Here is a 72,089-nt window from a genome sequence, read left to right as displayed (position 1 = left end):
CCAGCTCCTCCACCTCAGCCTTCTTCCCCCCAGTCTGCCCCCTCCCAGCTAAATTTGGCATTTGAACCGGCATACTCTGAGGAACTGTTTTCTGGACCCTTCCCACAGTCACAAACCACTTGTCCGGTTGCTGCTGAGCAATTTTCCGATGCCCAGGTTTTCCACCGGTCGCAGTCTGTGGGTGATGATGACATTATTGACGTAGTGGAAGAAGTGTGTAAAGAGGTGTCGGACGATGAGGAGACACGGTTGTCAGACAGTGGTGAAGTTGTTGTCAGGGCAGGAAGTCCGAGGGGGGAGCAAACTGAGGGATCGGAGGATGATGAGGTGACAGACCCAAGATGGGTTGATAGGCCGGGTGAACACAGTGCTTCTGAGACGGAGGCGAGTCCTATCGCAGAACAGGTTGGAAGAGGCAGTGGTGGGGCCAGACGGAGAGGCAGGGCCAGAGCTGGTGCATCAGCGCCAAATGTTGCCCGTAGTCAAGCTCTCGTGGCGAGGGCTAGATTCTCAGAAGTCTGGAGGTTCTTTAAAGAAACACCGGATGACCGACGGACTGTGGTGTGCAACCTTTGCCAAACCAGAATCAGCAGGGGTTCCACCACTACTAGCTTAACTGCCACCAGTATGCGCAGGCATATGAATGCTAAACACCCCACTCAATGATACCAAGCCCGTTCACCTCCGGCCGGGCACACCACTGCTCCTTCCCCTGTGTCATCTGCTAGTCAGCCCCCTGCCCAGGACCACGGCCCAAACACCTCCCGTGCGAAAACCCCATCTTCGCCTCCACGATCCTCCACAGCATCCACCAGCGTTCAGCTCTCCATACCCCAGATGCTGGAGCGCAAAAGGAAGTATAGCGCAACCCACCCACACGCCCAAGCCCTCAACGTCCACATCTCCAAGTTACTTAGCCTGGAGATGCTGCCCTTTAGGCTGGTAGAGACCGAGGCCTTTCGAAACCTCATGGCGGCGGCCGCCCCTCGGTATTTGGTCCCCAGCCGCCACTACTTTTCCCGATGTGCCGTCCCAGCCCTGCACAAGCACGTGTCAGAGAACATCATCCGTGCCCTGACCAACGCCGTTTCTGACAAGGTCCACCTGACCACGGACACGTGGACGAGTGCTGCCGGGCAGGGCCACTATATATCGCTGACAGCACATTGGGTTAACTTGGTGGAGGCTGGGACCGAGTCTGACCCTGGGGCTGGTCATATACTGCCGACGCCGAGGATTGCGGGGCCTACCTCGGTCCAGGTCTCAAAGGCCTACTATGCCTCCTCCTCCTCCCACCCCTCCTCCACCTCCTCCTCCGAATTACTATCCGTGGGCATGGCGCCATCAGTCGGTAGCTCTAGGCACAGCAGCAGTGCCGTCGCTAAGCGACAACAGGCTGTGCTCAAACTGCTGAGCCTAGGCGATAAAAGGCACAACGCCCAAGAGCTATTACAGGGCATCACAGCGCAGACTGATCTGTGGCTGGCACCGCTGAACCTGAAGCCAGGCATGGTTGTGTGTGACAACGGCCGTAACCTGGTGGCGGCTCTGCAACTCGGCAGACTGACACATGTGCCATGCCTGGCCCATGTGTTAAATCTCATAGTTCAGCGTTTCCTCAAGACATACCCCAATCTGTCTGATTTGCTCACGAAGGTGCGCCGCATATGTGCGCATTTCAGGAAGTCCAGCACAGATGCTGCCACTCTCAGGGCAGCGCAGCGCCGCCTCCAACTTCCTGCTCACCGACTGTTGTGCGACGTGCCCACGAGGTGGAATTCAACATTAACCATGTTATCCAGAGTTTACCAGCAGCGCAGAGCGATTTTAGACTGCCAGATGTCAACTTCCACCAGAACTGGTAGTCAGGTCAGTTAGCTTCCTCAAGTCTACAATGAGGAGTGGACGTGGATGTCTGATATCTGTCAGGTGCTGAGTAACTTTGAGGAGTCAACACAGATGGTCAGTGGCGATGCCGCCATCATCAGTCTCACCATTCCGCTGCTTGGCCTGTTGAGAAACTCTCTGGTCAGCATGAAGTCGGAAGCTTTGCGCTCGTCACAAGAGACGGGGGAAGAAGATTCCCTTGTTGATAGCCAAAGCACCCTTAAGTCTGTTTCTCAGCGCATATCGGAGGAGGTGGAGGAGGATGAGGAGGAAGAGGAGGAGAATGTTGGCGAGACAGAAGAGGGGACCATTGTTCAGTCCTTCACTGTTCTGCATGTAAGGGCAGAAGAAGAGGAGTTGGAGGAGTTGGAGGAGGAGGAAATGGGCAGTCAGGCCAGTGAGGGGAGTGAATTCTTGCGCGTTGGGACTCTGGTGCATATGGCAGATTTCATGCTAGGCTGCCTATCCCGTGACCCTCGCGTTCAAAGAATTTATTCCAGCACCGATTACTGGGTATTCACTCTCCTGGACCCACGGTACAAGCAAAATCTTTCCACTCTCATCCCTGGAGAGGAAAGGAGTGTGAGAATGCATGAATACCAGCAGGCCCTGGTGCACAAGCTGAAACAGTATTTCCCTTCTGACAGCGCTAGCGGCAGAGGGCGTACTTCTGCGGGACAAGTAGCGAGGGAGAGTAGGCGAGCAGGCAGCTTTTCCAGCACTGGCAGGGGTACGCTTTACAAGGCTTTTGCCAGTTTTATGTCACCCCAGCAAGACACTGTCACCTGTCCCCAGTCTCGGCAGAGTAGGGCTGATCTTTACAGAAAGATGGTGAGGGAGTACGTAGCTGACCATACCATCATCCTAAATGATCACACAGCTCCCTACAACTACTGGGTTTCAAAGCTGGACATGTGGCACGAACTGGCGCTGTACGCCTTGGAGGTTCTTGCCTGCCCTGCCGCTAGCGTGTTGTCCGAGCGGGTTTTCAGTGCAGCTGGTGGCATCATCACCGATAAGCGTACACACCTGTCGACTGACAGTGCTGACAGGCTGATGCTTATCAAGATAAATAAAGCCTGGATTTCTCCGGATTTTCATTCTCCACCAGGTGAAAGAAGCTCAACCTGAATATTGTATGCACTCCTCCTCTTTGTCCTCCTTCTCCTCCTATTTGTACACTAAAGCATATGAAACTGGCTATTTTTTGCCAGGGCCAACTGGCTCTAGCTATAGTACTCTATGTATTTAATTTTTCTGGAGGGCCACCTACCCGGTCCTCTGTTTTAAACAATTTTTGGGAGTGCCACATACAGGCACTCAATCTATTTAATTTTTCTGGAGGACCACCTACCTGCTCCTCTGGTTTGAAAACTTTTTTGGACTGCCACATACAGGCACTCAATTTATTTAATTTTTCTGGAGGACCACCTACCTGCTCCTCTGGTTTGAAAACTTTTTTGGACTGCCACATACAGGCACTATTCAAATTAAATTGTTTCCATAGCAGCCTCCACATGTCGTCTTTTTAGATGGCTCCACACGTTGTATCCATTGCTACCTCCACACGTCATCGCCATAGCTGCCTCCAAAAGTCGTCCATATAGCTGCCTCCATACATGGTCCCCTTATCAAACGAGCTGTGTCAGGCAGAATTTTGGGTTGTTTTCATGGCTTCCACATCAAACTTGTTAACTTTGTCGCCACCCTGCTGTGTAATCCACAAAATATACTGGCAAACTTTTATCATTTACCGATATTATTTCAGCGCTTCTTGCACATCTGTTTACATTCCCCTCACCCGCCATATCCTGAACTGATAAGAACGCTACTACACTTGATCTTATACAAAAGGTTCTTAGAAGTTCTGTTTGGGGAGTAGCCTAGAGACAGGGGCTTGGATTGGCGAAAGCTCGCCTGGCAGCGGAGCGTCAGCTCCATCTCAAGATCCAACTAACATAGTTTTAACTGCAGCACCTTTAATCTACTACTAGTTCACTGCCTCCATACATCGTCCTCTTATCAAACGAGCTGTGTCAGGCAGAATTTTCAGGTGTTTCACCAGATACATAGTGGAACTCGGCCCATCTGTCGCCGCCATGCTGGAGACCTGAAGTTGCAATCATAGCAGCGCAATATGGATGCCCCATACTGTCGCTCTTAATCATGGAACCATTTCCGTAAAAACAATTAAAAATAGAACCACTATGCTATTCCATTATTCCTAGGTGAAATATTCAAACGACCCAGCCTGCTTTGAAAATTATAATTTTTTCAAAGTAAACGCTTCCGGCCCCCAGGCCCATTTTGGGTGGGGAGGAGCCGAGAGACAGGGGCTTGGACAGGCGAAATCTCGCCTGGCAGTGGACGGCCAGCTCCATCCCAAGATTAGGCAGCCTCAGAGGCATCCATGCATGCTGCCCCTGCTGTTTCCTGTCCATTTTGCCTCCACGATCCTCCACAGCGTCCACCAATGTCTCATTTCAACTCTCTATACCCCAGACGCTGGAGCACGAGAAGATATGCAGCACATCATCCCCTTATCAAACGAGCTGTGTCAGGCAGAATTTTCAGGTGTTTCACCAGATACATAGTGGAACTCGGCCCATCCGTCGCCGCCATGCTGGAGACCTGAAGTTGCAATCATAGCAGCGCAATATGAATGCCCCATACTGTCGCTCTTAATCATGGAAGTCGTCTCCATGGCTGCCTCCACATGTCGTCCCCTTATCAAAAGAGCTGTGTCAGGCTCATTTTTCGGGTGTTTCACCAGATACGTTATGGAACTTGGTCACTATGTCGCCACCATGCTGTGTTATCGACTAAATATACCGTCAACCTTTTGTTCACATAGGAAATCATTTCACCTCCTTTGGTGAAACCTGAGTCCATTTAGGGTATGTCGCCATGAGACTCTCTAGCCTGCCACTGCTGCCGCTGCCTCTGCATGCTGTCCCCTAAAGTGTCAGGGTCAATTATTGCATGTTTTAGATGCTATCTAGCCTCATTCGGTCACTCTGTCATGGCCATGCTGTTGCCCATAATTTTTGCATAATGGTGCGATTAAGCAGCCTCAGAGGCATCCATGCATGCTGCCCCTGATGTTTCCTGTCCATTTCCGTGGTGTTTCCATCCTTTTCTGAGGTTCCCAGGTGTTTGGCCAAGCTTCCCTGTGCAGAGCCTTGGTCCCCTTGAAAATGCTCGAGTCTCCCATTGACTTCAATGGGGCTCGTTATTCGAGACGAGCACTCGAGCATCGGGAAAAGTTTGTCTCGAATAACGAGTACCTGAGCATTTTAGTGCTCACTCATCTCTAGTAACAACCATTATTGGTACCGATGGGAGTGACCGCTGAGTACCAAACCCCACCTCAAACAGAACTTCCCAAAACTTGACGGGTACACTTATCAAGCAAACCTTTTTGAGCATCTGCTGTGACCACTGCAATGTTTTCAGAGATAGCTTAGATGTTCTGAAATGAGCAACCTATGTTATCAGCTGCCAGTCTCCCTGGCCTAAATCCTATCTGATATAGGAGTACAATAAGTGAAAAATTACTAAGCTACAGTATGTTTTTGTGTGACTACACTAATTCTTAACTTTATTTTTAAAATTTTATTAAAGAATAGCATCACAACATAAAATACACCCTAGCACAATATAATGCACAGTGATCATAGTCTTTGATGAAAAATTTTCATCAAATTTAAACAACATTGCACAAAATACAGTCAGTATCAGTCAGTATGAATGTATGATAACTAGCTTTCATATTCATTTCTAAAGATGAGCGAGCACTAAAATGCTCGGGTGCTCGTTATTCGATACAAGCTTTTCCCGATGCTCGGGTGCTCGTATCGAATAACGAACCCCATTAAAGTCAATGGGAGACCCGAGCATTTTTTTAGTAAAAGAGAACATTAAAACAACAGTGCATAATAAAATATCCCAGATGTTTACTGATGTTTTGCTTGTAAGAACACATTGAAGTAACACTATTCTTCACTTTCCAGGTGTTCGCGCGTGTCTCCCGCTAAGTTAGGAGATGTTCAGAACATCTGGAATGTGAAGAATAGTGTTCTTTCAATGTGTTCTGCACTTAAATGGTCCTGTATTCACAGTTTTTAATGTTTTAATTCTATTCTTCACTTTGCAGATGTTAGCGCGTGTCTTCCAATAATGTCGGAGATGTGCGCGCACATCAGCAATGTGAAGAATAGTGTTATTTAAATGTGTTCTGCACTTAAATGTTCGTGTTTTCACTGTTTTTAATGTTTTAATTCTATTCTTCACATTGCAGGTGTGCGTGCGTGTCTCCCGATAGGTTCGGAGATACGCGCGCACAGCTGCAAAGTGAAGAATAGTGTTATTTAAATGTGTTCTGCCCTTAAATGTTCGTGTTTTCACTGTTTTTAATGTTTTAATTCTATTCTTCACATTGCAGGTGTGCGCGCGTGTCTCCCGATAGGTTCGGAGATACGCGCGCACAGCTGCAAAGTGAAGAATAGTGTTATTTAAATGTGTTCTGCCCTTAAATGTTCGTGTTTTCACTGTTTTTAATGTTTTAATTCTATTCTTCACATTGCAGGTGTGCGCGCGTGTCTCCCGATAGGTTCGGAGATACGCGCGCACAGCTGCAAAGTGAAGAATAGAATTAAAACATTAAAAACAGTGAAAACACGAACATTTAAGGGCAGAACACATTGAAAGAACACTATTCTTCACATTCCAGATGTTCCGAACATCTCCTAACTTAGCGGGAGACACGCGCGAACACCTGGAAAGTGAAGAATAGTGTTATTTCAATGTGTTCTTACAAGCAAAACATCAGTAAACATCTGGGATATTTTATTATGTAATAAAAATACTGTTCTTCACTTAATTTAATGCTCGATCTCGAGCCGGCGAGATACTCGTCCGAGTAACGAGCCGGTCCGAGTATGCTAATACTCGACCGAGCAGTATACTCGGACGAGTATACTCGCTCATCTCTATTCATTTCATATTATAAGACTTCTCTAAAAATCTTCACGTATTATATATATTTATTGCATTGACATAGATTTACCAATTTTTCTAGTGAAGGAAATTCCACTTACTTCGGTTCATATCTTTCCTTCTTCCATTGAATCTCTGCTGAGTTCCATCTTACTAGCAAGATCAACAGAAATTCACAAATTTGTCAACGTAAATAAATATGTGTAGAATGGAAGCCGATGGAAAACATATTTGCATACTTCCCAGAATTCCCTAGTAGAGCATCTATGGCTTTACGTCTCCACATCCCTTAATTGGCAAACTCTTCATAAGGAGAACTCTTACCTTCTGACCCCTGTGTAGAATGGAGGAAGACAATTAAATCACAGCAACAGGTCTTTACACATCACCATAGAGAGGACTACACATAGATTGAAAGAAACTAACAGTTTAACACAAAATGCTGTACATTTACAGCATTCTGACATAAAGTTTGTATGCTTGCACAGTTTGTGTGTGTCCTTTCAAGAGCCATGGCCCTGATTATTGCTTCTGTGAGCTTGAGCGGCACTGAGCTGTCAGTTTCAAACACTCAAATGGGCCTAAATATAGTAAAATAACAGAAACTCAAAACTTGATATGAAAAGAGGAGTCAAGTGGTTAATTCTACTTCCAGTACATTATAGTTAATGGCACAAATATCATGTGAATAGAGAAAATTGCATAGTGCCAGAGCGTGACCTTTAATGGTATGGATAAATCCACCTCAATATGTATTCTTACTTATGTTTTTACTGCTTTATGTAATAGCACTTGATGCACCTGTTAACTTGGTAATATTTTTATAATAGATTTGTAGTAGGTTAGCTTCTGAGGGTATCCGGCATTCAGTACAATACAGCGTGGTTGTAAGTACAAGGTCTTTATAAGTCATACTTTTTGTTTTAAGAAAATGACCCTAAATTGTCACAGGAATTGTAACCTATAATTGATATAATGACAGCAAATTAAATGTGAAATGAAAATCAGGTGTGTTCCTAATATCGTCACTTTCCTTGTGCGTTGCTAATGTGCTGCACACCTACACATCTCTGCTTCAATTTAAATATGACAATTTGCGAGTGTAGGAGGCATCTTTGTGATAACAATTTATGTGCTGAAGAAAAGATTTTATTAACTGACAGCAGGCAATGAATAATGTGCTGCCAAAATGGAATTAACCCCTTGAGAGAGTAAAGTAATATGTCTAAGAGGAGAGTAATTTTCAGGCACTTTTCTGTCACTTTTGTCTCCTTTATCCTCAGAAGATAATAAATGAAGACGTAGAGCCACTTGTAAGATTTGTGCTTTAAAGTCGTTTTCTAGGGTGCAAGCTGCGATAACTGTTGCTCCCTAGTTCAGAATCCCCTGCTGATTCACTTCAGAGAAAAACTGAAAAAGCTGGAAACCACTCACTCAGCTGGAAGGAAAGTGAAAAAAAATCATTATTTCCAACAAGGTGATTGAAATTGACATTTAAATGGATGGCTAAAATTAGTCGCCATTATAGTTAAAAAGATGTAAAAGTTAAAAAAAATATATATATGGTCAGTCTGTGAACTAGCATGAAAGTGATGAGAATGAACTCTTACTGTTTTGAATAGCGCAACATTTACACTTTGTATTGATGTGAATGACCACAAGTAACAGCCTAGAGAGAGGATGTATAAAGGTATAACACATTTTTTCCTCTTTTAACTGTGTTATTGTAATTTCTGTTAATTTTTAGCTCTGGTGAGTGTATTTTCATATATCAATGGGAAATTATTTTTTGCATTGCTTAAGCTTCAGATGCCTGTGTTTTTAAGAACACAAGGCTTTAAGAATCAGCCTAATTTGCATACTTTTAAAAGAATTTTTTTGTAAAGAATAAGAAGCTAAGAGAAGAGCAGATCCTGGCAAAAGGGGCACACCCCAGTATGCAAGTGTACTTATTGTACAATCCTTCATACTGGTGGCAGATGTCTGATAATGAAGTGCTAGAAAACCACTGATTATGTGGCCCGTGGCCTTTGGACTTGTGACCATTCACCAGGGATTGTGGATGGTGTGTTTAGAGCCAACTCTCTTCATTACAAGCTGCAATTGAAAAGGTCTCTTTGGCTTGTGCTCCATACTACTACATATATGTAAGTGCCTTTGCATAAACATTATTCATACACAATAACTGTTTTTGTAATCATGGTGTCTGGATATAAATTGTGCTGCTGACAATGGATATGAGTTCAATACATAGAGATAAAGCGACAACAATCTTTAATATTAGAGACTGCCTCTAACCTCTGTACACAGGACACTGCTTTGCAATACACTGCATTGGGGAAACTAAGAATAAGGAAGCTTCACACAACTGTTTTCTCCAATAAGTTTTTAAAGGAAACCTACCATTTAGAATGGTAGGGGTAAGCTGTAAGTACCGAGCACCAGCTCAGGGTGAGCTGGTGCCGGTACTTACTTTCGTTAGTGTTATAAATCGTGGTATCACGGTTTTAACACTTTTTAAACTTTAGAGCAGAAGGGGCTTCTGCGCTGCGTGCGACCGTGCGCGCGCAACATCTCCGCTATTTCCTATGGAGGCGCGCGCACGATCGTGCGCACGCAGCACCGAAGCGTCTTCTGCTCTAAAGTTTAAAAAGTGTTAAAACCGCGATACCGCGGTTTATAACACTAACGAAAGTAAGTACCGGCACCAGCTCACCCTGAGCTGGTGCTCGGTACTTACAGCTTACCCCTACCATTCTAAATGGTAGGTTTCCTTTAAAGCAACAACATTCTAAGTAATTGTTCTTTTAAGCTCATGGAAAAACCAGTCTTGACCCAAGTAAAAGATAACATTGTAAATACGCCAAAACAGCTCACCAATACTAATAATAATAATTCAATAATTCTTTATTTATATAGCGCACACAGATTACACAGCACTGCACAAAGCACCACCAAGTATAACTCTCAACAAGAAAACAATTTAAAACTGAAGGAAATTAATAGAAGACTCTCTATATTTAAGATGGTATCACAGATAATATTCAAAGGAAATTCCAATCAGATGTCATAATGTATAAGAATGACTAGGTTTTTAACTGGAAAAACTACAATTGTACACCAAGACCCATTTTGAGGGAGCATGGCCATAAGCGCCGATAAGTAGAGCACAGAAAACAGTCAGTTTTATGTAGACAGTATCAGTTTTCACTATATGTCTAACATTCATTTAAAAAAATCAGGTAACACTTCTAAGTATGTTAACACAAAGACAACATAGAAGGCATGCAGGACTAAAGCATTACAGGAAGACAGATGAGCACCCAGAAAATGGACAAATGGCAAGTAGTCATGTCAGTGATAAATCTAAAGCCAGAAATCCGAGTGAGAAGCTCTATAACTATTTGTTATCTGAATTTTAATGATAAGCCCTTGATGTTTTTACACTTTGTGAGAATAATAAACTTCTTTTATTGGGTTCAGCACTTCTTTAGAGTTTTGCATAAAGAACAACTGTAAAGTATAAAAACTCTGCAACAAGCAAAAATAAGCAACTCTCTAATTTATTCTATCTGCAGTTGCCGCTGCTAGCAGAGGCTTTACCTTCCACCTCCCTCCCATGGCTGCTTTTCATTTGCCATGCTGTCTAGTAACCATGGCAAATATAGGACAAGAGGAGGCTTGTTAGGAGGAGCAGTAGTAGAGTAGTGCTAGAAAAGAGGACTGTGAGTGATTTAACAAGCATGTGACTCATCACGTGCTTTAGATCGGCCAATTACAAACATGCTGTCAATATATATATGAATGACCCACTTCAGGAATTGCTAAATATAATTTATAAAAAGGAGTGATAGATATACCAGGCTACATATCAGGCTAGAAATAAGCCAGCAGCATGATACAGGTATCGTTGGAATTGTTGACAAAGTCTCTCTCCGGCTGTATTAAAAGTATTTTTAACTTTACAGTTACGCTTTAACTCATCAGGTCAGTTCAGGTCAGCTACTCAGGTTTCAGAACTTTAAGTCAGGCATACATGCGGAAGGAGTTTAGCAGAATAAACTCCCTCTTGCAAAATTGGCTTTACAGTACATTTTTGTAAGAATTGAGTTTTTGCCTAGAATTAGAGGCTTATGTCACATCTTGCACATTCCCTCATATGGACTGCAACAGACCAGAAACCACACCTCCGGGACTGTGCCCTGTGTCTAAGTTATTCTCTAAATTGTAAGTAGCAAGTTCAAGTAGTAAGTTCAAGCTGGCATCTTACAGCATTCAATAACCCCACCGCTATCCTCCCTCACCTTGCAATGCCAACTTCCCTGTCATACATATTGTGATCCTTTACAGGCAGGGTCCTCCTTATATTTGTTCTTGTCTTAATGTTATGTAGGTGAACTCTTTAATGAAAGAACTGCACCATGGAATTAATGCAGCTCTATAAATAAACAAATTATAATAATAATTAATTCTTTCCAATTTTCCCATGTGTGTTTCAGCTCTATCTATAGAACGTTCCTCAAGCAAATGACAATGTATCATAGCAAACTATAAATCTATATGGAAAGCTTAAAGGACATCTACCATTGCCATATGGTTGTGGATTACGACTCACCTTCCTGTCCCATCTTCCTTGCCATAATCTTCTTTCATTATAGATTGAAACGGCCAATGTAATTTATTGACTCCCCTGTCCCAGCACCACCTACAGAGGATTCAGAGAGCTTCTGCAAATCTTGTGCATCCCCAGCTGATAGAGCAGGGAATGTTATGATCATGCATGCACAAGATTTACAGAGAGAGCCGGTGATGCCGTTGTCCTTTAACCCCTCAAGGACGCAGTTTTTTTTCCCCCGCATTTCCTGTCCTCCACCTTCCTGTCCTCCACCTTCGAAAATAACTTTTTCATTTTTCCGCGTACAGAGCTGTGTGAGAGCTTATTTTGTGCGTAACTAATTTTACTTCTCTGTCACATCATTTATTATTCCATGCCATGTGCTGGAAAAAAAATACAAATGTGGAAAAATTTGAAAAAAAAAATCAGATTTGCGTCACGTTTTTGTGGGCTCAGTTTTTACGACTTTCACTGTGCGCTCCAAATAACACCTCTACTTTATTATTTTGTTCGGTACAATCATGGTGATCAAGGGGTTAACAATACAAATCCATTTTTTTACAGCCCTGCTGCCTCTAACTAAGACCACAAAGATATGGTTACACAGATTTCCACGGCTGCCACCGTATACAGTCTGCAGCTATGAATGGTCAATTTGAGAAATATCTTTGTGTAAAGAGTGTAAAGTTAATTGTGCTATAAAATAAATAACACAAAGTCAGATACTAAATAGATAGAAAAATATATATAAAAAGTCTTTGTGTGAAACTGCAACAATACAAAAAATACACAACAGCTAAAATATTTAACAAATTTTATGTAGCCATAGCCATTTCAAATAAACATCTATTTGCTATAATGAAAGAAATTTTCAGAGAATCACATCTGACAAACCAGGAAATATGTTATTCCTAATGAACTAAAGACTCTGCGGGACATTAAACCTCACTTGGGAAAAAGAAATTGTGCAAAGGAACTAAAGAGATTATTTAAAGTGTGCTGCTTTAAAAAGCTCTTTGTAGCAAATTGGTGAGTGAAAATATAAGTAGGCGGTGATCACTTTCTGTTCTGCTTGCTTGGTAATATCACATATTTATTTTCCTGTATTTGCTTGCTGCTGTAAGTACATCTACTTTTCTTGACTGTCACTTACTTTAAAGGCACAGCTATGATAAGATATTGCATTGTCTCTCTACATCTACTCACCAGCATGATTTATATTACATAAATGACAGGATAAGGTTGTATGTGACACCCTCATATCTCTTGTGTAAGTCCAATAACCAAAGATTCTTTCAGTTTTGCCACACTTAATCAGTTCTTGTTAGTCATCTTTTTGGCTGTTTTGATAATTTCTGTATAAAAGGAAATTAATTTGTCAATAAGAACACTTTTTTGTTTATCCTTCAAATTACTAAAACTATGTTAACTGAAAAATACCAACAGCACAAAAGTAAGAAGAACCAGATACATCTGAAGTGCACATCCATAGAAAAAGGTAAATAGCACACTATATGGTATAAGAAAAGTTATTTAAAATTATAAGAAAAGTTTAATTAAAATTATTAATTACAAAATATCAACAGAATAGCACTTAAATACACTACCATGGTAAAAAAAATATTTTTTATGTGGTCAGATATATGCATGGGATATTATTTGCTAATGTTTAAAGGCTAAAGGACCTGTGATGATATCACCCTGGTTACATGACATTAGGCTACACTCCCAACTTGCTCTATAGATCCCTAGATCCCGAGCATGTCTATAACTTTGATTTTATGAGGATGTGAGGAAAACACACAGAAAACACAGAAAACACAGAAAACACAGAAAACACAAAGAATCATTTAGTATTGGTAAAACATAATAATACTAGAGATGAGCGAGCACTAAAATGCTCGGGTACTCGTTATTCAAGACGAACTTTTCCCAATGCTCGAGTGCTCGTCTCGAATAACGAGCCCCATTGAAGTCAATGGGAGACTCGAGCATTTTTCAAGGGGACCAAGGCTCTGCACAGGGTAGCTTGGCCAAACACCTGGGAACCTCAGAAAAGGATGGAAACACCACGGAAATGGACAGGAAACAGCAGGGGCAGCATGCATGGATGCCTCTGAGGCTGCTTAATCGCACCATTATGCCAAAATTATGAGCAACAGCATGGCCATGACAGAGTGACAGAATGAAGCTAGATAGCATCTAAAACATCCAATAATTGACCCTGACACTATAGGGGACGGCATGCAGAGGCAGCGGCAGCAGGCTAGAGAGTGTCATGGCGACATACCCTAAATGGACTCAGGCTTCAAACCAATGGGTGGCAGAGAGGAACCAAAGGAGGTGAGCAAGAAGCGCTCAAATAATATCGGTACATGATAAAAGTTTGCCAGTATATTTTGTGGATTACACAGCAGGGTGGCGAAAAGTTAACAACTTTGATGTGGAATCCATGAAAACAACCCAAATTTGTGCCTGACACACCTCGTTTGATAAGGGGACGATGTATGGAGGCAGCTATATGGACGACTTTTGGAGGTAGCAATGGAGACAACGTGTGGAGGCTGCTATGGAGACAATTTAATTTGGATGGTGCCTGTATGTGGCAGTCCAAAAAAGTTTTCAAACCAGAGGAGCAGGTAGGTGGCCCTCCAAAAAAATGGAATAGATTGAGTGCCTGTATGTGGCAGTCCAAAAAAGTTTTCAAACCAGAGGAGCAGGTAGGTGGCCCTCCAGAAAAATGAAATAGATTGAGTGCCTGTATGTGGCAGTCCAAAAAAGTTTTCAAACCAGAGGAGCAGGTAGGTGGCCCTCCAGAAAAATGAAATAGATTGAGTGCCTGTATGTGGCAGTCCAAAAAAGTTTTCAAACCAGAGGAGCAGGTAGGTGGCCCTCCAGAAAAATGAAATAGATTGAGTGCCTGTATGTGGCAGTCCAAAAAAGTTTTCAAACCAGAGGAGCAGGTAGGTGGCCCTCCAGAAAAATGAAATAGATTGAGTGCCTGTATGTGGCAGTCCAAAAAAGTTTTCAAACCAGAGGAGCAGGTAGATGGCCCTCCAGAAAAATGAAATAGATTGAGTGCCTGTATGTGGCAGTCCAAAAAAGTTTTCAAACCAGAGGAGCAGGTAGGTGGCCCTCCAGAAAAATTGAATAGATTGAGTGCCTGTATGTGGCACTCCCAAAAATTGTTTAAAACAGAGGACCGGGTAGGTGGTCCTCCAGAAAAATTAAATGCATAAAGTACTATAGCTAGAGCCAGTGGGCCCTGTCAAAAAATAGCCAGTTTCCTCTGCTTTAGTGTACAAAGAGGAGGAGAAGGAGGAAAATGAGGAGGAGGAGGAGTGCATAAATTATTCAGGTTGAGCTTCCTTCACCTGGTGGAGATTGGAAATTATGAGAAATCCAGGCTATATTCATCTTAATAAGCGTCAGCCTGTCAGCGCTGTCAGTCGACAGGCGTGTACGCTTATCGGTGATGATGCCACCAGCTGCACTGAAAACCCGCTCGGACAACACGCTAGCGGCAGGGCAGCCAAGAACCTCCAAGGCGTACAGCGCCAGTTCGTGCCACATGTCCAGCTTTGAAACCCAGTAGTTGTAGGGAGCTGTGTGATCATTTAGGACGATGGTATGGTCAGCTACGTACTCCCTCACCATCTTTCTGTAAAGATCAGCCCTACTCTGCCGAGACTGGGGACAGGTGACAGTGTCTTGCTGGGGTGACATAAAGCTGGCAAAAGCCTTGTAAAGCGTACCCTTGCCAGTGCTGGACAAGCTGCCTGCTCGCCTACTCTCCCTCGCTACTTGTCCCGCAGAACTACGCACTCTGCCGCTAGCGCTGTCAGAAGGGAAATACTGTTTCAGCTTGTGCACCAGGGCCTGCTGGTATTCATGCATTCTCACACTCCTTTCCTCTCCAGGGATGAGAGTGGAAAGATTTTGCTTGTACCGTGGGTCCAGGAAAGTGAATACCCAGTAATCGGTGCTGGAATAAATTCTTTGAACGCGAGGGTCACGGGATAGGCAGCCTAGCATGAAATCTGCCATATGCGCCAGAGTCCCAAAGCGCAAGAATTCACTCCCCTCACTGGCCTGACTGTCCATTTCCTCCTCCTCCAACTCCTCCAACTCCTCTTCTTCTGCCCATACACGCTGAACAGTGAAGGACTGAACAATGGTCCCCTCTTCTGTCTCGCCAACATTCTCCTCCTCTTCCTCCTCATCCTCCTCCACCTCCTCCGATATGTGCTGAGAAACAGACCTAAGGGTGCTTTGGCTATAAACAAGGGAATCTTCTTCCCCCGTCTCTTGTGACGAGCGCAAAGCTTCCGACTTCATGCTGACCAGAGAGTTTTTCAAAAGGCCAAGCAGCGGGATGGTGAGGCTGATGATGGCGGCATCACCACTGACCATCTGTGTTGACTCCTCAAAGTTACTCAGCACCTGACAGATATCAGACATCCACGTCCACTCCTCATTGTAGACTTGAGGAAGCTGACTGACCTGACTACCAGTTCTGGTGGAAGTTGACATCTGGCAGTCTACAATCGCTCTGCGCTGCTGGTAAACTCTGGATAACATGGTTAATGTTGAATTCCACCTCGTGGGCACGTCGCACAACAGTCGGTGAGCGGGCAGTTGGAGGCGGCGCTGCGCTGCCCTGAGAGTGGCAGCATCTGTGCTGGACTTTCTGAAATGCGCACAGATGCGGCGCACCTTCGTGAGCAAATCTGACAGATTGGGGTATGTCTTGAGGAAGCGCTGAACTATCAGATTTAACACATGGGCCAGGCATGGCACATGTGTCAGTCTGCCGAGTTGCAGAGCCGCCACCAGGTTACGGCCGTTGTCACACACAACCATGCCTGGCTTCAGGTTCAGCGGTGCCAGCCACAGATCAGTCTGCGCTGTGATGCCCTGTAATAGTTCTTGGGCGGTGTGCCTTTTATCGCCTAGGCTCAGCAGTTTGAGCACCGCCTGCTGTCGCTTAGCGACGGCACTGCTGCTGTGCCTAGAGCTAGCGACTGATGGCGCCATGCCCACGGATGGTAGTTCGGAGGAGGAGGTGGAGGAGGGGTGGGAGGAGGAGGAGGAGGCATAGTAGGCCTTTGAGACCTGGACCGAGGTAGGCCCCGCAATCCTCGGCGTCGGCAGTATATGACAAGCCCCAGGGTCAGACTCGGTCCCAGCCTCCACCAAGTTAACCCAATGTGCCGTCAGCGACATATAGTGGCCCTGCCCGGCAGCACTCGTCCACGTGTCCGTGGTCAGGTGGACCTTGTCAGAAACGGCGTTGGTCAGGGCACGGATGATGTTGTCTGACACGTGCTGGTGCAGGGCTGGGACGGCACATCGGGAAAAGTAGTGGCGGCTGGGGACCGAATACCGAGGGGCGGCCGCCGCCATGAGGTTGCGAAAGGCCTCGGTCTCTACTAGCCTATAGGGCAGCATCTCCAGGCTAAGCAATCTGGAGATGTTGACATTAAGGGCTTGGGCGTGCGGGTGGGTTGCACTATATTTTCTTTTCCGCTCCAGCGTCTGGGGTATGGAGAGCTGAACGCTGGTGGATGCTGTGGAGGATCGTGGAGGCAACGATGGGGTTTTTGTGCCAGGGTCCTGGGCAGGGGGCTGACTATCAGCTGACACAGGGGAAGGAGCAGTGGTGTGCACGGCCGGAGGTGAACGGGCTTGGTGCCACTGATTCGGGTGTTTAGCATTCATATGCCTGCGCATACTGGTGGTAGTTAAGCTAGTAGTGGTGGAACCCCGGCTGATCCTGGTTTGGCAAAGGTTGCACACCACAGTCCGTCGGTCATCCGGTGTTTCCTTAAAGAACCTCCAGACTTCTGAAAATCTAGCCCTCGCCACGGGAGCTTCACTACGTGACACATTTGGCGCTGATGCACCTGCTCTGGCCCTGCCTCTCCGTCTGGCCCCACCACTGCCTCTTCCAACCTGTTCTGCTATAGGACTCTCCTCCGTCTCAGAAGCACTGTGTTCACCCGGCCTCTCAACCCAGCTTGGGTCTGTCACCTCATCATCCTCCGATCCCTCAGTCTGCTCCCCCCTCGGACTTCCTGCCCTGACAACAACTTCCCCACTGTCTGACAACCGTGTCTCCTCATCGTCGGACACCTCTTTACACACTTCTGCCACTACGTCAAGAAGGTCATCATCACCCACAGACTGCGACTGTCGGAAAACCTGGGCATCGGAAAATTGCTCAGCAGCAACCTGACAAGTGGTTTGTGACTGTGGGAAGGGTCCAGAAAACAGTTCCTCAGAGTATGCCGGTTCAAATGCCAAATTTTCCTGGGAGGGGGCAGACTGGGGGGGAGGAGGCTGAGTTGCAGGAGCTGGAGGAGTGCCGATTTCGGTGACATGGGTGGACTGCGTGGAAGACTGACTGGTGGACAAATTGCTCGAAGCATTGTCGGCAATCCACGACATCACCTGTTCGCACTGTTCTGGCCTCAACAGTGCTTCAGACATGAACCTAGGGAGTGTAGCTCTGCGGCGTTTCCCTGCTCCCTCATCAGCAGGTGGTGTCTCACCCCGCCCAGGACCACGGCCTCTGACCCCTGCAGTAGTTGGACGCCCACGTCCCCGCCCTCGTCCTCTACCCCTAGCCCTCGGGTTAAACATTTTGAAAATGAAAGTTATAACTTTAATTTTTTTTTTACTTTTTTTTTTTTTTTTTTTTTGTGTTTTTTAGTTTTTAAAACCAAACGATGCTATCCTATTGCTATGGCTATTTTCTAGCCAACTATGAAAGCACACTGCTATGCCAGATGAGATGACGCTGAGTTATGAAAAAATAAACGTAAAATAAAAAGGAAATGGCAGACTGTGCCTAATTGAAATCCAACCCCTAATAAATTATCCCACTTCGGTCTTTGCGATGGATATGTGCGTCACTAAGCGCTAAACACAGCGGTCGCAAGTCTCACTCCAAATTCCTCACAATTGGCTAGTATATGCACTGCAGCAAGGACAGCCACCAGCAGATCAACCAGAAATCAAATATATATAACGCTATTGTAGGCGTAAGTAAGCCGTTTGGATTCTCCTTTGGCTATTTTTTAGCCAAGTATGAAAGCACACTGATGAGATGACGCTGAGTTATGAAAAAATAAACGTAAAATAAATAGGAAATGGCAGACTGTGCCTAATTGAAATCCAACCCCTAATAAATTATCCGACTTCGGTCTTTGCGATGGATATGTGCGTCACTAAGCGCTAAACACAGCGGTCGCAAGTCTCACTCCAAATTCCTCACAATTGGCTAGTATATGCACTGCAGCAAGGACAGCCACCAGCAGATCAACCAGAAATAAAATATATATAACGCTATTGTAGGCGTAAGTAAGCCGTTTGGATTCTCCTTTGGCTATTTTCTAGCCAAGTATGAAAGCACACTGATGAGATGACGCTGAGTTATGAAAAAATAAACGTAAAAAAAAAGAAACTGCCAGACTGTGCCTAATTGAAATCAAACCCCTAATAAATTTTCCCACTTTGGTGTTTGAGGTGGATATGTGTGTCACTAAGAGCTAAACACAACGGTAGCAAGTCCCCCTGCAAATTCCTCACAATATGGTACTAGCTGCACTACTAGTGCCAGCAAGCCCAGCCACAAGCAAACAAACAAAAAAAAAAGTATAACGTTATTGTAGCCCTAAGAAGGGCTGTTGGGTTCTTGGAGAATCACTCCTGCCTAACAGTAATCTACCTGCACACTAACGCTAACCCTGACCAGCAGCAGCTCTCTCCCTAGCGGCATCCAGACACAGAATGATCCGAGCAGCGCGGGCAGCGGCTAGTCTATCCCAGGGTCACCTGATCTGGCCAGCCAACCACTGCTATCGACGTGTAAGGGTACCACGTCATGCTGGGTGGAGTGCAGAGTCTCCTGGCTTGTGATTAGCTCTGTTTCTGGCCGCCAAAAAGCAAAACGGCGGGAGCTGCCATTTTCTCGAGCGGGCGAAGTATTCGTCCGAGCAACGAGCAGTTTCGAGTACGCTAATGCTCGAACGAGCGTCAAGCTCGGAAGAATATGTTCGCTCATCTCTAAATAATACCCTAATACAGTACACATTTTGAATATTGAACTATATATTATAGTAACGAACCAACTCTAGAACAGATCACATTGGATTGGTACTGAGTGTTTCCAGGCCACCTTCCGCAGTCCCAGGTAGTGTAAGATGTGCCATGCTCACCGCTGTTTTAAAGTATGCATCCTGGGCTGCCTAAGGAGTCTGTGGTTTTAGGACAAAGGATGTTTATGTATGATATGTTTTTTTTAAGCCTCAGTATTACACTTAAATTGCTGTTACCTTTTTGCAATAAATTTGTGGGTTTTGGTTGATGGTTTGGGCACTCATTCTGTAAAAGGTCTGCCATCACTGCTCTAAGGTAATGGTGTGATGGTGAGGCTTTGGATCACGTTAATTACTTTTTTGACATGGGACAGCATGGATAAAAATTCTAATGCAAGAGAACCTGACTGAACTGCGTCCAGTATTAGTCACATCTAGAGATGAGCGAGCGCTAAAATGCTCGGGTGTTCGTTATTTGAAACAAACTTTTCCCGATGCTCAAGTGCTTGTCTCGAATAACGAGCCCCATTGAAGTCAATGGGAGACTCGAGCATTTTTCAAGGGGACCAAGGCTCGAGCTTGGCCAAACACCTGGGAACCTCAGAAAAGGATGGAAACACCACGGAAATGGACAGGAAACAGCAGGGGCAGCATGCATGGATGCCTCTGAGGCTGCTTAATCGTACCATTATGCCAAAATTATGGGCAACAGCATGGCCATGACAGAGTGACTGAATGAGGCTAGATAGCATCTAAAACATCCAATAATTGACCCTGACACTATAGGGGATGGCATGCAGAGGCAGCATCAGCAGCAGCAGGCTAGAGAGTGTCATGGCGACATACCCTAAATGGACTCAGGCTTCAAACCAATGGGTGGCAGAGAGGAACCAAAGGAGGTGAGCAAGAAGCGCTGAAATGATTTCCTATGTGACCAAGTTCCATAACGTATCTGGTGAAACACCCGAAAAATGAGCCTGACACAGCTCGTTTGATTAGAAGACGACATGTGGAGGCAGCCATGGAGACGACGTCGATGATTAAGAGCAACAGTATGGGGCATCTATATTGCGCTGCTCTGATTGCAACTTCAGGTCTCCAGCATGGCGGCGACAGATGGGCCGAGTTCCACTATGTATCTGGTGAAACACCTGAAAATTCTGCCTGACACAGCTCGTTTGATAAGGGGATGATGTGCTGCATATCCTCTCGTGCTCCAGCGTCTGGGGTATAGAGAGTTGAAAGTTGTGCATGGAGGCATTGGTGGACGCTGTGGAGGATCGTGGAGTCGAAATGGACAGGAAACAGCAGGGGCAGCATGCATGGATGCCTCTGAGGCTGCCTAATCTTGGGATGGAGCTGGCGGTCCGCTGCCAGGCGAGCTTTCGCCTGTCCAAGCCCCTGTCTCTCGGCTCCTCCCCACCCAAAATGGGCCTGGGGGCCAGAAGCGTTTACTTTGAAAAAATTATAATTTTCAAAGCAGGCGGGGTCGTTTGAATATTTCACCTAGGAATAATGGAATAGCATAGTGGTTCTATTTTTAATTGTTTTTTCAGAAATGGTTCCATGATTAAGAGCAACAGTATGAGGCATCCATATTGCGCTGCTATGATTGCAACTTCAGGTCTCCAGCATGGCGGCGACAGATGGGCCGAGTTCCACTATGTATCTGGTGAAACACCTGAAAATTCTGCCTGACACAGCTCGTTTGATAAGGGGACGATGTATGGAGGCAGTGAAGTAGTAGTAGATTAAAGGTGCTGCAGTTAAAACTATGTTAGTTGGATTTTGGGATGGAGCTGGCGCTCCGCTGCCAGGCGAGCTTTCGCCTGTCCAAGCCCCTGTCTCTCGGCTCCTCCCCAAACAGCACTTCTAAGAACCATTTGTATAAGATCAAGTGTAGTAGTGTTCTTATAAGTTTGGGTTATGGCGGGTGAGGGGAATGTAAACAGATGTGCAAGAAGCGCTGAAATAATATTGGTAAATGATAAAAGTTTGCCAGCATATTTTGTGGATAACACAGCAGGGTGGCGACAAAGTTAACAAGTTTGATGTGGAAGCCATGAAAACAACCCAAAATTCTGCCTGACACAGCTCGTTTGATAAGGAGACGATGTATGGAGGCAGTAAGGTAGTAGTAGTAGATTAAAGGTGCTGCAGTTAAAACTATGTTAGTTGGATATTGGGATGGAGCTGGCGCTCCGCTGCCAGGCGAGCTTTCGCCTATCCAAGCCCCTGTCGCCTATCCAAGCCCCTGTCTCTCGGCTACTCCCCAAACAGCACTTCTAAGAACCTTTTGTATACGATCAAGTGTAGTAGTGTTCTTATAAGTTTGGGTTATGGCGGGTGAGGGGAATGTAAACAGATGCGCAAGAAGTGCTGAAATAATATCGGTAAATGATAAAAGTTTGCCAGTATATTTTGTGGATAACACAGCAGGTTGGCGACAAAGTGAACAAGTTTAATATGGAAGCCATGAAAACAACACAAAATTCTGCCTGACACAGCTCGTTTGATAAGGGGACAATGTATGGAGGCAGCTATATGGACAACGTGTGGAGGCAGCTAAAAAGACGACGTGTGGAGGCTGCTATGGAGACAATTTAATTTGGATAGTGCCTGTATGTGGCAGTCCAAAAAAGTTTTCAAAACAGGGGAGCAGGTAGGTGGTCCTCCAGAAAAATTAAATAGATTGAGTGCCTGTATGTGGCAGTCCAAAAAAGTTTTCAAACCAGAGGAGCAGGTAGGTGGTCCTCCAGAAAAATTAAATAGATTGAGTGCCTGTATGTGGCAGTCCAAAAATGTTTTCAAACCAGAGGAGCAGGTAGGTGGTCCTCAAGAAAAATTAAATAGATTGAGTGCCTGTATGTGGCACTCCCAAAAATTGTTTAAAACAGAGGACCGGGTAGGTGGCCGTCCAGAAAAATTAAATACATAGAGTACTATAGCTAGAACCAGTTGGGCCTGGCAAAAAATAGCCAGTTTCCTCTGCTTTAGTGTACAAAGAGGAGGAAAAGGAGGAAAATGAGGAGGAGGAGTGCATAAATTATTCAGGTTGAGCTTCCTTCACCTGGTGGAGAATGGAAATCCTGAGAAATCCAGGCATTATTCATCTTGAAAAGCGTCAGCCTGTCAGCGCTGTCAGTCGACAGGCGTGTACGCTTATCGGTGAAGATGCCACCAGCTGCACTAAAAACGCGCTTGGACAACACGCTAGCGGCAGGGCAGGCAAGAACCTCCGAGGCGTACAGCGCCAGTTCGTGCCACATGTCCAGCTTTGAAACCCAGTAGTTGTAGGGAGCTGTGTGATCATTTAGGACGATGGTATGGTCAGCTACGTACTCCCTCACCATCTTTCTGTAAAGATCAGCCCTACTCTGCCGAGACTGGGGACAGGTGACAGAGTCTTGCTGCGGTGACATAAAACTGGCAAAGTCCTTGTAAAGCGTACCCCTGCCAGTGCTGGACAAGCTGCCTGCTCGCCTATTCTCCCTCGCTACTTGTCCCGCAGAAGTACGCCCTCTGCCGCTAGCGCTGTCAGAAGGGAAATACTGTTTCAGCTGTGCACCAGGGCCTGCTGGTATTCATGCATTCTCACACTCCTTTCCTCTCCAGGGATGAGAGTGGAAAGATTTTGCCTGTACCTTGGGTCCAAGAGAGTGAATACCCAGTAATCGGTGCTGGAATAAATTCTTTGAACGCGAGGGTCACGGGATAGGCAGCCTAGCATGAAATCTGCCATATGCGCCAGAGTACCAACGCGCAAGAATTCACTCCCCTCACTGGCCTGACTCTCCATTTCCTCCTTCTCCAACTCCTCCAACTCCTTTTCTTCTGCCCATAAACACTGAACAGTGAAGGACTGAACAATGGTCCCCTCTTCTGTCTCGCCAACGTTCTCCTCCTCTTCCTCCTCATCCTCCTCCACCTCCTCCGATATGCGCTGAGAAACAGATCTGAGGGTGCTTTGGCTATCAACAAGGGAATCTTCTTCCCCCGTCTCTTGTGACGAGCGCAAAGCTTCCGACTTCATGCTGACCAGAGAGTTTTTCAACAGGCCAAGCAGTGGGATGGTGAGGCTGATGATGGCGGCATCGCCACTGACCATCTCTGTTGACTCCTCAAAGTTACTCAGCACCTGACAGATATCAGACATCCACGTCCACTCCTCATTGTAGACTTGAGGAAGCTGACTGACCTTTCTACCAGTTCTGGTAGAAGTTGACATCTGGCAGTCTATCTGGCTCTGTGCTGCTGGTAAACTCTGGATAACATGGTTAATGTTGAATTCCACCTCGTGGGCACGTCGCACAACAGTCGGTGAGCAGGAAGTTGGAGGCGGCGCTGCGCTGCCCTGAGAGTGGCAGCATCTGTGCTGGACTTCCTGAAATGCGCACAGATGCGGCGCACCTTCATGAGCAAATCAGACAGATTGGGGTATGTCTTGAGGAACCGCTGAACTATGAGATTTAACACATGAGCCAGGCATGGCACATGTGTCAGTCTGCCGAATTGCAGAACTGCCATCAGGTTACAGCCGTTGTCACACACAACCATGCCTGGCTTCAGGTTCAGCGGTGCCAGCCACAGATCAGTCTGCGCCATGATGCCCTGTAATAGTTCTTGGGCGGTGTGCCTTTTATCGCCTAGGCTCAGCAGTTTGAGCACTGCCTGCTGTCGCTTAGCGACGGCACTGCTGCTGTGCCTAGAGCTACCGACTGATGGCGCCATGCCCACGGATGGTAATTCGGAGGAGGAGGTGGAGGAGGGGTGGGAGGAGGAAGAGGCATAGTAGGTCTGAGAGACCTGGACCGAGGTAGGCCCCGCAATCCTCGGCGTCGGCAGTATATGACCAGCCCCAGGGTCAGACTCGGTCCCAGCCTCCACCAAGTTAACCCAATGTGCCGTCAGCGATATATAGTGGCCCTGCCCGGCAGCACTCGTCCACGTGTCCGTGGTCAGGTGGACCTTGTCAGAAACGGCGTTGGTCAGGGCACGGATGATGTTCTCTGACACGCGCTTGTGCAGGGCTGGGACGGCACATCGGGAAAAGTAGTGGCGGCTGGGGACCGAATACCGAGGGGCGGCCGCCGCCATGAGGTTTCGAAAGGCCTCGGTCTCTACCAGCCTATAGGGCAGCATCTCCAGGCTAAGCAACTTGGAGATGTGGACGTTGAGGGCTTGGGCGTGTGGGTGGGTTGCGCTATACTTCCTTTTGCGCTCCAGCGTCTGGGGTATGGAGAGCTGAACGCTGGTGGATGCTGTGGAGGATCGTGGAGGCGAAGATGGGGTTTTCGCACGGGAGGTGTTTGGGCCGGGGTCCTGGGCAGGGGGCTGACTAGCAGATGACACAGGGGAAGGAGCAGTGGTGTGCCCGGCCGGAGGTGAACGGGCTTGGTGCCATTGAGTGGGGTGTTTAGCATTCATATGCCTGCGCATACTGGTGGTAGTTAAGCTGGTAGTGGTGGAACCCCGGCTGATCCTGGTTTGGCACAGGTTGCACACCACAGTCCGTTGGTCATCCGGTGTTTCTTTAAAGAACCTCCAGACTTCTGAAAATCTAGCCCTCACCACGGGAGCTTGACTATGTGAAACATTTGGCGCTGATGCACCAGCTCTGGCCCTGCCTCTCCCCGTCTGGCCTTACCACCGCCTCTTCCAACCTGTTCTGGTATAGGACTCGCCTCCGTCTCAGAAGCACTGTGTTCACCCGGCCTATCAACCCAGCTTGGATCTGTCACTTCATCATCCTCCGATCCCTCAGTCTGCTCCCCCCTCAGACTTCCTGCCCTGACAACTTCACCACTGTCTGACAACCATGTCTCCTCATCGTCCGACACCTCTTTACACACTTCTTCCACTACGTCAATAATGTCATCATCACCCACAGACTGCGACCGGTGGAAAACCTGGGCATAGGAAAATAGCTCAGCAGCAACCGGACAATTGGTTTGTGACTGTGGGAAGGGTCCAGAAAACAGTTCCTCAGAGTATGCCGGTTCAAATGCCAAATTTTGCTGGGAGGGGGCAGACTGGGGTGAAGGAGGCTGAGGTGGAGGAGCTGGAGGAGTGCTGATTTCGGTGACATGGGTGGACTGCGTGGAAGACTGACTGGTGGACAAATGGCTAGAAGCATTGTCCGCAATCCACGACATCACCTGTTCGCACTGTTCTGGCCTCAACAGTGCTCTACCACGAGTCCCAGTAACTTGAGACATGAACCTAGGGAGTGTAGCTCTGCGGCGTTCCCCTGCTCCCTCATCAGCAGGTGGTGTCTCACCCCGCCCAGGACCACAGCCTCTGACCCCTGCAGTAGTTGGACGCCCACGTCCACGCCCTCGTCCTCTACCCCTAGCCCTCGGGTTAAACATTTTCAAAATTAAAGTGTAAACTGTAAAAATTTTTTGTTTTTTGTTTTTTTGGGGTTTTTTGGGGTTTTTTTTAAACAAAACGATGCTATCCTATTGCTATGGCTAGTTTCTAACCTACACTGACAGCACGCAACTGGATTTTGTGTTGTGCCTGATGACTTTGAGTTATAAAAAAAAATAAACGTAAAAAAAGCAGACTGTGCCTAATTCAAATCAAACCCCTAATAAATTGTCCCACTTCGGTGTTTGAGGTGGATATGTGTGTCACTAAGAGCTAAACACAACGGTCGCAAGTCTCCCTGCAAATTCCTCACAATATGGTACTAGCTGCACTACTAGTGCCTGCAAGCCCAGCCACAAGCAAACAAAAAAAAAGTAAAATATAACGCTATTGTAGGCCTAAGTAAGCCATTGGGGTTCTCTTATGGCTATTTTCTAGCCTACACTGAAAGCACACTGCTATGCCAGATGACTTTGAGTTATAAAAAAAAAATAAACAATATGGTTCTAGCTGCACTACTAGTGCCAGCAAGCCCAGCCACAAGCAAATTAAAAAAATATATATAACGTTATTGTAGCCCTAAGAAGGACTGTTGGGTTCTTGTAGAATCACTCCTGCCTAACACTATTCTAATAGAACACCCTAACGCTTTCCCTGACCAGCAGCAGCTCTCTCCCTAACGGCATCCAGACAGAGAATGATCCAAGCAGTGCGGGCAGGGGCTAGTCTATTCCAGGGTCACCTGATCAGGCTAGCCAACCACTGCTATCAACGTGTAAGGGTACCACGTCATGCTGGGTGGAGTGCAGAGTCTCCTGGCTTGTGATTGGCTCTGTTTCTGGCCGCCGAAAATCAAAACGGCGGGAGATGCCACTTCTTCGAGCTGGCGAAATACTCGTCCGAGCAACGAGCAGTTTCGAGTACGCTAATGCGTACGCTAATACGCTAATTTATGCAATTGTATCTGTCAATAAAGTGACTCCTGGACTGTTCTTTTCCATAACTTCTATTAATTTGTAGAAATACTGTAAATCACACACAGCTATTCTGATATTGAGATCCTGAAATTAACAGGACAGTGCACTACACAGGATCACTAGGGATATGATCGGTTCAACCTCTTACTCTGGTTACATAACCACTATAGATCCAGTGTAACATTGTAAATGTTAATATAATTTGCAGGATTAAAAAGGCTACAAGCAAAAGAAAAATTCTCTTATGTTATCTTATACAGTAGATACATTTTAATAAATTGCACATGACTTGGCAACAGTGGCTCGGAACAGTCTGTTTTTAAAAGGGGCAGATTGCAAAAACAGGTTTAAAAATAAATTATACATATGGTAACATATTTTCCTTATAGGTTGGTTAGCAGCAACACACAAGTCCTCCTCCAGAAATTGAACTGTAAGAAATCGTTGTCAATAGTCACACTAATACCTTCTGTTCTTCCAGTTAAAGTAAATAGTCAAAGTGACATAAGAAATCTCTGTAGGAGCGATATGGAGTAGTCATGTGTATCTTAACACAATATGGACATGTTTTATATTTAGGCACACACTGTTGCATATTATATAACAAAACATATACTAGAGAAGAATAATGTATGACGTTTAGAATCACAGAGTTAATTACAATGAAAAGTCTTTGCCTTTGTGCTTCCTTTTTCCTCAATGTGCATTCTCCTGTGCTGTCCTTGGTCCCTTCAGTCTCTTTCGCTAGACTAATTGAGTCCCTATTACACTGCACTGTAGGCTATTATGTTCTTTCTTTATAAATAATTGCTAATAATAGCTAGAGTAGTACTTAATCTTTTTCACATTCCTGGGCTTCCAATAACATGAGGTTTCTCTCACCTAAAACATTTTCCACTGCAAGGTAAATGCCAAATACCTTGGCCCACATTTATCAAAACTGTAGGGCAGAGGACCCAACATTAAGGCGCAGATAGAATTGTGTCGCATATCAGTAATAAATGTGGCGTAAACTCCAACTAAGCACTGACACACCACTTTAGGTGTACATTTTTTCTGTCTTGTTGGATACGGTGCAGCTGGACACAAAACTGGTGCAGGCACTTCTTTTCAGTGCTGAAAACTAGCGCAAGCATGCAATTAAATGTGGGCCCTTTTTTTACTATGCAATTCTTAACACTCAACAAAAGGTTTGGCTGCTTAATTACATGAAATGGGTTTCCTTACTGTAAGTAACAACGGATATGAGACTTTTTTATGTTAAAAAAGGATCATTGTACACTGGTTATAGCTTGCACTTCACTAGCATATCCTATTTTAGATAGGGTGACATGAACATTAGTCTTCAATATTGATTTGTCTAGAATTTACCTTAATTTATTCAGACTGAGGAGAAACAGGTGATGACAACCTATAGGAGCTTTGATAATGCAATGGAAGAGTGTACTAGATTCTTTCTTGTACAACTCCGTAATCTCCAGTAAATTATATTCCAATTAATCTGCATTTTCTAAAGAAAAACTTTATTTGTCCCCGATGTGGACTCTAGGTTACAGCATAGTCAGTAAAGTTCTAGGAGAAAGCTTTCCCTGTGTGACTGGAAAAAAATAAGCTTTTAATTGAATTTAGGTTTTTGATAGAGATGAGCGAACATGCTCGTCCGAGCTTGATGCTCGGTCGAGCATTAGCGTACTCGAAACTGCTCGTTGCTCGGACGAATACTTCGCCCGCTCGAGAAAATGGCAGCTCCCGCCGTTTTGCTTTTTGGCGGCCAGAAACAGAGCCAATCACAAGCCAGGAGACTCTGCACTCCACCCAGCATGACGTGGTACCCTTACACGTCGATAGCAGTGGTTGGCTGGCCAGATCAGGTGACCCTGGGATAGACTAGCCGCTGCCCGCGCTGCTCGGATCATTCTGTGTCTGGATGCCGCTAGGGAGAGAGCTGCTGCTGGTCAGGGAAAGCGTTAGGGTGTTCTATTAGCTTACTGTTAGGCAGGAGTGATTCTCCAAGAACCCAACAGCCCTTCTTAGGGCTACAATAACGTTATACTTTTTTTTTTTTATTTGCAGCTAGTACCATATTGTGAGGAATTTGCAGGGGGACTTGCTACCATTGTGTTTAGCTCTTAGTGACACACATATCCACCTCAAACACCAAAGTGGGAAAATTTATTAGAGGTTTGATTTCAATTAGGCACAGTCTGCCATTTAATTTTTATTTTACGTTTATTTTTTTAATAACTCAGTGTCATCTCATCTTGCATAGTAGTGTGCTTTCATACTTGGCTAGAAAATAGCCATAGGAGAATCCAAACGGCTTACGCCTACAGTAGCGTTATATATATTTGATTTCTGGTTGATCTGCTGGTGGCTGTACTTGCTGCAGTGCATCTACTAGCAAATTGTGAGCAATTTGTAGTGAGACTTGCGACCGCTGTGTTTTGCGCTTAGTGACGCACATATCCATTGCAAAGACCGAAGTGGGAAAATTTATTAGGGGTTGGATTTCAATTAGGCACAGTCTGCCATTTCCTTTTTTATTTTACGTTTATTTTGTTTAATAACTCAGCGTCATCTCATCTGGCATAGTAGTGTGCTTTCATACTTGGCTAGAAAATAGCCATAGGAGAATCCAAACGGCTTACTTACGCCTACAGTAGCGTTATATATATTTGATTTCTGGTTGATCTGCTGGTGGCTGTACTTGCTGCAGTGCATCTACTAGCAAATTGTGAGCAATTCGTAGTGAGACTTGCGACCGCTGTGTTTTGCGCTTAGTGACGCACATATCCATTGCAAAGACCGAAGTGGGAAAATTTATTAGGGGTTGGATTTCAATTAGGCACAGTCTGCCATTTCCTTTTTTATTTTACGTTTATTTTGTTTAATAACTCAGCGTCATCTCATCTGGCATAGTAGTGTGCTTTCATACTTGGCTAGAAAATAGCCATAGGAGAATCCAAACGGCTTACTTACGCCTACAGTAGCGTTATATATATTTGATTTCTGGCTGATCTGCTGGTGGCTGTACTTGCAGCAGTGCATCTACTAGCAAATTGTGAGCAATTTGTAGTGAGACTTGCGACCGCTGTGTTTTGCGCTTAGTGACGCACATATCCATTGCAAGGACCGAAGTGGGAAAATTTATTAGGGGTTGGATTTCAATTAGGCACAGTCTGCCATTTCCTTTTTTATTTTACGTTTATTTTGTTTAATAACTCAGCGTCATCTCATCTTGCATAGTAGTGTGCTTTCATACTTGGCTAGAAAATAGCCATAGCAATAGGATAGCATCGTTTGGTTTTAAAAACTAAAAAACACAAAAAAAAACAAAAAAACACAAAAAAAAGTTAAAAAAAAATTAAAGTTATAACTCTCATTTTAAAAATGTTTAACCCGAGGGCTAGGGGTAGAGGACGAGGGCGGGGACGTGGGCGTCCAACTACTGCAGGGGTCAGAGGCCGTGGTCCTGGCCGGGGTGAGACACCACCTGCTTATGAGGGAGCAGGGGAACGCCGCAGAGCTACACTCCCTAGGTTCATGTCTGATGTTACTGGGACTCGTGGTAGAGCACTGTTGAGGCCAGAACAGTGCGAACAGGTGATGTCGTGGATTGCCGACAATGCTTCGAGCAATTTGTCCACCAGTCAGTCTTCCACGCAGTCCACCCATGTCACCGAAATCGGCACTCCTCCAGCTCTTGCACCTCAGCCTCCTCCCCCCCAGTCTGCCCCCTCCCAGCAAAATTTGCCATTTGAACCGGCATACTCTGAGGAACTGTTTTTTGGACCCTTCCCACCGTCACAAACCACTTGTCCGGTTGCTGCTGAGCAATTTTCCGATGCCCAGGTTTTCCACCAGTTGCAGTCTGTGGGTGATGATGACCTTCTTGACGTAGTGGAAGAAGTGTCTAAAGAGGTGTCCGACGATGAGGAGACACGGTTGTCAGACAGTGGGGAAGTTGTTGTCAGGGCAGGAAGTCCGAGGGGGGAGCAGACTGAGGGATCGGAGGATGATGAGGTGACTGACCCAAGCTGGGTTGATAGGCCGGGTGAACACAGTGCTTCTGAGACAGAGGAGAGTCCTCGACCAGAACAGGTTGGAAGAGGCAGTGGTGGGGCCAGACGGAGAGGCAGGGCCAGAGCTGGTGCATCAGCGCCAAATGTGTCAACTAGTGAAGCTCCCGTGGCGAGGGCTCCTGCGGCGAGGGCTAGATTTTCCGAAGTCTGGAGGTTCTTTAAGGAAACACCGGATGACCGACGGACCAGGATCAGCAGGGGTTCCACCACTACTAGCTTAACTACCACCAGTATGCGCAGGCATATGAATGCTAAACACCCCACTCAGTGGCAACAAGCCCGTTCACCTCCGGCCGTGCACACCACTGCTCCTTCCCCTGTGTCAGCTGATAGTCAGCCCCCTGCCCAGGACCCTGCCACAAAAACCCCATCGTCGCCTCCACGATCCTCCACAGCATCCACCAGCGTTCAGCTCTCCATACCCCAGACGCTGGAGCGGAAACGCAAATATAGTGCAACCCACCCGCACGCCCAAGCCCTTAATGTCCACATCTCCAGATTGCTTAGCCTGGAGATGCTGCCCTATAGGCTAGTAGAGACCGAGGCCTTTCGCAACCTCATGGCGGCGGCCGCCCCTCGGTATTCGGTCCCCAGCCGCCACTACTTTTCCCGATGTGCCGTCCCAGCCCTGCACCAGCACGTGTCAGACAACATCATCCGTGCCCTGACCAACGCCGTTTCTGACAAGGTCCACCTGACCACGGACACGTGGGCGAGTGCTGCCGGGCAGGGCCACTATATATCGCTGACGGCACATTGGGTTAACTTGGTGGAGGCTGGGACCAAGTCTGACCCTGCGGCTGGTCATATACTGCCGACGCCGAGGATTGCGGGGCCTACCTCGGTCCAGGTGTTTCAGGCCTACTATGCCTCCTCCTCCTCCCACCCCTCCTCCACCTCCTCCTCCTCCGAATTACCATCCGTGGGCATGGCGCCATCAGTCGGTAGCTCTAGGCACAGCAGCAGTGCCGTCGCTAAGCGACAGCAGGCGGTGCTCAAACTGCTGAGCCTAGGCGATAAAAGGCACACCGCCCAAGAGCTATTACAGGGCATCACGGCGCAGACTGATCTGTGGCTGGCACCGCTGAACCTGAAGCCAGGCATGGTTGTGTGTGACAACGGCCGTAACCTGGTGGCGGCTCTGCAACTCGGCAGACTGACACATGTGCCATGCCTGGCCCATGTGTTAAATCTGATAGTTCAGCGTTTCCTCAAGACATACCCCAATCTGTCTGATTTGCTCACGAAGGTGCGCCGCATCTGTGCGCATTTCAGGAAGTCCAGCACAGATGCTGCCACTCTCAGGGCAGCGCAGCGCCGCCTCCAACTGCCCGCTCACCGACTGTTGTGCGACGTGCCCACGAGGTGGAATTCAACACTGACCATGTTATCCAGAGTTTACCAGCAGCGCCGAGCGATTGTAGACTGCCAGATGTCAACTTCCACCAGAACTGGTAGTCAGGTCAGTCAGCTTCCTCAAGTCTACAATGAGGAGTGGACGTGGATGTCTGATATCTGTCAGGTGCTGAGTAACTTTGAGGAGTCAACACAGATGGTCAGTGGCGATGCCGCCATCATCAGCCTCACCATCCCGCTGCTTGGCCTGTTGAAAAACTCTCTGATCAGCATGAAGTCGGAAGCTTTGCGCTCGTCACAAGAGACGGGGGAAGAAGATTCCCTTGTTGATAGCCAAAGCACCCTTAGGTCTGTTTCTCAGCGCATATCGGAGGAGGTGGAGGTGGAGGAGGATGAGGAGGAAGAGGAGGAGAATGTTGGCGAGACACAAGAGGGGACCATTGTTGAGTCCTTCACTGTTCAGCGTGTATGGGCAGAAGAAGAGGAGTTGGAGGAGTTGGAGGAGGAGGAAATGGACAGTCAGGCCAGTGAGGGGAGTGAATTCTTACGCGTTGGTACTCTGGCGCATATGGCAGATTTCATGCTAGGCTGCCTATCCCGTGACCCTCGCGTTCAAAGAATTTATTCCAGCACCGATTACTGGGTGTTCACTCTCCTGGACCCACGGTACAAGCAAAATCTTTCCACTCTCATCCCTGGAGAGGAAAGGAGTGTGAGAATGCATGAATACCAGCAGGCCCTGGTTCACAAGCTGAAACAGTATTTCCCTTCTGACAGCGCTAGCGGCAGAGTGCGTAGTTCTGCGGGACAAGTAGCGAGGGAGAGTAGGCGAGCAGGCAGCTTGTCCAGCACTGGCAAGGGTACGCTTTACAAGGCTTTTGCCAGCTTTATGTCACCCCAGCAAGACACTGTCACCTGTCCCCAGTCTCGGCAGAGTAGGGCTGATCTTTACAGAAAGATGGTGAGGGAGTACGTAGCTGACCATACCATCGTCCTAAATGATCACACAGCTCCCTACAACTACTGGGTTTCAAAGCTGGACATGTGGCACGAACTGGCGCTGTACGCCTTGAAGGTTCTTGCCTGCCCTGCCGCTAGCGTCTTGTCCGAGCGGGTTTTCAGTGCAGCTGGTGGCATCATCACCGATAAGCGTACACGCCTGTCGACTGACAGCGCTGACAGGCTGACGCTTATTAAGATGAATAAAGCCTGGATTTCTCATAATTTCCAATCTCCACCAGGTGAAGGAAGCTCAACCTGAATAATTGATCCACTCCTCCTCCTCCTCATTTTCCTCCTTCTCCTCCTCTTTGTACAGTAAAGCAGAGGAAACTGGCTATTTTTTGACAGGGCCCACTGGCTCTAGCTATAGTACTTTATGCATTTAATTTTTCTGGAGGGCCACCTACCCGGTCCTCTGTTTTAAACAATTTTTGGGAGTGCCACATACAGGCACTCAATCTATTCAATTTTTCTGGAGGGCCACCTACCTGCTCCTCTGGTTTGAAAACTTTTTTGGACTGCCACATACAGGCACTCAATCTATTCCATTTTACTGGAGGGCCACCTACCTGCTCCTCTGGTTTGAAAAGTTTTTTGGACTGCCACATACAGGCACTCAATCTATTTCATTTTTCTGGAGGGCCACCTACCCGCTCCTCTGGTTTGAAAACTTTTTTGGACTGCCACATACAGGCACTCAATCTATTCAATTTTACTGGAGGGCCACCTACCTGCTCCTCTGGTTTGAAAACTTTTTTGGACTGCCACATACAGGCACTCAATCTATTTCATTTTTCTGGAGGGCCACCTACCCGCTCCTCTGGTTTGAAAACTTTTTTGGACTGCCACATACAGGCACTCAATCTATTTCATTTTTCTGGAGGGCCACCTACCTGCTCCTCTGGTTTGAAAACTTTTTGGACTGCCACATACAGGCACTCAATCTATTTCATTTTTCTGGAGGGCCACCTACCTGCTCCTCTGGTTTGAAAAGTTTTTTGGACTGCCACATACAGGCACTCAATCTATTTCATTTTTCTGGAGGGCCACCTACCTGCTCCTCTGGTTTGAAAACTTTTTTGGACTGCCACATACAGGCACTCAATCTATTCAATTTTACTGGAGGGCCACCTACCTGCTCCTCTGGTTTGAAAACTTTTTTGGACTGCCACATACAGGCACTCAATCTATTTCATTTTTCTGGAGGGCCACCTACCCGCTCCTCTGGTTTGAAAACTTTTTTGGACTGCCACATACAGGCACTCAATCTATTTCATTTTTCTGGAGGGACACCTACCTGCTCCTCTGGTTTGAAAACTTTTTGGACTGCCACATACAGGCACTATCCAAATTAAATTGTCTCCATAGCAGCCTCCACACGTTGTCTCCATTGCTACCTCCAAACTAGGTGTGTCAGGCAGAAATTTGGGCTGTTTTCATGGATTCCACATCAAAGTTGTTAACTTTGTCGCCACCCTGCTGTGTTATCCACAAAATATACTGGCAAACTTTTATCATTTACCAATATTATTTCAGCGCTTCTTGCGCATCTGTTTACATTCCCCTCACCCGGCATATCCTAAACTTATAAGAACGCTACTACACTTGATCTTATACAAAAGGTTCTTAGAAGTGCTGTTTGGGGAGTAGCCTAGAGACAGGGGCTTGGATTGGCGAAAGCTCACCTGGCAGCGGAGCGCCAGCTCCATGCGCATCATGCGCTTCTTGCGCATCTGTTTACATTCCCCTCACCCGCCATATCCCAAACTTATAAGAACGCTACTACACTTAACTTGGTGCAGGCTGGGACCGAGTCTGACCCTGGGGCTGGTCATATACTGCAGACGCAGAGAATTGCGGGGCCTACCTCGGTCCAGGTCTCAAAGGTCTAGTATACCTCCTCCTCCTCCCACCCCTCCTCCACCTCCTCCTCCTCCGAATTACCATCCGTGGCCATGGCGCCTTCAGTCGGTAGCTCTAGGCACAGCAACAGTGCCGTTGCTAAGCGACAGCAGGCGGTGCTCAAACTGCTGAGCCTAGGCGATAAAAGGCACACCGCCCAAGAGCTATTACAGGGCATTCCACATCAAACTTGTTAACTTTGTCGCCACCCTGCTGTGTAATCCACAAAATATACTTGCAAACTTTTATCATTTACCAATATTATTTCAGCACTTCTTGCGCATCTGTTTACATTCCCCTCACCCGCCATATCCTAAACTTATAAGAACGCTACTACACTTGATCTTATACAAAAGGTTCTTAGAAGTGCTGTTTGGGGAGTAGCCTAGAGACAGGGGCTTGGATTGGCGAAAGCTCACCTGGCAGCGGAGCGCCAGCTCCATGCGCATCATGCGCTTCTTGCGCATCTGTTTACATTCCCCTCACCCGCCATATCCCAAACTTATAAGAACGCTACTACACTTGATCTTATACAAAAGGTTCTTAGAAGTGCTGTTTGGGGAGTAGCCTAGAGACAGGGGCTTGGATTGGCGAAAGCTCGCCTGGCAGCGGAGCGCCAGCTCCATGCCAAGATCCAACTAACATAGTTTTAACTGCAGCACCTTTAATCTACTACTAGTTCACTGCCTCCATACATGGTCCCCTTATCAAACGAGCTGTGTCAGGCAGAATTTTGGGTTGTTTTCATGGCTTCCATGTTAACTTTGTCGCCACCCTGCTGTGTAATCCACAAAATATACTGGCAAACTTTTATCATGTACCGATATTATTTGAGCGCTTCTTGCTCACCTCCTTTGGTTCCTCTCTGCCACCCATTGGTTTGAAGCCTGAGTCCATTTAGGGTATGTCGCCATGACACTCTCTAGCCTGCTGCCGCTGCCTCTGCATGCCGTCCCCTATAGTGTCAGGGTCAATTATTGGATGTTTTAGATGCTATCTAGCTTCATTCTGTCACTCTGTCATGGCCATGCTGTTGCCCATAATTTTGGCATAATGGTGCGATTAAGCAGCCTCAGAGGCATCCATGCATGCTGCCCCTGCTGTTTCCTGTCCATTTCCGTGGTGTTTCCATCCTTTTCTGAGGTTCCCAGGTGTTTGGCCAAGCTTCCCTGTGCAGAGCCTTGGTCCCCTTGAAAAATGCTCGAGTCTCCCATTGACTTCAATGGGGCTCGTTATTCGAGACGAGCACTCGAGCATCGGGAAAAGTTCGTCTCGAATAACGAGTACCCGAGCATTTTAGTGCTCGCTCATCTCTAGTTTTTGATAAAATCCAACCTTTTAAAAATCCAACCTATAATATATAAAAATAACACATTTATAGTACACTATAGGTATTGGAGTCAACTTTGGTAGTGCACAAAAAATGTACAGTAACACTGCTTTACAGTTCTGGACATAGAAGTGCTTGCAGCTACATAAGACTTTAAATTTCAGAAAACATGCAGCTAAGAAAATTAAGTTACAGTACCACATTGTTATGGTGCTGTAAGGTAAAGGCCTGGATGCTCAAAAAAGACAGTCAAGGACAGTGAGTACTAAGACTACAGCTCCTTCCCAGCTGTCCCTGCCTAATTGCCTAGCATACCCTAAGAGCTAGGTGATAACTGGTCAATGTTCCCTTTCTGTTCCAAAGTGAAAACACAGAGACAAATACAGGACAATACAGACAGTAAAGGATAGTCAACAAATATTGGTCAAAACCAAGAAGGCAATACAGCATAAAATCACTAGGCAAACTGATAATTAGGCCAAGGGTCTAATACACATTAGCTAGATAAACAAAACTATAGCAAGTAAAGGTCAATTGTTTACAAAACCTTTTATGAGATACCAAAGCCCTGGTCCACAAGCTGATTAGATAAGTTCTCTGACATCAGAGAGGACAGCAATCAGAATGGGGAGAGAAACTGTCACAGAGTATTAACTGTTTGCTAACAAGAGCAGAATTCACAGGGGAAAAACAAGAGTTGTGCAAATCAATTAAGGACTCTAGGAAAGGAGTAAACCAGTGTTCAGACTGACAATGACAGAATGAAACCAAATAACACTTATCCACTTATACTCAGCTGCACTCCATGGACAGAGAATGCTGCTAACGTCTGAATGGACACAGATGTTACACTAGTTTTCCATTTCTTCCCTAAAATATAGAACATATATGCATAAATGGTTCCATTTTATAGAACTGTAATAATTTAGCAAATGTAGTTGATGGATTTTAAGCTCTACAGTAAATGGTATTGCAATGAATCTGAATATTCAAATCCTATTTTTGCTTAGGCGCATGGTACCGGCATTTGTTCAGTACAAACACAATTGTTCATGTTTTCAAATCAGTTTATATGCCTGTTAAGCCCCATATACAGTTTCACAATTACTATTATCAGTACATCAAAAATATGGTTATGTTAAATAAAGAATGGACTGTGTAATTAAGAGTAGACTTTTTTTATTTAGGCATGGAAACAGTAAGCAGGTGGCCTACATCAATAGGATGCTCATGATCACTCTTTGTGATTATATGAATTTTATTGTCAACCCTGATGCCAAATAACCATTATCTAGAATTCAAAGGAAATCTGTATTCAGCGGAAACTTGAAAGTGCCAGACCTATACAATACTACTCAGTACAAGAAAGAAAAAAATCAATTGGACAAGTTGTCAAGATATAGTATGTTTCACTGGTCTCAAAGTCTTAACCTCTTCCAACAGAAATATTATTTGCAATAGGTGAAAACTGTTATTGAAAATGTATTGTCACAATGTAATGTGGAAGACAGAAAGTACTATAAAGATGTCAGGGAAAGAAGCAGTTGTAGCATTTTCTGTTAAGATTCCAAAAGAAAAGAAATACTCATTTTAAACTTTATTCACTGTTATTTTTGTGATTAGTTTTATTAAAGAATTAAAGAAAAAATTCTTTAATAAACACAAAACATTTAGGGGTAATATAACTGAGGTGATGATTGGCAGAAAAGGCATGGTTGAAGTCCCCCATAGTGTTTTTAAAACAAGTGTCATTAGCCAATGGAATAGTATTCTTCTACTGCAGGATTGTACAATATTGGGGCACATTTACTTACCCGTCCCGTCACGATCCGTGAGTTGAATTGTTCGACAAGGATTCCGATCTGCCGCGTAGCTCGTGTGCCCGGTTTCCTGCATCTGTCACTCCCCCCTGAGGTCCGCTGGAGTTCACTTTCTTCTTCCCGGTGCTTGTAAGTGCGTGTCTTGCGACACAATTTGAATTTTAAATCCTGCACGTAGTCCGAATCTGTCGGGTTGTTTGACGGCCACACCCCCTAACTTGCGTCGCAGGAAAGTCGGCGCGTTTGCGCCAAAATCCGAGTGTGTGCACCAAAAAACCCTGTTGAATGCGGTGCAACACAGAAATTGTCGGGAAACCAGACGAAAATGTGATCCGCAGATCCTTATTTGTGAAGCTATTGCAAAAATTCGGTATGCTTATAGTAACATAAAAAGTTTACATTTATAGTCTCAAATTATATTAATTCCTAGACTGTGACATAAATGTTTATTTTATTTCAAAATGCCCCATGATGTAGACTTTTCCAGAATTTGGTGGTATGCTATGGAATTTTAAGAACGTATCTAGACTGGAGCAGATGAGAAAGTCACCTCAAATTTGGATAAATTTTGTTGGACAATCATATTTATAACTAATCATTTTGTTACATATTACATATATTTGCAGGTCTATAAACTATAAATTGAATGCAAAGATTGCTGTCAGTTAAAAACATAAATTGGGTGCCACCAATTTTGGGAAGCAGTAGAATCTGTAATTCAAAGATTTTCTCAGACCCTTGAATTTGACTCCCTACAAATGATTCTTGTGGCAAAAATTGTAACCCCCCTGCACTGTGATATGCTATAGCTCCTTCCATCACATACTGGGGTTAATAAAACATTAGAGCTTTGTCTTTTAGAAGAGATTGGTGCTTTCAATAACCAGAATAATCCAAAATTTCAGAAAATGTAGTCAACATGGATTGAAACCCTAGGCTCCCCGCTAACTGACCCTACCCTACCCTGTTCAGACTACTTTACCAAACAGTAGTCCACTCTTAGTATCAACAATTCTGACTGGGTTTATGGATGCTTTTAATACTGCTATTATTGTACTTCACAACATAGCTTATTGTTATAAATGGTAATATGTTAAACTCAACTACAATAAGATTGCTTTTTTGGATAAGTTCTTTATATATTTGATAGCTGTTTTTATTATTCTTACTGTAATTTATTCCAAAATGTTTGCACTGTTACATAAATCTCTTCGATTAGACATGTCTCTGCATGTATATTTACCTGTACTCCTGCCTCCTGTGAGAGCTTCAGCCTTTCCCTGTTCTCCACATGCTGCACTCTGCATCTCCACACAACTTCTTGTTTCTTACTCCTTCAGTTCATCCTAATGCCAGCCTCCAGTGTGCTTTTTTCTCTCTGTTTGTCTCACTGATACACACAGGGAGGTGGGAGAGCAAAATGAGTCATCATCTCCTGTTGCAGATCCCTCCTGTTTATCATTGTAGGATCTTTGTTTACATTTCTATGCAGAGTGCACATAGAGTCTGCACACAGCAATAAAAGAAGCATCAGGGATGATGAATCAATTGGTGAACATTCAGGGAATATTATTAAAACAGTAAAGACACAAAGACAATTTATATTAAATAGTGGCCAACCCCTTTAATGGCAGATCATGTGGGTACGTGTTACACATGGATGTTATCTGTAAGAAAAAAGTTAAAAACTAATAAACAGATTTAAAAGGAAAAGAAATTTATATAGAAGAAGATTTGCTGCAAGAATTTACTATAGCTAAAAACCTAGTCAATCCTTGTAAAAAGGGTTATTTCTATAGCATGTGACCATAGAGATAAAACAAGGACCCTATGGTGCTGCTAATTCTGCAGGTAATGGTTCAATTCCAATTTGTACAGACCAAAGCTTTTTTCAATTAGGTCCGCAAATTTAGGATTTGAACAAATACCTGACTTGCAGGATCAGCATAGCCAGAGGGCCCTTGTTTTTTCTCTATTTTAACAGTTGTGTTATATTCCATCAAATTGGTGGCCAATGTGTTCTGAGGTTGCAGTTTTGTAGCAGGTTTCCTGCACATTTGATGTGCATAAAACCATGTGTTTGTCCAGGTGAGCAGTTTTCTGTTCGACGTCAGCAACTTTTCTAGAAGGTATTGCCTGCTACCAGGCTTCTCTCCATTGTGTCTTTTTGTGAATGTCCATAAATGTCTACAAACACATTTTGAAATATATATTACGAATTGTTTGAAATATATCTACCGTATTTAAATTTTTCTTATATGCAAGCATGTTTGACTAAATTTAAAAATAAAAACTCGACTTGTTCCACTACTGGTCATCTGCTTATTGCATGCTGGAGGTCAACAGAAGCACAGTGGAAGCTCCAATTGAGTTGACTGATCTAAATTATTAATCCAGTGGTTTAGCTAATTGAAAAGTTTAGAATAATTTAACAACTGGACACAATTTAATTATCTTTTTCCTTCCTCACAGAAGAATACTGTAGTACTGAGAAGAAAAATTGTTTCAACATATCTGCAATAACACAGTTCAGAACTCGAGACTGTGTACAGTACACTACATATAAACCAATCCTTACTACTGGTCACATTCACCGTATGTGTTTTATAAAGATAATTCAACAATAGTCACTTTAATATTCACACAGTAACAACAGGAATGCATTTTACATCTTTGTAAGCTTCCACACACTTCTGGGGAGGTAATTTAACACCAGCACAAAATTCTCACATCAACTCATAGTTAAATGTCACCATTTACTTAACTAAGACGTTGTCGTCCAACTAAACAAATTAATATTCTTTATCTTGCATGCATCAGTACTAGAGATGAGCGAACATACTCGTCCGAGCTTGATGCTCGTTCGAGCATTAGCGTACTCGAAACTGCTCGTTGCTCGGACGAATACTTCGCCCGCTCGAGAAAATGGCAGCTCCCGCCGTTTTGCTTTTTGGCGGCCAGAAACAGAGCCAATCACAAGCCAGGAGACTCTGCACTCCACCCAGCATGACGTGGTACCCTTACACGTCGATAGCAGTGGTTGGCTGGCCAGATCAGGTGACCCTGGGATAGACTAGCCGCTGCCCGCACTGCTCAGATAATTCTGTGTCTGGATGCCGCTAGGGAGAGAGCTGCTGCTGGTCAGGGAAAGCGTTAGGGTGTTCTATTAGAATAGTGTTAGGCAGGAGTGATTCAACAAGAACCCAACAGCCCTTCTTAGGGCTACAATAACGTTATACTTTTTTTTTTTTTTGTTTGCTTGTGGCTGGGCTTGCTGGCACTAGTAGTGCAGCTAGTACCATATTGTGAGGAATTTGCAGGGGGACTTGCTACCGTTGTGTTTAGCTCTTAGTGACACACATATCCACCTCAAACACCAAAGTGGGAAAATTTATTAGGGGTTTGATTTCAATTAGGCACAGTCTGCCAGTTTCTTTTTATTTTACGTTTATTTTTTCATAACTCAGCGTCATCTCATCAGTGTGCTTTCAAACTTGGCTAGAAAATAGCCAAAGGAGAATCCAAACGGCTTACTTACGCCTACAATAGCGTTATATATATTTTATTTCTGGTTGATCTGCTGGTGGCTGTCCTTGCTGCAGTACATATACTAGCCAATTGTGAGGAATTTGGAGTGAGACTTGCGACCGCTGTGTTTAGCGCTTAGTGACGCACATATCCATCGCAAAGACCGAAGTGGGAAAATTTATTAGGGGTTGGATTTCAATTAGGCACAGTCTGCCATTTCCTTTTTATTTTACGTTTATTTTTTCATAACTCAGCGTCATCTCATCAGTGTGCTTTCATACTTGGCTAGAAAATAGCCAAAGGAGAATCCAAACGGCTTACTTACGCCTACAATAGCGTTATATATATTTTATTTCTGGTTGATCTGCTGGTGGCTGTCCTTGCTGCAGTGCATATACTAGCCAATTGTGAGGAATTTGGAGTGAGACTTGCGACCGCTGTGTTTAGCGCTTAGTGACGCACATATCCATCGCAAAGACCGAAGTGGGATAATTTATTAGGGGTTGGATTTCAATTAGGCACAGTCTGGCAGTTTCTTTTTATTTTACGTTTATTTTTTCATAACTCAGCGTCATCTCATCAGTGTGCTTTCATACTTGGCTAGAAAATAGCCAAAGGAGAATCCAAACGGCTTACTTACGCCTACAATAGCGTTATATATATTTTATTTCTGGTTGATCTGCTGGTGGCTGTCCTTGCTGCAGTGCATATACTAGCCAATTGTGAGGAATTTGGAGTGAGACTTGCGACCGCTGTGTTTAGCGCTTAGTGACGCACATATCCATCGCAAAGACCGAAGTGGGATAATTTATTAGGGGTTGGATTTCAATTAGGCACAGTCTGGCAGTTTCTTTTTATTTTACGTTTATTTTTTCATAACTCAGCGTCATCTCATCAGTGTGCTTTCATACTTGGTTAGAAAATAACCAAAGGAGAATCCAAACGGCTTACTTACGCCTACAATAGCGTTATATATATTTTATTTCTGGTTGATCTGCTGGTGGCTGTCCTTGCTGCAGTGCATATACTAGCCAATTGTGAGGAATTTGGAGTGAGACTTGCGACCGCTGTGTTTAGCGCTTAGTGACGCACATATCCATCGCAAAGACCGAAGTGGGATAATTTATTAGGGGTTGGATTTCAATTAGGCACAGTCTGCCATTTCCTTTTTATTTTACGTTTATTTTTTCATAACTCAGCGTCATCTCATCTGGCATAGCAGTGTGCTTTCATACTTGGCTAGAAAATAGCCATAGCAATAGGATAGCATTGTTTGGTTTTAAAAACTAAAAAACACAAAAAAACACAAAAAAAAGTTAAAAAAAAAATTAAAGTTATATAACTTTCATTTTCAAAATGTTTAATCCGAGGGCTAGGGGTAGAGGACGAGGGCGGGGACGTGGGCGTCCATCTACTGCAGGGGTCAGAGGCCGTGGTCCTGGGTGGGGTGAGACACCACCTGATGATGAGGGAGCAGGGGAACGCCGCAGAGCTACACTCCCTAGGTTCATCATGTCTCAAGTTACTGGGACTCGTGGTAGAGCACTGTTGAGGCCAGAACAGTGCGAACAGGTGATGTCCTGGATTGCCGACAATGCTTCGAGCAATTTGTCCACCAGTCAGTCTTCCACGCAGTCCACCCATGTCACCTAAATCGGCACTCCTCCAGCTCCTGCACCTCAGCCTCCTCCCCCCCAGTCTGCCCCCTCCCAGGAAAATTTGGCATTTGAACCGGCATACTCTGAGGAACTGTTTTCTGGACCCTTCCCACAGTGACAAACCACTTGTCCGGTTGCTGCTGAGCAATTTTCCGATGCCCAGGTTTTCCACCAGTCGCAGTCTGTGGGTGATGATGACCTTCTTGACGTAGTGGAAGAAGTGTGTAAAGAGGTGTCCGACGATGAGGAGACACGGTTGTCAGACAGTGGGGAAGTTGTTGTCAGGGCAGGAAGTCCGAGGGGGGAGCAGACTGAGGGATCGGAGGATGATGAGGTGACAGACCCAAGCTGGGTTGAGAGGCCGGGTGAACACAGTGCTTCTGAGACGGAGGAGAGTCCTATAGCTTAACAGGTTGGAAGAGGCAGTGGTGGGGCCAGACGGAGAGGCAGGGCCAGAGCAGGTGCATCAGCGCCAAATGTGTCACGTAGTGAAGCTCCCGTGGCGAGGGCTCCCGCGGCGAAGGCTAGATTTTCAGAAGTCTGGAGGTTCTTTAAGGAAACACCGGATGACCGACGGACTGTGGTGTGCAACCTTTGCCAAACCAGGATCAGCAGGGGTTCCACCACTACTAGCTTAACTACCACCAGTATGCGCAGGCATATGAATGCTAAACACCCGAATCAGTGGCAACAAGCCCGTTCACCTCCGGCCATGCACACCACTGCTCCTTCCCCTGTGTCAGCTGATAGTCAGCCCCCTGCCCAGGACCCTGGCCCAAAAACCCCATCGTCGCCCCCACGATCCTCCACAGCATCCACCAGCGTTCAGCTCTCCATACCCCAGACGCTGGAGCGGAAAAGAAAATATAGTGCAACCCACCCGCACGCCCAAGCCCTTAATGTCCACATCTCCAGATTGCTTAGCCTGGAGATGCTGCCCTATAGGCTAGTAGAGACCGAGGCCTTTCGCAACCTCATGGCGGCGGCCGCCCCTCGGTATTCGGTCCCCAGCCGCCACTACTTTTCCCGATGTGCCGTCCCAGCCCTGCACCAGCACGTGTCAGACAACATCATCCGTGCCCTGACCAACGCCGTTTCTGACAAGGTCCACCTGACCACGGACACGTGGACGAGTGCTGCCGGGCAGGGCCACTATATATCGCTGACGGCACATTGGGTTAACTTGGTGGAGGCTGGGACCGAGTCTGACCCTGGGGCTGGTCATATACTGCCGACGCCGAGGATTGCGGGGCCTACCTCGGTCCAGGTCTCAAAGGCCTACTATGCCTCCTCCTCCTCCCACCCCTCCTCCGAACTACCATCTGTGGGCATGGCGCCATCAGTCGCTAGCTCTAGGCACAGCAGCAGTGCCGTCGCTAAGCGACAGCAGGCGGTGCTCAAACTGCTGAGCCTAGGCGATAAAAGGCACACCGCCCAAGAACTATTACAGGGCATCACGGCGCAGACTGATCTGTGGCTGGCACCGCTGAACCTGAAGCCAGGCATGGTTGTGTGTGACAACGGCCGTAACCTGGTGGCGGCTCTGCAACTCGGCAGACTGACACATGTGCCATGCCTGGCCCATGTGTTAAATCTGATAGTTCAGCGTTTCCTCAAGACATACCCCAATCTGTCAGATTTGCTCACGAAGGTGCGCTGCATCTGTGCGCATTTCAGGAAGTCCAGCACAGATGCTGCCACTCTCAGGGCAGCGCAGCGCCGCCTCCAACTGCCCGCTCACCGACTGTTGTGCGACGTGCCCACGAAGTGGAATTCAACATTAACCATGTTATCCAGAGTTTACCAGCAGCGCAGAGCGATTGTAGACTGCAAGATGTCCACTTCCACCACAACTGGTAGTCAGGTCAGTCAGCTTCCTCAAGTCTACAATGAGGAGTGGACGTGGATGTCTGATATCTGTCAGGTGCTGAGTAACTTTGAGGAGTCAACACAGATGGTCAGTGGCGATGCCGCCATCATCAGCCTCACCATCCCGCTGCTTGGCCTGTTGAAAAACTCTCTGATCAGCATGAAGTCGGAAGCTTTGCGCTCGTCACAAGAGACGGGGGAAGAAGATTCCCTTGTTGATAGCCAAAGCACCCTCAGGTCTGTTTCTCAGCGCATATCGGAGGAGGTGGAGGAGGATGAGGAGGAAGAGGAGGAGAATGTTGGCGAGACACAAGCGGGGAGCATTGCTCAGACCTTCACTGTTCAGCGTGTATGGGCAAAAGAAGAGGAGTTGGAGGAGGAGGAGATGGACAGTCAGGCCAGTGAGGGGAGTGAATTCTTGAGAGTTGGGACTCTGGCGCATATGGCAGATTTCATGCTAGGCTGCCTATCCCGTGACCCTCGCGTTCAAAGAATTTATTCCAGCACCGATTACTGGGTATTCACTCTCCTGGACCCACGGTACAAGCAAAATCTTTCCACTCTCATCCCTGGAGAGGAAAGGAGTGTGAGAATGCATGAATACCAGCAGGCCCTGGTGCACAAGCTGAAACAGTATTTCCCTTCTGACAGCGCTAGCGGCAGAGTGCGTAGTTCTGCGGGACAAGTAGCGAGGGAGAGTAGGCGAGCAGGCAGCTTGTCCAGCACTGGCAAGGGTACGCTTTAAAAGGCTTTTGCCAGCTTTATGTCACCCCAGCAAGACACTGTCACCTGTCCCCAGTCTCGGCAGAGTGGGGCTGATCTTTACAGAAAGATGGTGAGGGAGTACGTAGCTGACCATACCATCGTCCTAAATGATCACACAGCTCCCTACAACTACTGGGTTTCAAAGCTGGACATGTGGCACGAACTGGCGCTGTACGCCTTGGAGGTTCTTGCCTGCCCTGCCGCTAGCGTCTTGTCCGAGCGGGTTTTCAGTGCAGCTGGTGGCATCATCACCGATAAGCGTACACGCCTGTCGACTGACAGCGCTGACAGGCTGACGCTTATTCAGATGAATAAAGCCTGGATTTCTCATAATTTCCAATCTCCACCAGGTGAAGGAAGCTCAACCTGAATAATTTATGCACTCCTCCTCCTCCTCATTTTCCTCCTTCTCCTCCTCTTTGTACACTAAAGCAGAGGAAACTGGCTATTTTTTGACAGGGCCCACTGGCTCTAGCTATAGTACTTTATGCATTTAATTTTTCTGGAGGGCCACCTACCCGGTCCTCTGTTTTAAACAATTTTTGGGAGTGCCACATACAGGCACTCAATCTATTCAATTTTTCTGGAGGGCCACCTACCTGCTCCTCTGGTTTGAAAACTTTTTTGGACTGCCACATACAGGCACTCAATCTATTCAATTTTTCTGGAGGGCCACCTACCTGCTCCTCTGGTTTGAAAACTTTTTTGGACTGCCACATACAGGCACTCAATCTATTCCATTTTTCTGGAGGGCCACCTACCTGCTCCTCTGGTTTGAAAACTTTTTTAGACTGCCACATACAGGCACTCAATCTATTTCATTTTTCTGGAGGGCCACCTACCTGCTCCTCTGGTTTGAAAACTTTTTTGGACTGCCACATACAGGCACTCAATCTATTTCATTTTTCTGGAGGGCCACCTACCTGCTCCTCTGGTTTGAAAACTTTTTTGGACTGCCACATACAGGCACTCAATCTATTTCATTTTTCTGGAGGGCCACCTACCTGCTCCTCTGGTTTGAAAACTTTTTTGGACTGCCACATACAGGCACTCAATCTATTTCATTTTTCTGGAGGGCCACCTACCTGCTCCTCTGGTTTGAAAACTTTTTTGGACTGCCACATACAGGCACTCAATCTATTCCATTTTTCTGGAGGGCCACCTACCTGCTCCTCTGGTTTGAAAACTTTTTTGGACTGCCACATACAGGCACTATCCAAATTAAATTGTCTCCATAGCAGCCTCCACACGTTGTCTCCATTGCTACCTCCAAAAGTCGTCCATATAGCTGCCTCCATACATCGTCCCCTTATCAAACGAGGTGTCTCAGGCAGAAATTTGGGTTGTTTTCATGAATTCCACATCAAAGTTGTTAACTTTGTCGCCACCCTGCTGTGTTATCCACAAAATATACTGGCAAACTTTTACCATTGAGGGATATTATTTCAGCGCTTCTTGCGCATCTGTTTACATTCCCCTCATCCGCCATATCCCAAACTTATAAGAACGCTACTACACTTTACTTGGTGCAGGCTGGGACCGAGTCTGACCCTGGGGCTGGTCATATACTGCCGACGCCGAGGATTGCGGGGCCTACCTCGGTCCAGGTCTCAAAGGCCTACTATACCTCCTCCTCCTCCCACCCCTCCTCCACCTCCTCCTCCTCAGAATTACCATCCGTGGCCATGGCGCCATCAGTCGGTAGCTCTAGGCACAGCAGCAGTGCCGTCGCTAAGCGACAGCAGGCGTTGCTCAAACTGCTGAGCCTAGGCGATAAAAGGCACACCGCCCAAGAGCTATTACAGGGCATTCCACATCAAACTTGTTAACTTTGTCGCCACCCTGCTGTGTAATCCCCAAAATATACTGGCAAACTTTTATCATTTACCGATATTATTTCAGCGCTTCTTGCGCATCTGTTTACATTCCCCTCACCCGCCATATCCCAAACTTATAAGAACGCTACTACACTTGATCTTATACAAAAGGTTCTTAGAAGTGCTGTTTGGGGAGTAGCCTAGAGACAGGGGCTTGGATTGGCGAAAGCTCGCCTGGCAGCGGAGCGCCAGCTCCATGCCAAGATCCAACTAACATAGTTTTAACTGCAGCACCTTTAATCTACTACTAGTTCACTGCCTCCATATATGGTCCCCTTATCAAACGAGCTGTGTCAGGCAGAATTTTGGGTTGTTTTCATGGCTTCCACATCAAACTTGTTAACTTTGTTGCCACCCTGCTGTGTAATCCCCAAAATATACTGGCAAACTTTTATCATTTACTGATATTATTTCAGCGCTTCTTGCGCATCTGTTTACATTCCCCTCACCCGCCATATCCCAAACTTATAAGAACGCTACTACACTTGATCTTATACAAAAGGTTCTTAGAAGTGCTGTTTGGGGAGTAGCCTAGAGACAGGGGCTTGGATTGGCGAAAGCTCGCCTGGCAGCGGAGCGCCAGCTCCATGCCAAGATCCAACTAACATAGTTTTAACTGCAGCACCTTTAATCTACTACTAGTTCACTGCCTCCATACATGGTCCCCTTATCAAACGAGCTGTGTCAGGCAGAATTTTGGGTTGTTTTCATGGCTTCCATGTTAACTTTGTCGCCACCCTGCTGTGTAATCCACAAAATATACTGGCAAACTTTTATCATGTACCGATATTATTTGAGCGCTTCTTGCTTACCTCCTTTGTTTCCTCTCTGCCACCCATTGGTTTGAAGCCTGAGTCCATTTAGGGTATGTCGCCATGACACTCTCTAGCCTGCTGCCGCTGCCTCTGCATGCCGTCCCCTATAGTGTCAGGGTCAATTATTGAATGTTTTAGATGCTATCTAGCTTCATTCTGTCACTCTGTCATGGCCATGCTGTTGCCCATAATTTTGGCATAATGGTGCGATTAAGCAGCCTCAGAGGCATCCATGCATGCTGCCCCTGCTGTTTCCTGTCCATTTCCGTGGTGTTTCCATCCTTTTCTGAGGTTCCCAGGTGTTTGGCCAAGCTTCCCTGTGCAGATCCTTGGTCCCCTTGAAAAATGCTCGAGTCTCCCATTGACTTCAATGGGGCTCGTTATTCGAGATGAGCACTCGAGCATCGGGAAAAGTTTGTCTCGAATAACGAGTACCCGAGCATTTTAGTGCTCGCTCATCTCTAATCAGTACATTTCTCCCATTCAACAATGACTACTTCAGCAGCAGTGAGTCTAAAATGCAATGTCATGATGTTTAGGAATCGGATATCAGTTTAGATGTTTGGAATCATTGAGAAGATAGACCTCACAACAGTTTTCTAAAATATATATGCACATGCAAAACATAAGCAACAACTTTTTTCAGCACTTTTAAATACTTATCATGAATTCAGGGCTCTTAAAAAACAACATAACACTTATAAGTGTAAAAAGAATCAGCACTCTATCATCTTCCAGTCAATATCTAAAGCAGAGGTCGGGAACCTATGGTTCTCTAGCCAGATGTGGCTCTTTTGATGGCCGCATCTGGCATTGCAGATAAGGCTCCTATCTTGAATCTTGAATCAGCAAAGCAGGAAGCAAAGTAGTAGGAGGGAAAAACTAGAGGCAAGGAGTGATGTAAGGCAATCCATTTGGAATGGGTGAAATGTGATGGGAAAGCACTTCCTTCCTTGGACCATCTGCCACTACATTAACACAATGGGTAGTTAAGGAGATGCAATGTGCCTGTCCATGCTTAGCATAACCACTGTCCACAACCTGTTGGAGCACGGCAGGGATGGCCTGTTGGGAAATCAGATCTTTAAAGCTGTCTGTCTCCATCAGCCTTAATGTGAGCATTTCAATATGACCAGCAATATGGAAATGCTCTCATGCAGGACCAATGTTTATGCATGACATGGCTCAAACTTCATCTTTCTCTCTATTATTTGTGGGGTAGAGAACTTTTGATGCTTTTTTGGTGCCTGATCCATGAAACCTCATATTTGAGGCACTTTTCAGGTGCCTAGCCATACACATGTTCTGTCTTCTACACTCTGGGAGAAAAAAAGCCTCACCATGGACACCTTGTGGGATGGCCTTTATTTGATAGGGTCTATTATAGACAAATATCAGGAACGGCAAAGAGTGCACGTTGTGACCCCTCCTATGCCCTCCTCCTAACCTCTTTTTGGGGTAGTGGGAGGAAACACACATGCACCCCATGCCAATCTATCAATCCAAAGTACTCAAATGGTACAGCTTTATAGACAATATTGTCTTTCTATGGCAGGGCTCAAGACCTGAATGCCTGGAATTCATCAAAGATTTGAACACCAACACCATTAATGTTAAATTGGTTCCATACATTTCTAACACATCTGTAATTTTTAGACTTGAAGGTGTCAATATGCCAGGAGAAAATAACCACCTCTTTATTCCGTAATAAAACAGCTACCAACAATATTCTACATTTTGATAGTTTTCACCCACGGCACTTAAAGAAAGGTATACCATACAGTCAACTCTTAAGAATGAAGAGAAACTGTAGTGACCCACAGGATTTTAAAACACATGAGAAAGAATTGACAGACAGATTGAGAGCATGAGGCTATCCGAAGAAAATTTTCTCTCAAGCTTATATGCGAGTTTAAAAAAATCAACAGAGACACGCTACTAACACCCAAAGATAAAAAATCAAGGTTGGACAACGAGGTTACACTCATTACCACCTACAATAATCAATGGCAGGATTTATATTGCATTCTTGGCAAGAACTGGATTGTGTTATGGAGCGAGCCCAGATTGAAAGATTACATCAGTACAAGACCTACACTCACGGCCAGAAGAGCCAAAAATCTTAAGGACCATCTTACAAGGAGTCACTTTATACAACCCATTTCCAGTACCACTGGAGAACATCAAATCAAAGGAACATATGCCTGTTGAGAGTGCAATATCTGCCAATACATGGCCAACACAGACACATTCATTAACCCAATCAATAACAAGTACAAGTTGAGAGACTAAGTTAACTCTAAGACAAGAAATGTGTTTTTTCTGATTATGTGTACCTGCCCCAGAATCTATGTGGGAAAAACATCACAACCATTAAAAAAGAGAATTCAGCAACATTTTTATTCCATAAATATGGCCAAGAAACATTTCAAACAGGAGAAAAATCTAACATCGGGTGCAATGCATTTCATGAACTACCATGGGAGTCAATGTAGGCGAGTGAAAATTTATGGTCTGGAAAACATAGTAACCAATATTAGAGGAGGCGATGTCACTTCAACTTTACTTCAAAAAGAATCCAGATGGATTTACAATCTGGATTCCATGGCACCAAAAGGATTAAATGAAGAGTTGCAGTTTACAGGATTCTACAAGAAGGTATAGTCAACCTCTGGACGCTGCATATCTATAGTATATGGTATTATAGACAAAATAATGCGGAAGAGGTTATAAATGTGTGTAGGACAGTGTTTATATATGTATGTTTAGCCACATTTAGGGAAGGTATTGAATATACATGCACTATTTCTGTAGTTTAAGTATAACTACCTTTGGGTTATTCTTTGCTAGATTTAGATAAACTTCATACACTATCTATAAGGTCATAGGTTTTCAGGTATATTCATTGGCACATGAACTTCCATGACTAATCTTTCTCTTTTTTCACTTAGCACATTTACTTGAATGGACGTATTATTATTTCACATGAAAAAATTTCATGGGCAAGAACAGCCACTTACAACTTCCAAAAAGTGATGCGATTCAACACTATAAAGAGCCACATCACCACTGTTACTCCAATACGAAGATCACTTACCCATGTCACTTTGGGGAAAAGTTGACTTTGGTCTCATCTTTAGACACCAAAAAGAAGAAAAGAAGAAAAAAAGAAAGGAAAAAAAAGAAAAAATATAAAAAGAAAAAAGGAAAATTGATATGAAAAACAACATCAAAGAATGAAAAGAAAAAATAGAAGGTTTTTCACAAGTTCACTTTTCACTAATCTAGACTCCCTTGCACTTTTAGTCTATATCTTTATATTTATTCATATTTATTTTTATATTTGTATATATACACAGGATAAATGGAGGTACTTACAGTTATCTGTATACATACCTTTACCATTAGTGGCTTTTTATATGTTTTTGATATGCCCCTTATATTATCATTATGTTGTGGTCCTATATACATGAAAATATTGTACTGTTCCGCACACCTGCATATGAATTATACTGAATTATACACTGCCAAATATCTATTTTTCCCATCTGTTTTGGCATCAGTTCCATATTTACATCATACCTGATGCATTATTATTATTAATTTATTTTTTTTATGTTTTCAAAATTTGTCTTGAACAAAAGTTTGTCTGATCACTTGTTTAAGGCTTTACACATTACAATACAAAAGTATTGCAGTATGTAATTTAAGTAACTAAACATGCTGAAGCAGAAACCAGCGTGCACGGACCCCGCAGTCTCAGGGCACACACCAGACCCCGGGGCTGCCACAGTATTGATCGGATCCCCCTGTAACCTCACAGGGAGTTTGATTCAGGGAGGAATCCACTTACACGCCATGGTCATGCTTGACGGCAGCTTGTAAGAGGTTAAACACCCAGTAACACTGCAGGCACTTGCAAGACCCAATGTTTTTAAATATTCTTTTGAGGTGATGTCTTAGATACTGTGGTCATTAACATAAACACAATGGGGTGGCCATCAAGGGGTTAATGTCCCTAATATAAGAATATCTTGCGGTTACATTTGTTGCATTTGTTGTATTTGGGGTATTTTTTTTATAGTTATGTGGTCACAATAGTAGTATTTTACGTGCCTGGATATGCACTGGTTGGGTGTTATATATTCTTGTTCATGGGGCATACACTACAGAGGGGGAAATTTATCACTGCTTCTACTCCACCTCCATGGCATGTGAGTGTGGATTGGGCATAGAGTGGCGCGGCGGCCTTTGGAGGCCCTCCTCATGACTGCGTTCTTTTGAGAAACCAGCAAACTTTTGTTTGCTGGTTTTGCTTACCCACCACGCTGCCCACCATATACATTAAGAGGCCCAAGCCTCTTGATGTATCTGGCCGATGGGGGGGTGGGCATGGCCACTATCATATACCAGTGCTGGAGAAACGAGGCATGATAAATCTCCCTCTATGATGCTATGCAGTTTAAGATAAAACTACAGTTTTGAGTAGTTGGAGTAAGATGGCGATGCTGACTTAGTAATAATGCAGTGTGAACATGCACATTACACAATACTCATCTATCACAAGGTCTCCAGAACTATTTCCGGGCACATGAATTGTCACAAACACTTCAGGACATGCTCACTGTGGCAACACACCAAGATGTTTACAGCAGTGACTGATTCTGCATGGTGAGTTTGACACATTATTCACTTTCTTGTATGTATGTCACTATTATAGGACACTGAATCCTGTCATATTAATAGTTATGGTGATTAAATGGATATGCTCATATTATGGATTTTTATATAATGGTATGTAGTAATGTACAGTAAATAGTATTATGAATATGTTGTAACAACAATTTTACATATGAAACCTATGGAAATCCTTGGTTACAAAGCTATTGCCAAGAAAGCCACAACCATGGAAGAGACTGGAGGTAGAGTGGGCAAAAATCCCACCAGAGCAGTGAGAGAGACTAGTGATGTCCTATAGCCACAGATGTGCTGAACTCACTAATAGCAAAGGCCTGTGCACTTCCTACTGATTGGTGACTGGTGTAACCTTCAGAAAATGTAATTATAATTTTTATATGTGCTACAATCATATATTGCTTTTCTCAAATTCTATTCTCATCATATTAAAGGTTTTGGGGCATATTTATCAGGACCACTGGCGTGGCGCAGAGGCCCTAAAATAATCGCAAATGCTAGCTTATTGCTAGCACTTGCGATTATTTGCCCTGATCCGGCACCTTCACGCCAGTGTGGGTGAAGTGGTGCGAAGGGGGGGGGGGCGCGGCCAGCCGGGAGTGGGCCAGCGCGGGGTGTTACTGTTCCCGCACTGGCGCCCTCGCTGCTACCGGCGACTTTTCATATACCCTGCGCAGCCAGCTGCCCCGATAAATCAAGAGGCGGAAGAGGCGGAAGCATGGCGGGGGTGCAACAAGCATGCTACAGCTGAGTCCTGTAAGGGTTAGAAGGGTTCTCCAGTGACAACAAGTTAGCCCCTAACTTGCTGAATGGTGGGGATCTGAGTGATGGGATCACCCAAGGATCATGTTAAACAGATGAACAGATCAGTTATTCACACATGCGCTGGCTGCTCTATTCATCTTTCTGGCACTGTTCTCAGCTATTACTGTGAGCAAAATAGAGATGAATAGACCAGTCGGTGCATCGGCAACTGTCTGCTCTGTTCATCTTAGGTACAATGTGGGTACAACAGACCCCTGTTCTCATGGCCCATGTGGATAGGGGGTCATTTCTTTTGGTTATTCACATGTGTTCTAGTCAAATGTTGAAACTTTATTGCACTGCCTTATATTTTTTTATTTACTGCTTTGAAGGACATAGTGACATGGAAGCATAACTGGTCAAGACTCAGCCCCAACTTCTACATCCCCTTATAACATGGTGATCTGCAACAATATGTGTTGTGTCCCACATCTGTCATGGTACTGATCAGGTTTGAATCTACTGCTTTGATCAGTGACATAAGACAAATGCATAGGGCATAATAATCTGATAGGTAAGGCCATGACCAAGTGAAAGTGACAAAGAAGGTTCTCTTCTCTCCAAAGAATAGAGCTGGCGGGCAGTAATGTTTTGAGTAATGTCAGAGATTGTCTGAGAATGCCCCATTCGTAAGATTTTTATCCCCTTTTCTCTGGAAAAGGGATTACAATAAAGTTTGGGATAACCTTTTTAATCTATCAATCACCTTGGTTTCTTAGTATTATAAATTATGACCAACTATTATGACCAACTAGGATTTGTCTTGTTTAAGCCTTATTACGAGACTCTTAATTCAAACCTAAAGGCAATCAAATCTGAATTTTATTGCGTTGAAATCTGGGAGAAATCTAACATTCAAACAGAACTGCTATACAGTGTGAGAACTTTGACAACTATACATTTTCATTTCATATTCCCCATGCTGAACTGGCTGCTTTGTCTCATTCTAAAACATAAGTGGCAAGTTTAAATGGGTCTTTCACAATGGGAGCATTTTTTCTAGAATATGTTGAAAACCACTGCTGTTGCCAAGTAGCAGTTACATTCAAGAAATAGTCCCACACTGTAATGTGACTAAGATAAAAGTATAAACCTTTACAAGGAATAGTCCAAGGAAGCACAGAAAAGCTGCTTGCCTTCTGCTTATGAAAGAAATGATTTCCTCCCTTATAATCATGGTCCAATTGCAACATTCATTGTGACATACAATTGGAAAAAGTAGATGTTCCCTAAGTTTCATTTCTAGTAATCGTTTTAAAGTAATTAAAAGTGCAATTTATGTGAACCCCTATATAGATGTATGTCACCAATTAATGGTTCACTACTAGAGATGAGCGAGTATACTCGTCCGAGTATACTGCTCGGTCGAGTATTAGCATACTCGGACCAGCTCGTTATTCGGACGAGTATCTCGCCGGCTCGAGATTGAGCATTAAATTAAGTGAAGAACAGTATTTTTATTACATAATAAAATAACCCAGATGTTTACTGATGTTTTGCTTGTAAGAACACATTGAAATAACACTATTCTTCACTTTCCAGGTGTTCGCGCGTGTCTCCCGCTAAGTTAGGAGATGTTCGGAACATCTGGAATGTGAAGAATAGTGTTCTTTCAATGTGTCCTGCACTTAAATGTTCGTGTTTTCACTGTTTTTAATGTTTTAATTCTATTCTTCACTTTGCAGCTGTGCGTGCGTATCTCCGAACCTATCGGGAGACACGCGCGCACACCTGCAATGTGAAGAATAGAATTAAAACATTAAAAACAGTGAAAACACGAACATTTAAGGGCAGAACACATTTAAATAACACTATTCTTCACTTTGCAGCTGTGCGCGCGTATCTCCGAACCTATCGGGAGACACGCGCGCACACCTGCAATGTGAAGAATAGAATTAAAACATTAAAAACAGTGAAAACACGAACATTTAAGTGCAGAACACATTTAAATAACACTATTCTTCACATTGCTGATGTGCGCGCACATCTCCGACATTATTGGAAGACACGCGCTAACATCTGCAAAGTGAAGAATAGAATTAAAACATTAAAAACAGTGAACACAGGACCATTTAAGTGCAGAACACATTGAAAGAACACTATTCTTCATGTTCCAGATGTTCTGAACATCTCCTAACTTAGCGGGAGACACGCGCGAACACCTGGAAAGTGAAGAATAGTGTTATTTCAATTTTTTCTTACAAGTAAAATATCAGTAAACATCTGGGATATTTTATTATGCACTGTTCTTTTAATGTTCTCTTTTACTAAAAAAATGCTCGGGTCTCCCATTGACTTTAATGGAGTTCGTTATTCGATACGAGCACCCGAGCATCGGGAAAAGCTCGTATAGAATAACGAGCACCCGAGCATTTTAGTGCTCGCTCATCTCTATTCACTACATATAGTAATAATTCTGTGGTGTATATTGGGACACAGCTTTATGAGGCTTCACTGGGCACCAATACCTACCGAAGGAAACATTGGGGACCCAATTTTTTTTATATTTTTCCAATCTGGTTGCTTTCTCTTCACTCACAATGTTTGAACAAAACATCTTGAAGTGCAAATAGAAACACGAATGTAAAGTAAACATTAGGGTTTCAGCACAGAAAACCTGCATAAGTTTGTGCAACTGTTTTGCATGGTTTTCAATTTGGATCTTTCTATGGTCAAGATCATGAATACTATGATTCATGAAGTTCTGAATCATATTCAACTGACTTCATACAAATTCTGTGAGAACATACAAAAATTAAAACAGTTTAAAATCTGCAGTGTGGACTTTTTTGAGGAGTATTTTAATAGTATTTTTTGAACTTTGTGTTTGCTAATGTAAATCTATGTAGTTTAGCAGCTGTCTATTCCCATCCCCCACAGGCATTGTCTACAATGAAGGGCCTAGAACAGTGGTGGCGAACCTATGGCATGGGTGCCAGAGGTGGCACTCAGAGCCCTTTCTGTGGGCACTCAGGCCATCACCCCAGGACAGAGTTCACCAAACAGAATAAAATCCACAGATTCTTCCTGCAGTCCCAGGCAACTTAAGAAATGCTCCCCTCAGCGCCGTTTTAAAGCAACACTTTATTGGCTGTTTGGAACTGCAGGAAAAATGAGAAGGTTTTAACAGAAGAACTTTGAAAGTCCTTCTGCTGGACCCACAATTCTTTTACAGAGAGACCCTGGAAAGAAGCTAAAATGATAGGCTGAATTTGCTCTCTTTCTTTCAACTGTATTGGTGGCCTTAGGGGGACCAATCTGTTTGAAAGATATGGAAAAATAGGTAGCAATAAGTTACTGTTAAAATGCCATGTTGGCACTTCACAGTAAATAAGTGGATTTTGGTTGTTGTTTGGACACTTGGTCTCTAAAAGGTTCGCCATCACTGGCTTAGAAGATTATCAACAGGAGCTTGCTCCGTGTGCCATTGGCACTAAGTAAGGAGCTTAGTTACTGTATGGTGCTCACAACATTCAAAATTGTGTCGCAAGCCATGCACTTACATGCACCGTGAAGAAAAAGGTGAACTCCGGCAGATCTCAGTGGGGAAGCGACACATGCAGGAAATTGGATGCATGATCTAAGTGAATCGCGGCAGCTCTGAATCCTTGTCGGACAACGCACCTCGGGGATCGCAACGGGATGGGTAAGTAAATGTGCCCCTATGTGTCAGTACTGTATGAACAGTTTTGCTTTGCAAGCAATCCACAGCATTTCTATTGCTCCAAGAAAAGTCACAAAGTCATTTTTAAAAAATTGCCAGTAGAAGTACTTTTGATGCTTGTACAAACATTATTGTCACCTCCACTGGGCCACATAACGCCTTCTATAACTAGTAAAATGATAGCTACTCTCAAATTTATACAAGTTAACTCTGAACGGTTTAAGAAAATCAAAATTCTATTACAAAAACTGCTGTTGTGTCCATGTTGAAATGCCTACAAGTTCTATACACAAGTGGATCTCAATTCTTAAACATTTTGTCCACTTATGTTATGAGGTTATTAAGAGATTCATTAGCCTTTTAAAGATGGCCTTTTCACAACACGTCTTCAGTTGTAAAAAGTCTTAACTTATAACTTAACTGTTCATCATGGTGCAGTCAAGGCTGTACGGCGATAGCTCGTAGGCAGAGCTTTCTCCACACAGGGCAGAAGTCTGCTGTGTTATACCAAAGATGCCTGTTGTTAACAGCTGCAATTGGGGTTGGCACAAAGCACAGAAGATAAACTGTAAGGTGCTTAGGTTGAACCAGCCCATGGTACCTACAGACCTGCACCCCTCATTAGGGAAGGGGCGCAGATAAATTGCTAATATTATGTTATTTCAGGGTAATATGACTGTAAGCATAAAACTGTCAGCCAGTATATTGGGTCCTAGATAAACATTGGCAGGCCGGGGCTTTGACTTTCACCACTGCTCTTAGAGATGGATTAAACTGGGCAAACTGTCTACAAAAGTAGACAGAAATTTAGCAGGAAGGGAAACACCAAGTGGTTGGCACACTCAGACCTGTTGCAGATGGTCAAACTTTTTATTTTTTGTTATCATTAAAAACATTTTAACCCTTTATAACATTAGCCATTCAAGAAAAATAAGGTGTTTGAAGTTTTAATAAAAATTCATAGTATATCACTTTATTAAAACCATTTTATTCATATAACAATTGGAAAAAAAATTGTTCTGCTATTCTTCCATCACAAAGGAATCAAAACAAAATGATAAATCAATCTTAAAATACCTTTCGAAAGAAATAAAAAAAATTAAAACACAAAAGCATCAACCATACACAGAAGCTGAAATACGAAGCTTGCTGTAATCTGTAAATGATTGCTGCAAAAGACTAGAGGATTCTAACTTGATCTGTGTTTGTTCCAGGGAAGCCAAGGAGGACAGTGTTAATAAAGTCAGATTTAACTTAGAGCTGTGCTTGGAATAAAGTGGGCTACAAAAAGGTCAAATTTGATCAGATGGTGCAGATTACAAGGGATTTGAAAAGAAGTGGGGAAGAAATGAAGGTAGCATTGTGAAGTGTTAACTAGGATGATTGATTTTAGGGTTGGAAAGATCACCAGACAGGTATGTGTCAGATTGATAGAGAACATTGATGGTGCCAGATCATAATTACAGTAAATTGTTCTTGGTGCTAAGAAATATATTGCTTTTTTGATCATAGAATATTGTAGATAAATAATGAAACTAATATCTGTATCTTTTCATCTGATAAAATTTGATTCCATAATGAATCATTGGAAGCGAGGGTCGCCGTGGAGATTCTTTTTCCCATTTATATTTCATCTTTTTGTTTGACAAAATGTATAAAAATATAGCTGAAGAAAAAGAAGAGGTCTTGTATATGCCAGGACCATCCAAAGTTCTACCTTATAGAACAATAAACAGCGCCGTACTAGTACAGAGGCGCCGGGTCCCGGTGCATGGAGAGGGCTCGCGGGCCGAGCCCTCTCCATAGCCGGTAAGTCTTTGCTGCATATTGCAGCAAAGGCTTACTGGTAACACCCGCGATCGGTGCTAGCACCGATCGCGGGTGCTTTCACGGCGGTCGCCGCCGGCAATGCTGCCGGAGGCTCCAAAAAGATCTTGCCGTGGATCGCCGCTCCCCGATGACGTCACGGGGAGCAGTGATCCGTTGCCATGACAGCTTCGGGTCTCACGAAGGCCCGAAGCAGTCTCGTTTTAACCCATTCATTACAATGTGCTATCAGCACATTGTAATGAATGAGGAGTAAAATCCCCATATACTGCCATATTGCAGTATGGCAGTATATGGTAGGATCGATCAGACAACCTAGGGTTAAAGTACCCTAGGGAGTCTGAAAAATAGTAAAAGTAAAAGTAAAAAAAAGTTTAAAAAAAAAAATTATAATAAAAAAACCCTAAAAATTCAAATCACCCCCCTTTCCCTAGAACTGATATTAATATTAATAAACAGTAAAAATCATAAACACATTAGGTATCGCCGTGTCCGAAAATGTCCGATCTATCAAAATATAATTACGGTTTTTCACTGCATTAAACCTCGTAACGGAAAATAGCGTCCAAAGTCAAAAATGGCATTTTTTTGCCATTTTGGAAAATATAAAAAAAATGTATAAAAAGTGATCAAAAGGTCGCACAGTCCTAAAAATGATAGCAATGAAAACGCCATCAAAAGTCGCAAAAAATGACACAGCTCCGTACACCAAAGTATGAAAAAGTTATTGCCGCCAGAAGATGGCAAAATCAAAAACAAAAATTTTGTACAGGAGGTTTTAATTTTTTTAAATGTATGAAAACATTATAAAACCTATACAAATTTGGTATTCACGTGATCGTACCGACGCAAATAATAAATTAGACATGTCATTTGTGGCACACAGTGAAAGCTGTAAAATCCAAGCCCACGAGAAAGTGTCACAAATGTGTTTTTTCACCATTTTCACTGCATTTGGAATTTTTTCCCGCTTCCCAGTACGCGCCATGGAATATTGAATACCGTCACTTCGAAGTGCAATTTGTTACGCAGAAAATAAGGCATAACAGAGCTCTTTATGTGGAAAAATAAAAAAGTTATAGATTTTTGAAGGTGGGGAGTGAAAAATGGAAGTGAAAAAACTAAAAAAGGCCAAGTCGTTAAGGGGTTAAATGTAATTCTGTTTTTGGGTAAATGTGTTTTGAAATACTAGCAGCATCAAACTTTAATTTCAGTTATCAGACCGCAGTGACTGGTAAGGCTTTGAGTCTCAGGTATACATTTCAGATGGTGCAAGAACCCCTTTGCTGACATATATGGAAAAAATTATAGATCCCCCACATTTTTGGTCATCTCTGGTAAATACATTTTAGTTGTTATCCAGCCAAATAAATAATACATTCATTGGTGCTCAAAGCTCTGAATCTTCTCTTCCTGCCCACTGTGGGGCAAACAGGAAAAGTTTGCATTATTTTTGTATAAAAGGTTCGTATAGGTGAGCAGGAGCTGCTGTAACAAGATGCCACTCCATGCGGCGCCTAGATAGGAGTCCATATACAGTATAGTTTTTATATCCTGTGATAAAGTGATACATTTTCTCAACTCTCTCTTCATTTAAAGACACATAAAAAGATGGAATTTATGTTTTTGCATAAGTAAATTAAAACCATCTGTTCTTCTTCTTTTCCCAATCGGCAACTAATATTATTGTAATTTAATATACTACCACAAGAAAAAAGGAGTTACACCGTTCCAAATTTAAACCTACAAATCAAACTTTTTTACATAAATTAAAACCATACACTGGATGTAAAGTAAGAAGCCCAATAAAAAAATAGGTCCAACTGGGCTAATCTCTCATGCACAATCAGTATATCTACCAGCTATAATTAGTTCTACCTGTGAAATAGTCTAAAATGGAAAACAATACTAGTAACATTCTAATACATGGTAGATAAAGTGCATATGCAGCGGTAAAACTAAAAGTAGAAGATCAATGTCTTACATTGGTGTGTACAACAGTCACCCACGAACATCCCAACGCCCGTTTCGCCCATGCTTCCTCAGTGGCTATGAAACACAAGCTGAGAGGCCCCGTCTTATATACTGGCAAGGACACAGGTGTATAAAAGTGGTGCATGCGCTTCCAACACACATCTGGCGCATTGCCTGTCCTACTTCTGACATCACGACACTGGTGCGCATGTCCGGGGTCCGACAGCGCTATTGGATACCCGTACCCGGTCATGTGCTGTGTGCCTAAAGGAGCCGCTTGGAGGCATTGACGGACCTGGCGTTGTCTACTGCGCATGCGTCCGTCCACCTGGGATAACATAATATATATCAAGGTAGGAAAGCAATACAGGAAAAAGAGCATATGAATACTTCAAAATTAGGTGCTATTAACGAAGTGCCACCATACTGTTCCAGTTGAACTGCATCCAATAAGCCCTTCAATTCTATACATTGATTATGATTCTTTTATACAAAATCTAGAATAAGATATGCATTCTAGTGTGCAAAAAGTGCCATAACCTATTATTCTAAAATACAAAAGGTGAAAATGTGCAAAAAGTGCAAACAGTGCCTTATAAAAACTTTTCTAATATCTTAAATTCATATATCATGTTGCCTACAAGTCTCAAGGAATTTAAAAATCTATGTAATAAAGTTGATTTGTAGTTTTATATTTGGAACGGTGTAACTCATTTTTTCTTGTGTTAGTATATTCGATTGTTCAGAGTAGTTCCGTCATTCTGAAGGTGGAAGGCTATATGCCTAGTCCCATAATGTAGCAAATGGAGATGAGGTTTTTCATAATATTATTGTAATATTTGTGCTGGTATCATCTTCGGTTTGTAAGGTATGGCTTAGGATGCACTGATATGTGAGTTTGTGTCATTCTTTGTGTATACACCATTGTTTTCCTGACAAGACTTGCACCAAACCTGTCAGTCACCTGCAAGACTGCTCTGGTTTTATGAGAGTTAATCTGCTGAGGTCAACAGGACCCCTCCCTAATAACCTTTTGGACCGGAAGTATGTATTTGCATAGAGGCCCTTCCTGACCTGTACTCCTTGTCCACTATAGTATTAATACTCAGTGTTCAGTCTCTTGTTTCCAGACTATCCTATTGCCTTGTGATTTTGTACTTTGTATGCCCTCTTGGCTTTGCAATCATTTAGCAACTATACCTGTCTGTTTGTCTTGTTACTTTGGCAGATGTGGGGAATGGTGACTAGTGGTCCCCTATCACTTATCCACCATTCCATATCTTGATAACTGTTTGATGGTTTGGCAGGCCTGGTTTTTGAGTTGGATAATATGTTTCAAGCTACTTTGCAACAGCAGGCCAAAGCGGCCCAAAAGCATGAGGTAAAAATGTTGCTCCTGGGTCATTTCTAAGGTGACTAAGAGAAATTTGAAACTTTCATCTGGTAATTTAAACTTTATCATTCTCTTGTGTAACCTCTTCTGTGATCACTGGTTTTCAGAGCTTATTTTTAAAATGGTGTCAAACTTCATATGGCTGCCCTATAATCCTTAATAGAAATACAATTTTGATACAATCAGTAAATAAAAGCATGTAAATAAAATATGTTTCAGTAAATAGTTTAATTATTAAACATGGATAATACATTACCTTTATAGAATACATAAAAGGCATTTTTTCCATGTAAATGGCATTAAAACATGGTTTGAATGATAAAGTGCTGATAAAAGCATTAAGATAAGTCATTAAGATAATCAATACTATTGTAATCTCTACTATACATCAACAAAACAGTTGAGACCTGCAAAATAAGTTGAAGGGAGATATTTTATGCACATGCAGATTGTAAAACTAAAATGATGTGAACTTTTAATAATGAGTAACACTGCTGCCCAGTAGAAATCTTTCTTATGAGCTACACACATTCCTGCTTATATGCTGTGTCTGCTTAATAATAAAATAATGGCACATACTTTCTATGTAGGAAGCCACTATAAAGCCAATGGAAGAACAATATGCTAAAACTAAAGGTTACCATTTCTTATCCTATTTTGTGGACTTTATTTTCTTTTCACAATATTTTTATTGTTATTTTACGGTATCCTTATCCTGCTAAATTTTATGTGTGATACCAGTTTTTTAAACCTTGAAAATTACAAAATGCAGCAACAAAAAGCAGGACTTTGGTGTCATTATGTTTCCATGTGCTGTATTTTCCGCCTGCTTCTTAATCCAAGAACAATAATTCAGGTCCAAATGCATCCATTATGCAAGCTGTCAACAATAATGCCAATGTACATTCACATTTTAATAGGCCATGCTTTGGAAGTATTATCCAGTTTCAAATCAATATCAATATGAAGATTTGCACAAATGCTTGGATGGATTTCAAAGCTCTTTTGATTTGTATTAAATGTTTGGCAAAGGAAGCAATGCGCCCATTTTCTCAAAAAATATCTTATCGTGAGTAGTATCAATCAAAAAGTAAAATCTAGAATTCAAAATCTTTTTACGTTAAAAATAACATTAGTGTTTTATTGTATCTATCTTTTCTTTTTTCATAGTTGTTATAATGATATAATAACCATTAAAACAACTGTGAAAAAAGAAAAGATAGATACAATGAAACAATAATGTTATTTTTAATGTAAAAAGATTTTGAATTCTAGATTGAGCGTTACTGAAACATGGATACATAGATGGGATTTTGAATGAATGAATACACATAGCATGAACTATTAAGTTCAATGGACTTTAAAAGGACTTCCACTATATTTTAGCTTCACAAAATGACTGGTGTGAGGCTGCTGTTTCTTTTAGAATTATGTACAGTAACGCTCTGTCTATCACAGTACATAATTCCATAAGTACCTGGGGGTGTATGTCCAAAAGGAAATAAAATTAAATAGATTTATAGAAAAATAAAACTTAGATTCCATTATTCACTAGACTTCATCAGACCTAATGCACCATATCTTTTTTCCATTTTTCCAGATACCCTCCACTCACAGCCATCCATTTCTCATACTTTTTACATTTCCATACCTCTCTCAAGAATTCTTCCGAGGCTGCCCCACTTACGCGCAATAATCAGTTTTGCTAAAAAAAGGATTTTATTAACAACAAACTTTTTTCCCCTTTATCAATTCATAAAGGCTAAGGAATATTGCCTGAATAGAATAGGGAATTTTCCGCTTAACGGTATCCTCCATAAATTGAAGTACCTTAAACCAATAGGTATTTAATTTTTGGCAACCGCCACATTCTACAGAAGGCATCTCTGACACTTCTCTTTCAGTTTCATCCTAAATAAGGGGAGTAGTATAATTGATGAACAAATTAAATTGTACCATTCTATGGTTCCAGGAGAGGGAAGACAACCCGATACTTCTATAGAACTTTTCCCAGTCTTCATTAGATAATAGTCCCACTTGATCGAGCCACTTTTTCTTGGAGTGATTTGTGACTCCCTTTGCAAACCCGTGGATTATGTGTCTATTTAAGTGCGAAATCATCTTATTAAGTTTCGAAGTGCTTACCAAAAATTCTAACACACACTGAACCTACCTTTCTCTGCAACTGAATTATAGGCATGCTGAAGTTAAAAAAATCTTTAAAAACTTTAAAAGCAAAATCACATAAGCGCAAATTACTAAGAATTTGTAAGAAAAATCGAACCCCCTTTTTTATCCAGTACCCACTTTCTGGGATAGATAAATTTATCAAAGTGAAAATTTCTCCAAATTGGGGAGAACTGAAAAATACCCTGAATACCCCTTTTTATACGCCACCCAACTCCTATCCAACAATCCTGCCACATGTATTCTTCTATACCTATTATATCTTAATTCCCCACTTTCCAAAAGAGAGAAAATAAATTCCCTAGTGTACTCACTTGTATAATATGAGAATTTTATTTAATGGGAAAATCCAATTAAATAATTGGTAGCAAAAACTCCACAGCATTTAGCAAGAATAATTTTCAATTTTGGAGAACTGGGAGTGTTTATCCTAATATAATGACATTGCTGTAAGTGAAAGTCTATGTGGGACAATATAAAGTGCTTTATTGTCACATGCCAAACACATGAAGGCAATTTATCAGGTTTCCGTTTCACAGGTTGGGAAAAGGTAAATAGAAAAAATAGGGTAGGTGATATAAGAAAAGCTCTGTTATAAAGTGAGGAGTATTGGATTTTAATACTGGATACCATGAACCCAAGAGGATTAAATGTCAGAAATTACTTAATTTTGAACTGTTATGTCTCAAGTCGACCACTGCAGTGAGTAAATTGAATAGCAGTCTTAATTTTAATTACTTCTTGGAGTAAAGAAGTAACTGAGCAAAAAGCACACTTTATTTGAACCGAATGTTGCCTTTTATACACATCAGAATAGGCGTATACCGGACATAATCTTGACATGAACCGGTATGGCATGTACCAAACTGGTCTTTACTGAGTTTATTTTTCAGAGAGTTGTAAAACATTGCATCAGAAATACAACCAAAACAATAGAATGGTAAGTATAGTATGTGTCTGAAATGAGTGCAGCACACAATTGTGCTATATTGGCCACGCTATGTATAAAGTGGCTTCTGAAATGCAAGACAATGCTACCAAAAATAAGAAAAATAGAGAAACTGCCGCAAATCATATAAAATAGCAATTTTATTATTACTCCAATTTCAAAGCAAAATGATACATAAAAATGGTAGTGTGGATGAATGTATAGGAAAAAGTCTGGTGCTGGGCAGCAGGTTTACAATACCAGTGACATAAATATTATTAACCATATATACAAATGTATATGGAGATATATCCCAAGTAGCACATACATGTATATGAGAGATGAAGACCAAAAGGAATTACATATAAAGTGCTATAGTAAAAAAGTCCATGTGCACAGAGCAGCTGATGATCAATGGAGAAGAGGGATTAAAGTAACTATGTACCAAAAAATCTCTGAGAATACGCGCCCATCTCGTGGCCATATCTGGATGTGGAGTCAATCATTTATTTGAGATTTAGTCTTGCATCATGAATGTTTAATCATTGTTGAGTATAAATCCCCCTTAGGTTGACACAGGTGGGTTGCTAGATGCTAGGTTTTTATAAGGTTAAGATTGTAAACTCATATTTGTACTGTTAATGATACACCTTATACAAAGAACATCCTGATCACTTTGTAAGTTGAAGGTCTGTTACCATATGATGTCTGGAATGCTAACTAAGAATATCTTACTATAACTATAATTATATGGTCTCCCCATCAATCCCAGCTTTTGAGAAAAGAAATGATGCTTCCTTCCCTGCATTAAGTACTTCAGAGGCAAAAGGCTTCTGTTGGGCTTTCACATTATTTTCTTCACCGAATTCCCCAAATTGAAGGAGGACCATATCTTATTCTCAATTATAATTCTTTTTTTTAAGAAAGATATGATTTTAACTCTATATACATAGTTTTATTAATCGTTAAGAATGCAAGGGATACAGCAACATCCGCATGCCATAAGTCTTACCAAACTTGAGGTTCAACTTACAATGGACTACTTCACAGAAATCAAAATAAAAAGTTACTACTCGTAAGGATGTGTTAAACCATATAGTCGCCAGTTTCCCATTTCATGTTATATATTTGTTTCTCCCATCTGCAATGTGGTCATTAGTATCACAATCAGGAACAAATCTGGTTCCAATGTTTTTCTGAAATGTCTCTTCCTTTGCGCTTTGTTAGCTGCTTTATCTGCCTTATCATTGCCTCGTGCTTCATCAGAATTAAGCTTCATGCGTGCTTTTACCATTAATATAGCAACTTCCTTTGGAAGTAGCGGGGTCTCCATCAGTTGTTTTATGAGGTGTCCATGTTTAATCAGGGATAATGTTGATGTAAGGAAATCCCTTGCTTTCCAAATCAGCTGGTAGTCATGGGCCACTCCAAAAGCATGTCTAGAGTCTGTGTATATGTTGCACCGCTAACCTTCTGACCCTCTAAGAGCTTCAATGAGTGCCTTCAGCATTGCTTCCTGTGCTGACATATGAGGAGGGAGTGGTTTTGTTTCTAAAACCTCATGCTGTGTGACCACTACATACACATTATAGAACTGATCATCTTCTCCGATGCTTCTACACCCATCTACAAAAAGCTCAATTTCTCGATTAGTGAGCGGTTCATCAAAAACACGTAAAAAGCCTGATGTTTCTTGTGCCATTTATAGCCAAGCAATCATGTTCATGCTGTATGTCATAAAGCTCATTATCAGTCAAAGTTTTCAAAAATAGGTGTATTTCCTGTGCTCTTACAACACCCCCCTTTGAATTCACAACAGCAATCAGAATTAGAGTAGCTGGATTCAGAGTCATGCATTTCTTTAAGGTGACATTTGCTGGCATAAATAAGGAACATTCTCTGTTGGCCTAACGTAAGGTGTGCACTGGCCTCCATGCAGGGAGAAGCATAAGACCCTGCTCTAACCTGTTAGATCTTGCAGTCAATGTGGTGACCACGGGATCCACATACCTGCAGAGGGAGGGGGTGATCGCAGGGTGCTGTCTTCATATCGGACAGCCGGGAACCTAATGAAGGGGTCTGGACTGTGAAGCTGCCTATCACCCTATGCTGATACATAGGCTGACACTTCGAATACACTGCAACACATGGTTATTGCAGTGCATTAGTATGAACTAGTGATCACATGATCACATGATCCCTAATTCATATGATAGTATTGAAAAAACAAAAAACGGACAAAAAAATAAAAAAAAATCATTAAAATGTCCAGAAAAGCCCCTTACACATATAAAACAATAAATAATAAAAAATTTGGAAAAAAGTAAAAAAAAAAACACAACATATTAAGTATCACTGCGTCCCTAAATTCCCAATTTATAAAATTGTATAAACGGTTATTCCCAGTGGTAAACCCTGTAACAGAGAAATGTGCTCAAAGAGTCGACACTTTTTTGCCCTTTTGCGACACATAAAAATTTTAATAAAAACTGATCTAAAGATTGCACTGTCCCAAAAATGGTAGCAAGAGAAATGTCAGCTCGCTCCAGAAAAAAATACATGTTATCCAACTCCATACTCCTAAGTCTGAAAAAGTTATTGGAGTCAGAATATAGGAAAAGTAATCCATTTTTGTGGGTACAAAAAGTTACAATTTTTGGTAAAATCTATTATCACCTAATAAAACCTATATAAATTTGGTATTCCTGTGATTGTAGCAAACCAAAGAATTTAATAGAGATGCTATTGGAGTGAAAGACGTAAAAACAGACCCCACTAGAAAATGGCACAAATGTGGTTTATTGTCAATTTTACCGCATTTTAAAGTGTATTTCCACTTCCCAGTATATGGTATGGGATATAAAATAACATCACTAGGAAGTACAATTTATTACACAGAAAACAAGCCCTCACACTGCTCTGTACACAGAAAAATAAAAAAGTTATTGATTTTTGTAAGTAGAGAACAATAAACAGAAAGTAAAATGGAAAAAGCCTCAGCTGCAAGGGGTTAAAATCCCCCCATACCACATGATAAAAAGTTAATAAATTATCTGGGATAAGGGTTTGTGTTCACAAATGGCATTTTGATTGCGTTTGGAAACGCACTCGTGATCACATATTTTGGTAACACGTTAACTGAGCATGATGGGAATGCAATCTTACCTCAATGTACGATCGCAGGGGAAGCCTTTGGATTGTGTTTCAAAACGCAGCCAAAATGCCATGTGTGGGTAAATTTTGCAGCTAAATGAATGTATTAATGATAATTGTGAATTCCAAATAGAACCTTCATTTTGCTTGAATAAAGGGTTCACAAGCTACCTACCTGCTGCTTTGAATAGTTTGAGGGGTGAATTTAATAGAATGGGTGATATGTGGGCTGTTTGTAGTAACAGAATTTTCAAAACCCCTATAGAAATGAAAAGGTTCCTAAAATAATTTATTCTAAAATTTTCTTAAAAATTTGAGAGAATGCTGATCGATGTTTACCAAATTCACCTTTTTTCATAAATCAATTCAAAATATATCAACCAAAATTTCCCACTAACTTGAAGTACAAAATGTCATGGAAAAACAAACTCAAAAACAATTGGGTAAGTTAGAGTGTTCTAAAGTTATAACCGGATAAAGTGACACATTCTGGTTTTGAAAAATATGCCTTGGTCATCAAGGCGCAAATTAATTTGGTCACTAAGGGTTTCGAAGTTATTGTTTTTTTTTTAAATTTTTATGTTGCAAAATGAAAATGTCTATTTTTTGCAAATGTAGTTTAAAGGTGTGAACACGTGGCGCCTTTTACTAGAGATTATGGGAAGATTGATGTTGTTCAGATGAACTGGTGGAATAGGTTAGTAGTGAATCTAGCGCGCTGCAGCATCTCCCATGACCCGCAGTGGGACATTGGTGGTGTAAGGAACAATAGAAAAGTAGGTGCAAAAAACACAGGTATATAGGTGCGCGCTGCCCCTAGAGCTAAAATGTAACAGTAAAATCCAAGTTGTGTGTTAGAGGCTTTATTTTTATGGACAACGCATTTCGAGGACGAATTGTCCCCTTCCTCAGGTCCAAAGGCAACATACACCAAAAAACATCAGACAAAATAAAAAGGTATCATAAATAAATGGGTACAAAGAAAGGTGTAAAATTGTGGTGGCGAATAGAAAAGTGAAACCAAATGAGAAATACATATGGGATATAAAAAATCAATCCAATATATAAAAATTAACTTAGATAAAATGCATAAATAATACAGATAAATAAAGAACCTGAATATATGCATTATTTGACGATACATGAAATTAGACCAATACTGGATACAACAAGTATACAGTCAGATAGAATGCATAAATATTGCATTTAGCATTCAACCCACGGGATCAAATACAGAGGTCTGGGATAAATCCTACTCCCTGCATGTAATGTGCTAGCACCAATGGTGGGTGCTATGTCGTCAATCGCCACCATTTTACTGAGGATCATCGCTTCCCGTGACATCATTGGGGAGGGGCGATACATTGCCATGACAGCCTCTGGTCTTCCGAAGACCCGAGACTGTCTCGTTTAACCCTTTCATTACAATGTGCACATTGTAATGAATGAAGAGGAAAATCCCCATATACTGCCATACTGTAGTATGGCAGTATATGATAGGATTGATCAGACAACCTGGGGTTAAAGTCTGAAAAATAGTAAAAATAAAAAAAAGGTTTAAAATCATATCACCCCCCTTTCCCTAGAACTGATATAAATATAAATAAACAGTAAAAATTATAAACACATCAGGTATCGTCTAGACTAAAAATGCCCAATATAGCAAAATATAATAACGGTTTTTCACTGACCAAAAGTCAAAAATGGCACTTTTTTGCCATTTTAAAAAAATACATAAAATTCTATAAAAAGTGATTAAAAAGTCACACAGCGCTAAAATTGACAGCATTGAAAACGGCATCAAAATTCACAAAAAAATTATACCACCCATAGCTCTGTACACCGAAGTATGAAAAAATTATTAGCCCCAGAAGATGGCAAAATTAAAAAAAACTATTTTGTACTGGAGATTTTAATTTTTGTAAATGTATGAAAGCATGATAAAACCTATACAAATTTGGCATCCCCGTGATCATACCAACCCAAAGAATAAAGTAGACATGTCATTTGGGACGCACAGTGAAAACCGTAAAATCCAAGCCCACAAGAAATAGCTAAATGTGTTTTTTCACCATTTTCACTGTATTTGGAATTTTTTTCCCACTTCCCAGTACACAAAATTAAATACCATCACTATTAAGTACATTTTTTTTTACACAGAACACTAGCCATCACACAGCTCTTTATGTGGAAAAATAAAAAAGTTATAGGGGGATTGAAAAATGGAAATGAAAAAAACTAAAAAGGGCCAGGTCATTAAGGGGTTAAAGGAAGTAATGCAATTTATTAAGAATTATGATCTTATTACATCTCTGAGCATGCCAATGCATATGTCAAGTAGTCATTTCCTATTTTTTCTCTCAATTTTTTCTAGTGCATAATTATTTTTGTATCCCATTAGACCTAAGCATCTTTTATGTTATTGTACAAATCCTCACCTGTGAGTGAAATAGTAAAATGCAGTACACTCATGCTATTGCTTAGTTTTTTTCTTTTTAATTCTCATTAT

This window comes from Engystomops pustulosus, chromosome 4 (assembly GCF_040894005.1).
Source record: "Engystomops pustulosus chromosome 4, aEngPut4.maternal, whole genome shotgun sequence".
Lineage (NCBI taxonomy): Eukaryota > Metazoa > Chordata > Amphibia > Anura > Leptodactylidae > Engystomops > Engystomops pustulosus.
The sequence above is the reverse complement of the archived record's forward strand: the minus strand, read 5'-3'. Positions refer to the sequence as shown.